This window comes from Zophobas morio, unplaced genomic scaffold (genome assembly GCF_036711695.1).
Source record: "Zophobas morio isolate AGI-343-1 ecotype UQ-CSIRO unplaced genomic scaffold, CSIRO_AGI_Zmor_V1 ptg000414l, whole genome shotgun sequence".
Taxonomy (NCBI): domain Eukaryota; kingdom Metazoa; phylum Arthropoda; class Insecta; order Coleoptera; family Tenebrionidae; genus Zophobas; species Zophobas morio.
Genome location: NW_026972518.1, coordinates 88,479 through 151,801, shown reverse-complemented (window position 1 = coordinate 151,801; position 63,323 = coordinate 88,479). Strand labels below are relative to the sequence as shown.

The following is a 63,323-nucleotide window of genomic DNA, read 5'->3' as shown; positions in this document are numbered from 1 at the left end:
AAATTTTATGTTTAAAAGCAACATACCCACATGTGTTGGGTTCCCTTAAACCCCAATCTTTTTAAAACTTTAGTTAAACTAAAAGAATTTTTTATAATATCTACCCTTTCTATTACTATTTATATTCTAGTGTTGGGCTGATGCGTGAGTGTAGTTGAGTTACTTTAATGTAGTAGATAAATATTAGAAACTAATAGGTCTCTTTTGTCTCTTAACGAAATTTTTAAATTTTGTTAAAACTAAAAGACTCAATATAAATGGCAAAAGAGTATATAAACGATTCCTTTTATATATATTTATTTACACTGAAATAAACAACAAGGGGGAGCGCAATTTCGCGAAAAGCGCTCCGTCCTGTCTAAACTGAGAGTTCCATTTGCAAGGAGGGCGGTTAATACAGCGTTGGATGGGCACGCGGAATTTTTTTCACGTGTTGTCCACTTAAAAAAGTTGGGATATGAAAATGCGCCAACTTCTAGTAGAAAATCAAACTTTTTAAAGTTTTACTCTAGCAGATACCAAAGAAAGTCAAGTATTAATAAGTAAATAAGCAAACAACAGAGCTCGTAACATTTTCCTAATATAATTTCTTCGACTGTTAAAGTCGGTTTATGCAAAGCTAAACGGTTAAAGACTATATTTTTATAACAGCTTTGTCTTTACACCCCCAAGCAGAAACCTTCATCGCTAGTGATCAATAAATTTTATAGTGTTAAAGGAATGAGGAAGAGAACTCAACATTTTAGCTGCAAGTCTAAACAGCTTTGCTGTATTAATAACGAGAATAGAAGCTGATTAACAAATTATCAAAGCATTTTAGATGTAGCATGAGAACAGAAAATGCAATTATTACTTTTAGTTACTAACAATACACTTTCTTAGTTTATTATAAAAATCTATGCGTTTCTTGCACTAAGAAATATTTAAGTCATTCTTCCCTAAAATAAGTGCCTGATTCTATTATATCCTTGATAGTAATTAAGCGTCGTGCTACTTTCCTTAATTCAAAGTTTCTTTTTTCTAAATATTTTTTGTATTAAAAGTCCTGTTTCGTTTTAAGCCTTTATATAAAAATTCTGTTCCCACTTATGCATAGATATGACTCAGTTGTGTCTTATCTGCATTTTTGCACTAAGCTCTTAGAAGCCTTCCCTTTTTGTTTCTTTATATTCTCTATCTTTAATTCTCAAAGATTTAAATATAGGCGCTTACTACCTTCATTAAAGCCTACATTTTAGATGTGCAGATGCATTATTAATTTTTCTTTTACAATGTATTAGTAAAACTATGGAGGTTGTCTTTATGTTTATAATTTCAATTTTTACTATACACAAGATTGTTATCAGTAAACGTTTCCTAGCTTGAAGCGTTTATGTGAATATAAATAAACGTATGCATCAGGCTGCGCATAAATTTATGAGGAGATCAAGAATAGTTAAGTTTAACGTGTTTTTTAAGGTTCTAAAGCTCATAAACTTGAACTCTGGAAGGAATGAAGTAATGATGTTAGAACTAGAGAAGAAATTTAAAAGGTTCTTAAAAGTTTTTTTAATAAAAACTTAAAGAGTAAAAATGGCACATATTTTAGGTAGGAATAGAAATGGCAAAACTTGGAAGCAATAAATATAAATATTAACAATTACAAGCCAGCAAAACAGTAGGTATTAACTTTCAAATTCTGTATAGATATTTTAAAGGCTTCTTCTATGCTTACTAAGAAAAAAAATAATGCTTGCTCATCTAGTTAAGCCATCAGTACGCACTATTAAGTCTGCACCTAACTTTACGGTATCATGAAATTAGTAAAACCGAGTAAGCTACTATTCCTTCTGTAATAGTAATGTTACAAAGCTTCTATTAATGCATGTTGAATGTTTGTTTATTTAAAAGCGCTAATTTTTTTTTAGCAAATGAAAACAGACAAAATGTGTTTATAGTTAGACTATGTCAAGGTATAGTACAATTCATCGATCGCCACCAGTTAAGTAGTCTCTCTTTTACTGCATACTTTTTAGACCTTTAACATTAGTTGTAACTGAAAGTAAGAACGCTTCTCAACCGTACTGGAATTATCAGCATTATAAGTGAGGCTACGATGAAACTTGCATTGCGCGAGAAGTTATGAAGAATCTCTAAAAACCACCAAAAAACAGTGAGTTGAGCACAAAAAAAGATCTAGAGAAACATGAAGTAAATCTTTTTACCTTTTCTTCGTTCTTAAATATTGCATAAAACCTATCTTAGCTTTTGTTTTTTACCACAAACCTTAATAGCTATACAACTAATCTGCTGCAAGGTAAATTTATTATTAAGTTGGTGTTTTATTTCCTTTGTATATTATTTTTACCTGCTGTAATAGAGATAAATAATTTCATATTTTTTGTTTGTCATTCCTAACTGCTGCAGTAGAGAAAAAAATATTAACACACTGAAAAAATTATTTTTTAATGCACTCCTTAAAACTTTGTCTATTGGTGTTATTTAACACTGTATAAAAATTACCGTCAATAAATGGTAATGTATATTTACAAAAACTTTTTTTATTTCTAAATTTAAATTCTGTAATTATTACTGTCTAATAAGAAATTTTCATGTTTGATTAGTTTTTCTTTATTAGGTAAGCTCCTTAACATTGGGGTTTATATAAAATTTAGGGTTTTTACCTATCCACGGTTGCGGCGTTGTTTCTTTGTACAGAATGGTCGAATATTCCAGTTTGACTGTGTTGTGTTGTCTTCTTATTCTCTCATGTTTTTACTTAACCCAATCGTCTATTTTATGTTCTAATGCAGGAGGTTAACATATACTGCTCTATTCAATTTCGCAGTTGTACATTTTTTTTTGTGTATTTTGATGTAGTCTGTACTGGAACTATGGCTTATGCGGTATCGGTTGGAGTTGTCTCGACTTTTGCAACAGCTGTGCTGTTATTAATTCAGTTTTTCATGTCCGACAAACCTAAAATCATTGATATAGTCGCATCCGTGTTTTTATTTGTATGGTGGGCGGGTAAATCTTACTTTTTCAACCCTTTAATAATAAGAAAAATTAAAATCACAATTTCTTCCCTACAGCTGGAACTGGCGTCGGTACTTTTGAAGGACCTTACACTAACTTTGAATATGCGAATGGCTATCTTTCCTCTTGGATCGCTCTTGTTGTTAGTGTGTATTACTTTTTTCTCTGCTGCGGCTCCTCCTTCCGGAAAATTAGCCTTGAACACGATAGCGTCACTGCAGTTATCGGTGTCCTCCTTATTAGTACGTTGTTTTACATAATAGCCTCAGCAGTGCAGTGCAACAACTATTATTGCGGTGGCTACATCGGTAATTTTTTTTTTTAATACTGAATAATCGTATTTATTGTAAACTTATATAAGATTGTTAGCGTAATTTTATTTATATTTCTTTTTAAAAAGTAAACATCATTTTTACAGATTAGCAAACTTAATAGTTAATTAATTTTTATTAGGTTATAAAGAAATAGTTTAGCTTATATAAATTTAGCCTCATTGTTTTTGGTTTTTTTTTTACTTTGTACTTGAAAGTAAATAATATTAACTTAATCTTTACACAGTGGGATTAAATTTATCAAACACTTATAGTTTTTGTAAGCCCTTTTAGCCCAATTTTACACTTAAACTAGTCGCTTTCTTAACGTTAACCAAAAATATTTTAAAATTTAGAAATTTTTAATAGCTTAAAAAACAAGTTATCATGCAAGATAAATATTGTTCAAGATTTATACATGTACTTAAATTTACTATAAAGTTTGCATATATTTTTTTATAAATAAGAATTTTTGTATTTAACAATTTTGATTATTCTTTAATTATTTTTATTAGTACTACTTATAAAAAATGCTTTTGTAGCATTAACGGCTCGCTAACTGTTTTTATTACAATTCTTAGCTTATGCTATAGCAGTGGGAAGTGTTGGCTTTATTCTTACTATATTTCTCCTCATCCTCAAGATCTGCAAAATAGGTCACGCTTATAAATTCTCTGCTATTTTATTTTTTTAATAACATTTAAAATTCAATTATGATAACTAAATTTGTATTTGTAAAGTTTATTACTAAAATTGATGGTTTATAATCCTAAACAGTTGTAAAAAAAAATCACTAACTCCTCTTCTATATGATATACTTGTATACTAAATTGCCTTGCATTGAAACAGTTAATCTTGGATAATAATTTAATCGTTTATTCTAATACACAATGTTATCTGTTTCAAGTTAATTTTTACTAATCACTAATCATCTGAAGCCCAAAATATATTTTCAAGCAATTCATAATAATAAATAATCTACTTTTTTTATAGAATGGTTGTATAAGATTGGCAAGTACATTGCGGGATTTCTCATCTTGTGGTTCGCTATTGGAACAGGCATAGCCACCTTTAAAGCCCCATTTCCTCGTCTTGGCAACGGCTACTTCGGCGCGTGGGTCTCTTTCTTATGCTCGCTGTTCCTTTTCTCGATGGTTTATATATATTAATTTAATTAATTGCTACTCAATTTTTTATTATAAATTATCAACGTTGCTTTTTAAAATAATTAGAAACCATAACGAGTTTTATAATGTGAGTGATTTATATCTAAGTGTAGATCTCATTTTAATAATAGGGGCAGTAGATATGAAATTTCTTTACTGCAAATTTCTTTTTACTATAAAAATTTTTTTAAAGTTGAAAAAAATGGGTCTCGTCGCTTTATAGTACTTGAAATCCTTTATAGTATTTCTAAAAGATAGTTGACTTATTAATTTCTTCAAGATCACTCAATAATCGTGAAACAAATTTTTTAAACGAAAGTAAAATTTGCATTGCAACACCGAAATTCTTAACTAACTATCTAAATTTCGTAATCAGCGTTGTTTTATTATTATTATTATAAAACAACAAAAATTAAAATTGTTTTTTCTCTACATGAAAAGTTTTTAGAACTAAATTCTAGACATCTTGAATTGTAAAAGTAATAGAAGTCAGCGTTTCAAGGCTTAAATATAAATTTAACAAATGCTTGTGTGTAACAATTAATAAATTTTTTTATTTTCTCTAGCTATTCTTTAGAAAATAAATTCTACAATTTTTTTTATCTATTAAATCTTAAACATTTTAAATTCACAAGCTCGTTCCTGAATTATTTGGTGCAAGACAGCAAAGCTCTTCAAGTGCCCAACAAGCAACGGTTGGAGAGTCACAAGCTCATCAAGCTGATTCATATAATTAAATTTAATAAAATCTCTAATTTATTATATATAAATATAAAAGTTTTAAGCTTCTTATAAAGTTTTATATTAATAAATTCATTTACTCTCTAAAATTTTATATTTATATTTAAAAAATTGTGGTCATTTGCACTTACTTACCCTAATTTTTTAAGGGCACTTTTGTTAATTTCAGTCACAAAGCAGAGATCTTTACGTAGATTGCTTAACATTATAGCTAAAGCTAACAAACAGACACTGCTCGCTTCTCCTGTTCTTTAAAAAAAAAATGAATCTTTTTTAAATAGTTAAAAAGAGTTTGAATAAATAATAATTATCCTTAAATATTCAAGGCTTCTATAGTGAATCTTTTGCTTTCTATTCTATTTATTAGACCTTTACCTTGAAAATGTTAAGGCAACTTATGTGTAACTGCTATTAAAAACTAGATTGTTATAAAACAGCGGGAAACTTATCTAGTAATTTTTTTTTCTTATCTGTAAGGGAAGGGTGGCAGGATATAGTCTATAAGAAAAAAATATATATTAAATAATTTTGATTAATTCAACAAAACACTTGATATAATAAGAAATGGGTGGGAGCAGAGAAGGGAAAAAAAAAAGACGGCTATAAAATATAATAAACCTATTTAGCAATGCGATTTTATCCCACTTTTAGGACCATCTTGCGAAATTTAATAAAACAAAGTTAGAATCCCATATATATATATATAGTCTATCTAAAATTTAGTTAAACCAAGTTAAATTAGCTCTCACAAAGTCTTTCCCTTTTTTGCTTAAGTCATAAAGTTATGTTTTTGCTTGATCTTTGATAATTAAAAGTTTCTAAATATTTAATTGCCAGCTAGTTTGATTTATTTGCTATGGTAATATTCTGGTTCTGAAGGGAATTAAGTTTGAGCTTAGGTTAAATGTAAGCTTTTCCTAAAAAAAATTCTTTTATTCTTTAACTTCTCATAATAACTTTATATCCGTAATGTTATTTATTTTAATAGTTAATTTACTTTATCACTATTCTCAAAGCACTGCTCTAGTGTTTAGTTAGTCATTTGTAGATGGAACTAAACATCAAACCAACTTCTTTAGATAAAAACTTCGCTGACGCGCAGAAGCTCATTAAGTTTTTATTATTATTAATGATTTTTACAGATACTCGGTAAGTTGAGCGTCCCTTAGTCTTGATTCGGGCTCAAGTAGGCACCCCTTACAACTCCAGGAGGAGTTTAATGAACGCTCTGGTTTTCTAGGGGGAGTGCGGTATACCAACAGTTTGTTTGTAGGGAAGTCGAATCCGGCACCTCAAGATTTGCGGGACAACTAAGCTAACTATCGAGCTATGGTGACGACTCACATTTTCGGACGATAAATTTCGTATACGACTTTTGTTACAGTACGTTGTTAGTCTCCTCTTCACCCGCCCCAATACTATCCAAGTCCCCGGAGATTTGCCTTCTCAGATCGGACGATTTGAAGCGCTTTTCGCCAGTGCACTTCCCATCATAAAAGTTACCATTTATTTATTTTCTTATTGAACTGGCTTGTGACAAGCGTGACTTATAATCATTTGCTGCTTAACCTACCTTCCCTCTGTTAAATGAGGGTGCGGAAGCCATAAGTTCTGTAACAATTTATTGCGACATCAACAAGTTGAAGGGATGCGCTTTCATCACAGATAAATAGTATACATTAAGAACGACTTAATAGAAAATTAATAACAATATTACACGTAATGAAATAGTTAAGTTTTAATACCGTAATATTATTACATATATATATATCATAAATAAGTCAATAAAATGAACTAATTTTAGACATATCCCCCCTCTAATAGATCTAAGAAATGTTTCGATCGCGAATACTTGGTGTACCAGCGAGTGTTATAGATAAGAGGCTGCCTGCGGCGACTACTGGCTCTAGTTAGCCAAAACCATTTAATTTTTAAGGATATATCCTTGAATAGGCTCGAAATTAAACTCTCTATGTAGTTGGTTTGCACACAAACTAAGGGGCGTCCACCACAATTTTTAGAGCACGCTTTTATAGTATTTGAAGTGGGTGAATATGTTTGCTTGAGTATTGTGCCCAGGGAATAGAGGTATAAACCAACGGCGGTGCATAACTGATTGTATAATAGAAGCATGTTTTTTTAGATACTATTTGCTTTTCCAGCCTAGTAAGAGATATAAAACGGCTAAAGCTTTCTGGTTTCGAAAATGACGTAAGAAAGATCCAAGTCCAGCTTAGTCTGTCTTCAAGCAACTCCGAGGTAATCAACCTTCTTCCTTCGAGGAATGACATTTTGGTTTGGTGAAAGATTAGGGCCAGGGAAAAGAAACCTTGTTTTAATGATAAAGCTACTTTCCAACGCGTTATTATTAATCCCCATGTTGGAAACATGTCTTAAGTGCTGTCAGATAAGACTACGTGTTTAACACCAGCCAGGCAAATTGTGCCTATAATGCAAGACTGTGTCATCAGCATACTGTGCTAAATTTATTTTTAAGAATTGTGGTATTTGGACATGTGGATAAAAATAGTAAAGGGGATAATAACGTGCCTTGTGGGACACTCATTTTTATTTGTCTAATAGCGGACTTCTACGGATTTACTAGCTCATTATATCTAGCTTGAATTCGTTTACATCCTTTATTTATTTTTTATAATTTTTTTATTTAAGAACTGTGGCTACAACGAAAGTAGCCTTTCTAAAGTTATGTAAAGAGTAGTTTTTTTTAACTAGAGTATTATTTTATAAAAAAGGGATAAAAAACCTTAAGCAGTTTTTCTAATAAGTAGGCTTTTAAGTGGTTTAAAAAAAATAACTCATATATGCGTTCATACAACCCAAATAGAGTTCTTGCTTTTTTGTTCTTTGAAGCCATTTTAAAACAAGAAGGTATGTGCTTAAGTATTCAAACATAACTGAACGTTGAGCTCTAATATAAAAATAAAATGGTAATAATAAGGTAATTATATAAGGAAAAAATTGTTTTATTGGTTTTATATGTATAAACATGTTACCTTGCATAAAGTTGCTTATACTTTAGTTTTACTAGCTAATGATAAGAATTATTGTGTAATAAGGGATCTGAGCAGTTTTAGTAAATTGTGACGACATTATTTTATCCGATTTCTATAATTATCATTACATGTGCGCATTTTTAAATAAACTTAACCACCTGTTAGGCCCCTGCTCCATCAGAAAATGGGGAAACAATTATTATGGATTCAGTGCGGTATTAAATTTCTCTTAACTGAATGCAGCTAAACTGACCTCATATCTAAGAAAACGAAGGTCCTGGTATCTCAAGTTCTCCAATTCGAAACACAAATTGAACAGAGTACAGTTTATAAGACTAACCTTAAGATTAATATCTTTTAATTAAGTGACAAGCGCGTTACTGTCATTAAAAAACTGAGAAAAAGTTAAACAATATCGTGTAAGTGAAATACATACAAATAACATATTCAAAACGTTCATTCACTATTGCGATTTTTAGCGGTTTAAGGCATCGAGGAGGTTCCAGACCTGCCCAATGCGCCTCTTTTCAGGTTTTTTGGTGAAATGCGTATTCAACACCACCCCCACAAATTAAAATAAAAAAGATTAAAGTATTAGCCGAGAACCCGCCAAAGAGTAGTTAAAAGCATCGTAACCGAAATATATTCATTAATAGCTGCAAAACGCAAAACTATAATTCAGCCTTGAACTAATTTTAATATAAAATTTTATTAACGGAAACCACGTATAAGTAATTTTTTTTAAAAAAAAACTATTAAGAAAATATTCTAACACTCAAATTAATTGTCATAACAGAGTAATATTTATATAATGGATTAATATCATCCTGTTGTAAAGTTATTACAGACAGAAAACCAGTGGGTAAAGTTAAACTCTTAGCAATACATTAACATCTATATTAATATGATATTTTTATAAATGCATCTATAATTTTTTTCTCCTTTTTTTTTTAATTTGCTACTGACCTAATATATAGTTTTTTCGTGATTTTGTAGTATTTGTATATATAATTATTTCTTATTTCTTTCCTCGATAAAATTATAATAATTATATATATATAAATATTGTATACTCTCGCGCGAGATTAGGTCAAGAAACATTGAATTTTAGAGTTTTTAACAAGGTGATAGCGTACAAATAAGATTTATGCTTAAATTTAAGCAATCTTATACATAAATATACCCCATGTATGCACCTTCTGCCTTAACCGCTATTAATACAAAAAACCTTAAAAAGTCTTAAGTGCGCCACTTCATTGGCTGATAGATTTACGTTAAAAAGCGATAGCCAGTGGCTTAAAGCGGAGTCCTCTGCTGTAAAAGTTTGTTTTCAAGAGCGTAGCAGTCTTTTTGTCTCACATGGAGCGATGATGCTTTTGTCATCATGCAACAGTCATATATTGGGCAAGTGCATTGCTATGATGAATAAATAATTTTCAGTAGGATCGTCTTCTCCTGATATAATGATTGTTCACTAAGCTCTATCTTGATAACAATAAAAATCTGCTTGTTCAAGACTCCGACTGCATTATTTCAGACTAAAGGTCACGCATTATTTGTGGAAAGATAAACCTTATACCGAGTTTTAATAAAATAAGTTAATTATTTAGTTAGAAGCCTCGTATCGTTAAAAGATAGCTCCGTCCTGTCGAGAAGCTTCCAAGCTCGTTGCCTACAGAAGATATTAATAAACAGTACTAGTAAATTTACTCCTATTTATTAAATTAGAGTTTCCTTATTCTATCTATTTATCGCAAAACCTTCGCATTCGCTTTAATAAATAATTATAACGTTCTCAACTACAAAAGAAGTTAATATATACTTATCTAGTAAATACTATTTGTCAAGCAAAATTTTATAAGATTTTTGTGAGTTAAAGTAAAATTTATTTCGCTGGTTTATTTATTAAAGTTAATTTAATTCTTTAGACAATGTTCTTTCTTATATCTTTGTGGTGTAAGATGTTACCTCCGCTGCGCACTCGCTTTACTATAAAGAAAAATTTTAAATATTAAGCGGCCTGCCTTCTAGTAAACTGTAATTATTTAGAAAAAGGAGTTATATGTTTAAAATACGTAATAATTTTAACGACCTAACTCTAAAAAATTATGTTCGCATTAGTAATAAGTTAAAAGTTTATAATACATTCCTGATAAGATAAACACTTTTTATCAAATATATAAAGAATACTTAATTCAGAAAAACTTTTCAAAACTACCAACAAAATATCTTAAAAAAATATTTTCCGGAGAGCCTAGATTAAAATATGTAGTTTAACCTATTTTTACTAGGAAAGATTATTAGTTTTTATTTAATGAAATTTAATTTTCAATAGCTCCTACTTACCAGTGAAATATAGTGTTTATGTTAAGATACAAGTTGTACCAGACATTTAGAAAGTTTTTACCTCTTATTATTTTAAAGATTTTAATTCGTCCTCTGCTACCTAACAACTTATTAATAACTAAAGTTAGCCACTGTTTTTTAAGAAGGTAAGTTAATAATAGTTAACGCACAATTAAAAATCATTATAAAATTGATGTTCTTAAGTAAAAATTGTAAAAAAATTCTTATTAATACATAATAGACAAAAGCCAAGATAAACTTTATTCCTGCTTTATTATTTTCCAACAGAACTCTTTCAAATACTAATTCTAGTAACCTATTTCCAATGAGGAACCTAAATATACGAAAAGACACTGATTAGCACAGCAAATTGCCACTAGGTTTTATATATTTATGGAATAGCTTAGTAGTAAAAATTAAGCTTACAAATACTAAGGACGGATCTTCCTATTCCATCTATAATAATTGTAAATGCATCTGAAATAATTGCCAAAACCACTTTCCTCTGTTGGTTTAAAAATCTGAAAATTCGCAAGCTATACAATAAAAAAGGTTTAGTGCTCGTGTACTCAAACATGTTTATAACAAGAAACTCATTCTAATACTAATAGATGATATAGCTAATATACACTATATTATACTAATACTAAATAAATATGGTAGTTACTTAATTTTTTTTTAAAATGTACTGATAAAAGTAAAAACTTATAAAAGAGTAAAAGTTAAATATAAAAGATAAATTTTTCCTTAAATTTTTAAATTTTATAATATTCCCCTAAAATCACAAAGTTAAAAGATAAATCTGCAAGCTAATATAAAAAGTTAACGAAAGCTTCAAGTGATACGTGATAGTAATTTGCTGGAGAAGAACTTCTATGGAAATTATTATTAATGAAACTTTTATTACCTAAAATATTAACATAATTTTTTGCATACTTTATGTTCTACGATAACAATGGTTATGTATCAGTGAACTATGTCATCAAAATAAATTATTAGTACCGCTTCATAGTAAAAGCAGGGATCTGCGAAGAGTTGCACGTTAAGTTATTATAAAATGGTTAAAAATTACTGAAGACTTTATATATCTAGCTACTCTTTTCTTAATAGTAATAATTTAAGTATATTATAGTTCTTACTTGACCTTAATTCGAAGAAGTTGATTATGAAGGGAAGACTTGTCACCAAGAGAGATACCACAATAACCAAAGTAACATAAACTCCTACGTTTTAAAAATATAAAAAAATTCAATTAATATTAAACTAAAAGTTCATGCACATTGCAGCTGAAGTAGAAAATTATATTAACGGATATCAAACTTTTGTGATAGCTTTTTGAGCTTTTTATTTATCTCTGATGGATACACGTCTGAAAGTAAAGTACTCTCTCAAAAGAGGCTTTAATTCTGCACAAATCGTTACTATCTCTTGTCTAAAAAATCTTAGAGCGTGTTATGGATTTTAATTAAGTAAATGGAATCTTTAAATAAAAGCGAACTCAGGCAGAGCACAAAATCTTCTCCTAATTATCGCCGGTAACCAATAACTTTAGAAATTAAGGTCTCTTTAGAAAATATGTTTACCTCGCATCCTTGTAAAAAAATTGCAAATGCCATGTGTTGATGTTAAAAGTTAACCTCTAGTATATCTTTAAGAAACAATCGACAAGAGGGTCATATTATTATTGGCTGGTAAGAAAGTATACTTCTACGATAATATAATTAATAAACCTTTCAAAAATTAAAAGTTTCAGCTTTGGTATTTAATTTAACTAACTTAACCTAATAGCCTTACAGCGCTGTTACTATAAAATATTAATAAAAAATATTTAAACGTACTTATAGTCTTAGGTAAGATAGTTGTTTTTACAGCTCCTAGCTTGAGAAACCAGAATTATCATCTATTTTGCATTCACTTAAGTTTTAATTGTAACCTGACAAATAAGAAATGTTTAAGAGGGCTAATGCCTTCATTAAAGCTAACTATAAATTTTGCTTATTTTACTTGTATTAGTGATTCTATTGCTAGCTAATATTTTGAGAGTCACTAGATATTAACAAAAAAAGTTGTTGACTTTTGTAAAACCCACCATTTATTAAAATAAAATAGTAAGGAATGTCATCGTAATAGCCACCTATCTTCATTTGTGACTAGCAAACTGAATCACCTTATACTTGACATGTTAAAAGCTGCCCTAGTAATAATTTATAAATAAATTCTTTTCTACTAAAGTTTTTTATTGCTTTAATTGTATCTAATATATTAAAGACATAATAATGAACTTCTTTAGAAATTTTTTCCTACCAGAATTCTTTTTTTAATATTATAAGAGAGGTGGTCTTTACCACCATTATAAAAAAGTAAAAGAACATTAAGGAAATCAGGATTCAGGAAAGCCCAAAAATTTTCCTAAGTTGAACACGTGTACTTATGTAACTATAAGGCTAAGTCAAATGGTTTTCAAATTTTTCGTTTACACAAGCTAAGTTCAATAAAACTTACTCTCGCTTTCTTTTCAGTGTTACGATAGAGGAGCTATAGTTAATCCGTAAGATTTACGCGTATAAGAGCTTTAAATAGCAATTTATAAATTACAAAAGTAACTACCGCCTATCATGGCGTATAGGAGGAGCAGACCAAGTTCAACCCTTTTTAGGCAGATCAGTGTAATTATATAAAATAGGAGTCCAACAACTTTAATAAATAAAGCTTAGTACTTTAAAAAAGAAAATTTTATAGGTGATGTAAATCTTAGCAACCTATTTATTAATTTTTTAATGTTTTACTGCATTTTTTGTAGGGGGTTCCTTTTGATTTGGAGCTCGTAGTTGTGGGGCCTAGCTAAACTTTATAATGACTAATCTTTTAGGCGCCTCTTCCGGTAAATAGGTACTCTTCCACTACTTCACAGCCTTCTGGAGTTTTACTGACTATACTGCCATATAAGCCAAGACAAATGCTGTCTTTGCTCGATTTAATGAGCACTGCAAAAGTAGAAAAAAAAATAAAATGAAGGGATATAAAATAAATTCAAGGGAGATATAGTGAGCTGCTGCGCGTCAGCAAGGTCTTTAGCTAAAGAAGTTGGGCCGTGTTTGACTCCAACTGCCAACGACTAACTAAACACTAGCGAAGTGCTTGAGAACAGATGATAAAGTAAATCAACACTAAAGAAAAACTAACCTTAAAGATATAAAGTTATTATGAGAAGTTAAAGAATAAATAAAATTTTCTTTAGGAGAAGTTTACGTTAACGTAGACCTAAATCTTATATTCATTCTGTTAGTGAGAACCAGAATTTACCATTATAACAAATAAACTAAACTAACTCACTATTAAACAAATATTTTGTAAATTCTTATACAAAGCCCATAAAAAAAGATAACGTTCTGGCTATAACAAAAACAGGGAAACACGTTATGAACTAATTTTACATTGTTTTTACTAAAATTTGGAAAGACAATATAGAAAGATATCTAATTTGTTTTACTTAAATTTAGCAAGATAGTTCATGAAAGTGGGATGAAAATGCAGTTCCAAATAGTTTTACTACATTATATAGCCGTTTTTACTTTTCCCTTCTTTGCTCCAATCTACTCTTCAAAATATGTATTATTGCGTTAAGTTTGCTTTTTTTTCATGCATTAAAATAAAGTTTACTGGCTACTCATTTTAATTATTATTTTGTTATCTCTATCCTTTGAGCTTATATTACTTTTTTATAAAGGACTATACTAATAAAAAAGACCACTCTTTCCACAACTATAGAAAGACTCCCTTCGTGTAGTCTCAGCTCTCAAATAAAAAAAGTAAGCGCACTTAATATATATAATCACTCTATTCTCGTAACACCTCAGTAATATTTTGCCTAACTTTTTTTATTGTTAAAGGTTAATATTATTAAATCCGGCCCAAGGTATGATATTAGCATTATATATTTCTTTAAATTTGAAAGTATAGTAGTTAAAGGGGTTACGCAGTACGACTGGCGAATCTGTACTTTTATAATGAAATAAAATAAAGTAATCAATCGACTTTTTATAATTTTTTATATTTTACTTTTTTCTAACTTTTTAAACAAAAAGAAAATAGAGCAGGGCCTTCTTGCAGAACTTTTAATTGACTACGACGCACCCCCCCAAGTAGGCACGCAAGTCGTTGGACCAACTATTTGTACCACAAGTTCTAAGCACAAGGCCCTTTTTATCAAGAGTTAATACTTCATCTAGAGAGTGTTGGCAGTCTTCAAGTTTTTTAAAAGTCCTAAATCTCGTAGGATTGGTTGAATGAGCTATACACCATGCATTTGATCCATTGACGCGGTTTATTACTACTTGCAACCAATTGTCTACAGTAATGAAATGAATTCAATTGCAACATCACCGGTTTAAGTAAGCAAAAGACTAAACGTACTTCTGTGAATACAGTGGCGGGAAGTAATTTTATAACATAGGGCTACATTTTTTTCTTTGCTAAAAAGTGTAAGAGCGGTGGACAGAACGCTTTCCCCAAGAGCAAGTACTAGAACATACAAGTAATAAAAAAAAATTATTATTTTTATAAAGTTTACTCTACTTAGAAGTAGTGAATTGTAAGGATTAATATTTTTAAATACTTAATACAATACCTGAAAGCAAGGTAAAACCTATTCTATGATTAACTACAGAAACGTGAAGGCACTCTTTTAAACTATGGAAGCTGGCACAAGTTTGAACTCCGAGGGGTGAAAGACAAAGTACGTTAGCGCTGTTATGGTTAAAGTAGTCCAGAAGCATTATTAAAATAAGAGAGTGTAAAGTTAGCAAAAAATATTTTTTTAAGCATATGTACCACCGAGTAATACTCAAAACAAGTGGGTAGTTGGTTATGCTTCTACTAAACTTGTCAAATATTTTGTTGTAGTTATAATTTAACATTTGGTTTAAATACTATTGTTTTATACTTAATTAAGTTTTAACAAAACTTCAAATTCATGCGCTTTTTTATACGTAAAAGCAGTTTTCACACGATAAGCGCTTAGAGGGAGTAATTGCAAAGTGCAATTATTAGTACGCTAATTTATGTAGTAGTTGACTTGGATGCTGGTAAGTAGTATAAAGAAATGGTGGAAGTAACGAGAAGGCTAGTTGGCATTATTTGTTTTAAAATTATAAAGAAACTTTACATTTTAAAGCCTTGCTTCATTCCCATAAACTTCCATATTAGAAACAAAACTAGTACAAACTTTACCATAGACTTTCATCTCACCAAACTAATTTTATAAGTAATTACGTCTCAAGCCTTTAAAGTTCTAGTTTAACCCTTGAGCACAGGAATAAATGTAGTAACTTCTAAATCTCGTTAATTAATATAGTAATTCCCAAAACGATAGTAACGCTATAACAAATAAATACAGAAAATATACTAAGCCGGGCTTACCCAATATGTAATACAGAGTAAAAACAGCCTGAAAGTCCAACACAAAATTTGAGCATGGCCCCACGTTTGTTTCTCCTGCAACTTCTAGCAGTGCGGTCGACTATTCCTGATCTAAAAGTATAGCCGACCTCATTCATATTTATAAGTGTTGGAACACCGCAGGGAGCAGGAACAACAGTAGCATTTAATGCCACCGTAACATTAACTGATGGAAGAACAACAGCGTTTCCTTTGTTAGTAAATAGAAAAAAGGCACTCAAGAAGAGGAGCACGCGTTTTGTTAAAGATAACATAATATATTTTAAAAATTATGGGTACTCGTCAAATGCATATTTTAGCTTCAGTACTTATACCTACTTTAAACTGAATTATTTAACGAAGTTGCTATACCTTTGTTGTACTCGCTATTTAATTAGTAAACTAGTTTTAAATAATCATTAATATGCTGCGATGGAATCAAGTCAACACATTTTATTATTTATTACTATTGGTTAAATTAAATAAGGTTTTTAACCAGCATAGTTTATAGTCGATGACTTCCGAACCTATCTTTTTAAAATGTTGATTTTAAATTTTTTAAGGGTTTCAGTATTAGGAATTTTAACAGCTTTAGTTTAAAATTATTTTATTTTACATTAGTTGGCTCCTTCGCCTGTTTCCATAGTTTTCACTTTAATTTTTCTTCACTCCAACACTTTAGTTTAGTGCTTATAAGTACAAACATGAATAGATACAAAAATTAGCGGATTTTCATTTTTTTTTAAATAATAAAAGACGCTTGCGGTAATATTTTGTTTATCAACAATAAGTTATGATGTGTGCTAATTTATAACGTCATATATCAAATTGCAACTGAAAAATAAAGATGTACAACCAAACAAAATTTTAGGGTATCTTAATAAAAATTAAATTTTTTTTTATAAAACTATTGATTATAAATTATATATAAAATAAAGTAAAATTTTCTCTCAAATATAAAAAATAAAAATATATTAAAAGTAAAACAATTATAATTTTTTACGTAATTTTGATAAGGTTAGTTAAAGCTAGCAAATTAGTTAAAATAAAATTTTGTCTTTAATATTAAGGGATTTAATAAAACACAATTTCCTATAACGTTATGACGTCTTAATTAAAATGTTATAATATACTTTAAGCTTAAAGATTAATCACATTAGTTGTAGATACTATCGTAATCTTCATGTACTTGTAATGAACCAAAGGTCTACGCAACTGTCTGAGCGATAATGATATATATTTTTTACAATATAGTATTTTACTTTGTTTGAAGGGCCCTTGAACGTTCTTCAACGAGGTTAAAAAGAAATGATGTACTAAGTGAACGGTCCATTAATCTTGTGTATTATAATTCATGTGGTTACCATAACTATATTTAAGCCACTACATTAATTTAACTATTTTAACTTTTATTTAATAAATTAATAGAAGATGAAAAGTGGGTTAAATGTAAGGCCAAGGATTTTAAAGTGCACAAGGCTATCTATCTGCAACCCTGTGCAATTCCAGATCTTGTAAGATTTAGTTTTACTTATTTAATACCTAGTAAAAAAAGAATTTTTTTATTTAATTAAACAAATGACTTTAAAAGTGTTTTTACCAAATAAAGCTGCTAAAAACTTAAATCTTATTTCCCTTTCCTATAGTTATCTTATCTTTATGTTATATAAAGCTTAGGAGAAAAGGCTCATTGCCCGTTTCTTAAAAACACAGAAGGTCATGTCAATGCTTGAGTTACTGTAGGGTTTAGGAAATAAAAGTTAGTATAAATAAAGCGCATAAATAAAGTTGTTTCTATGAATAAGTGTATAATTAAAAAAAATTGTTATAAGATTTATTGCTAACTAGCAGGGACAGTTTCATATGGGGGAGGTGGACCGCTGGAACCAAAGGGCTACCTAAGCTGATGGAGTACGGAAAACCTTCTAGTATAAATTAATACTAAGAGCTGAAAAGAATTAGTTAGTTTGAAAAATGCGTTTAGTATTAAACTTATTAACCTAAGAAGTAGCTCCCATAGCCCTGATCAGTTATCACAAGGTTTATAGAAAAGATTGGAGCTTGATAACTGTTCATCGCATCTGATAAAAACTAGAGGGTAATAAACTTGACAGAGATGTCGAAATAATTTAGTAACTATGAGAAATATTGTTTAATAATGCAAGAAAGAGTAGGAAAACTAAACTCATAAAGAAAATAGCAAGATCCTTTTATAATTTACCAGGTCTAAAGCTTATAGGGCTTGTTTTAAAATAATTGAATAGAAAAACGGATGCGTTAAGATGAAGTTTGATATGGACCACAAGGAGTATTATTAAAATAATTAGTAAATAAAAAAGAGTTAGGTATAAAACAACATCTTTCTGGATTAAAGCTCATGTATATTAGTTAATTCAATGATTATTGTTGAGTTTAAAATAAATACCGTTATTACAGAGTTAGTACATTATCATGTAGGTTGTTTAATATCAAACTTGGTAAGTCATTCTTATGAGCTCTAGAAAGTTTTTCTGTGGAAAATTTACAAATTTCCGGTTTTTTGCCATTTATATTAACGTATTAAATATGTGGTAGCGATGCTTTTAGTGATATAAGAAGAACAGTTTATAAAATTGTTAAGTTTAGATTTAAAATAATATTAGTAGTTATTCGAGGGATACAATCTCCAGTACGTGTAGATGCAAACGCCTATAAATTTGTTAAAGATTTTACCTGCTTAATTTAAAGTAATCAGTGCACATCATGGTCATACTAACTACGTAACTTATTAATTTATTATTTAATATCGAATAGAAAGATAATTACTGAGAAACAGTATTTAAATTTTTTTAATGTAAATAAAAGATGAAAGTATGGCAAATGTGTTTCATAAAAAAAAGCTTTAGCTTATCTCAAGGATCCAAATACCTATACTCAATATTTCAACAGTTGTAGTTACTGCGTTATATTAGTAGTAAAAGATATACCAAAGTTTTTAATAAATCTTAATAATTTACTCATTCTCTTTTAAAATTTACTTTTTAGTGAGAAACAGATTTTTTTTTTAAAAATATTGCTCATGTATGATCGAAATATAATTATGCCAAAGGCCAAGAGAACTTTTTAAGTAATTATACTATTTACTTGTAACAGTATTAGTAATTCTATGTCATGATATTTTAAGCTGTCTTTTAAATAAAAACTTTATGAGTAGCAAATTCATCATTTATAATTTGTTGGATTAAATTTTTTGAAAACCATCTTCTCTGTAGGATAACATATATAATGTTTAAAAAAAATAACTATAGTTACATAATATATTTTCAACTAATTATATTTCGGAGTAGACTTTACAGTTTCATGCTAGAAAGCTATTTTACACACTTAAGTTGCTTTGTCATGTCAACGACATTCTTATTGCAAACGTCAGTGAAAATTTTTGTTAAGTTTTCTGAGATACTTAGAGCGCTACGCTGAGAACTAAGATTCAGTAATGTACTTTTAGTTAGTTGAGCAAAACTTGATAATTTTTGAAGGCTCTAGAGAACTAAGCTACGACAGATACTAACCCTGCTTGCCTGCTAGCTTTTTCTGAGTGTTAGTTATTAGACACACCGGCCAAATCCAAAAATAGCAACAGAACGCCGAACAAGGATAAAGTTCCCTTTAGCAGGAAAAGGGCTTTCACAGGTTCACCTCACATTCCATCACTTTGGATTAGTTGTTACTCCTAGGTTGACACTGTCAAGGTTAGTAGCTGTGAAAAGTGTTTATGAATATCTCCTAACCCTTAACCCCTAACCTAACCCTAACCTATCTTATATATAAAAGTTAAGAATAAATGTAAATAAATTTATTAGACAATATTTATATGACATACATCGTTAAGGCTACTCACTCACCACATTGCTCCCCCCCAAAAAACATAGCAAATGTTTTCTTCCTGCGGAAAATTCGCTATCTTTATTTATAATTGCCCGTATCCAACGCACTCTATACGAGAGAAATGTTTCTAACAGGTTACATACGTAAAATCATCATACTGGAACGATAATTGTCGTGGTAGCTAAACGGGTAAAAAGAATGGCGCACATATTCAAGGCGGTTTTTATAATGGTTGCATACTTAACCTTGCCCTTATAAGATTTTAATAATCTCTTCCAGTTCACCTTCACAAGCAAGTCGCTATTAATGCCGATGTTACGATAATTTATTCGTAGTCAAAGTCTCCAATTTTACTAATTAACATCTATAATTTAATCTCGACGTGCTATCGTCAGTGGGCCCTTTTAGTTAACGCAGAAAAGAGCAAGGCGCCTCTTATAAAGAAGAAATGCCTTGCGCTGCTGACATCGTTGGCTTTCATTGACTTGAAAATCCCGTGGTTTTTAGATAAATAGCCCTTGGCATCCTCACGTGAATCACGAGAGAGCAAAAGTCTAGACTGCGACCCAGATGCTATATCCCCTACAGTGCAGGAAAATTAAGCTTTTGTCCACTGACGGGGGTTCTTAGTCGAGAAGGCTTAACTGGCGCATTGCTGGCTACTCTCTAGGTGGCCCTCTGGCTTGTACTTGAGGGTTACGCCGGTTTTTTTTTTTCCATAACTCTTGGTCGAGTGACGGGAGTTTAGGGACGATATACCTCCGCTACCCCCCAACACTTCTGGGGAGTCATAATACTCGCTCAATAGAATGCACCGTCAGAGCCCAATCACTCTTAGAGGAAAGGAAACCAGATTAGGCGGTGTAAAATCTTAGTACTGACCGGGGGTATGCCAGTGTTACAATGAAAAAAAGGAAGTTTTTATAGCGCAGTAGGCGAAGGCGGTAGGTATAGTGCCTTCTGCAGATCGTGTCATGTGCGTCTGCTGCTTAAACCTACGACTTCCCGGCAAAAGTATTCTCGTTTTAAGTTAAATAAAAGAAACCGCAGCGCCGCCTTGGTTTGTACGAAGACGAGTTGAGCCGCTGGACACAATCTTTAAAAATAAAAAGTAACGCCATCGCCCTTACAAACAGTAAGCTGGACACTTTAGGCGTCCTAAACCGTAAGCATTTACTTACTAGTCAGAAAAGTCGTGCGTATCGGTGCAATGCTAAGTTGAACGGGTTTAAGTTAAATATGAAGCACCTCTTAAACTTAAAATAACTTGTACCGGAGGGAAGTAAGCTAGTTTAAGAGCCCGAGTATTATTAGAAAAAAACGCGTTCACAAAAGTTAAATTCTTTATCACACCGCCCACAGGAGGCAAAAATCTTAGAATAATAATAGCAAAAGCAATGGGAAGTTCCTATCATTCTGCCATTAACAACCATCACCATGAATATTTTTTTATAAAGTTTAAAGAGCGTTAAGGTTAGTAACAGCATTAAATAATGAACTCTTATTTTTACCTTTTGATCACTATAAACCTTTTTTATATAATACTGCAAGTGTTTTTCTATAAACTTCTGAAATCAGCACAGAATACAAAAATCTATTTAGTCAGTATGTACGAAACAGGAAGGACAACTGGAAATTTTTTTCTAATTTAAACTGAATTTCAAGTAGTACGCTTACAAACTAAATTTACTATAGTGTTGTAAAGGTTGGATTTCTAGATTGTATACCTTACTATAACAATCTTGTTTGTTCTTTTCTTTTATCTCTTAATTTTGTAATCAATGCCTGTAGTATTATAAAAGTTTTACTTGAAAAAATTATACTTTACTCGTAAGTCTAATTAATTCCAATAGAATGTAAAAAAACCGTAAATATCATAAAGTAAATTAATAAACTTTCACAAAACGTATAACGAAATTAACATGTAAAGATTATCTTTATTACACAATTAAAAATAGTAAACTAGATATATTTTATATACACATATATTTACTTATAATTTTTTTATTTTTACTCAAATTCCAGTAATAACGGAGTCGACATACTCGTAAATTCTCTTTGCATAATAAGCCGGATTTACAGTTGATACTTCAGCTTTTGTCTTTTATATAAAAATTAGTTATAAAAAAGAATTATTAAATTATTATTATTTGTATTAAAAGAATTTATGAGATTTTTATACTCCGTATTTTATAGACTTTGCTGAATGAGCAACTTTTTTTCGGTGGGAATAATCAGTAAGACAGTTTTTCAAGCCGAAAAAGTACAATTCTAATAATAATAATATTAATAAATAATAATAATAATAATATTTCACTCACCGTTATTACTTTGAAGAATGCGAGTATTTTCCGCTTTTATATAAGTTTGAGGGTTTTCTGCTACACCAAATAACAAACTTCGATATAAAATATATTTTAATTTATTAAAGTTTGTATAAACATAAGATAACTTAGAAATATTAAAATTTGGAAATTCCTTAATAAAATTTTAAATAAATTTTTTAAAAAAAATTTTAAATTAAGTAAAAAATAAAGTAAAATGATTTATAAAAAGAAGAAATCATAAGCACAACTTTTTAATATATATTTAAAATTTTGTTAAGCGTAACTAAGCATTTATAAAAATTTATTTTTGTTAATAAAATTCTCTATTAACGAAATTATTGAAAAAAAGCTAATGAAAATTAGTTTAAATAATAATTATTAAAAAAAAATTATAATGGAATTGTAATGAAAACAAAACTTTTTAAATCAAGAGCGAAAATAAGAAAGTCGGGGCTACGCCGCGCACTTTCGCTGTTAGCTAAACAAGATTAGTTTATAGTTAAATTAGATCACAACATGTGTATATATGCAAAACCTTTACAATTATCTTAAAAAAATTAAAAAAATATAACAAAAAATTAGCAAAGAAACTTTATAATACAGTTTATCAAACATATTTATTAAAAAAATTTATTTTCGTTTGTTTGGATCATTAAAATTTATTAAAAAATTATTAAAAGTACTCAAGTTTTTAATTGAAAAAGGATTGCTCCAAGTAAAAAGTTTTTCTTTTACCATTTTTAATAAATAAATAAAGTAAGTATTAAATAATTATACTGTCATATCTGCGAAGTAGTAAAATCTTAATATTAATTTAAAATAGAATGGTAAATTAAAATATAATAAACCTTAAACTTTTTTTTTATGATAAACAGTTAACTAATTACAAGTTGTAAATAATTAAATTTAAATCCTTTTCTTTGATAATATTATACTTTTATTAATAATGGAATGAAAAATGAAAAAATTAAATGAATTGAAATTGTAAACTGGTTTATTTTTCCTTCATACCTATAGTCCATTAATTTATTCTGAGCAAGAAAATCTGTATCACGAAGAAAATCCTAAAAAGTACGAGAGTGCTTAACTATAAAATTTAGAATTTTCTTAAATATATGTAGAACCTCCTTAAATTCTTTAACCTCTGCACTCGGAAGTATAAGTTTCCTTCGAGCCTGTCGAAAATCGTTATCCTTCAAGACTACATAATAAAAGTTTAGAAGATCTGCAGCACTAGTAATGTTTATTTAAAATAAACTCTTAATAAATTCACAAAAGCAATCTTTAAATTCTAGTGAGAATAAACTGAAATTGCAATAGTAAACGGCCTTAATGTAGTAATATTATTTTAAATATATCCAAATTTTAGTAATATTTGGTGTAAAGCATAATAAGGCATTATAACGAATAGAGAATTTTAAAGGACGGTAAGATATGTTCAACTCTTGAGTTTATAAATGACCAGGATGAGCATCTTCATGAGGGGAGCCCTCTTTTTTCCGTTCTTTTGAAGTTCTTTCAACTGTAGATCCCTATATAAAATACGCCAAAAAAAAAAGAAAGAACAACATAACTATAAACTTTATAGAAGTAAATCCGTTATATATCGCAAACATAAAAAGTTTCACTATTTCAGTAGGCAAACCCCATCCCCCAAAATACATAATATACTCTAAAATGGCTCCTTTTAAAAAAAGTATAAGAGGAAAGCGGCTCATTAGGATTGTAACGATAACTTATAAAAGACACTCACATAAAATAATTTTATGCAAAAAATTTAGCAAGTTATAGTGCCAGCTGCGGGTTTAAAATAAAATCCTTCATAAAAATTATCACTATCTTGAATAATTACAAGAACAAGAAAAATATGGGACCAGTAAAATATAAAAGTATTCACATAAATATAAGCATTTTTCTTTTAATTTATACCTTCAAGCCATATCTTTCCACCACTTTAAAAGTAGAAAATATATTATTCATAACTAACAGGTGTTTGGAGGACAGTTGTTTGCTAAAATTTAGTTGCAATATAAGTAATTAAAAAATTTAACTCAAGATCACAATTTTACCTTTTCACTCGATAAACTCCAAAGTAGCGTGGAAGTAAAGTTTTAGACCAATTTTCAACTACGTACTTATAATAAAAACTTAAGGTTTAAAAAAAAAGGAAGTTCTATAATGATCAGTTAAGTTGGTACGGAAAAAAAATCTTAACAATTTATGAAGTTAAAGAAAATAAACTCTATTTTACGTCTCTATAAGAGGAGAGATGCTTGATAAGACAGTGCAACTCTTCTTTAGCTATGCATTTGATTATAAACTTCTTATCTAGGGAAATAAAAAGATTCGGATCGCTCCTTTTGGTAACATATACTTCAATTTGATTTTCCGATAAAGAACGCAAAAAGTTTTTTTCCGTAATTCTTGAAATTATTATGGGTAAAAGTTGCATAAAAATGAGCAAAGCCGGTTAAAAGGTCTTTAGTTAGTATAAAAGCTTCCTAAATGCAATTTAATATACCCAAATCTGTTGCGCAAATCTCGAAAAACTTGAGGACAAAATTCTTTAAAATTAAGACGATAGCTATAAAATTTATATAATTAAACCAAGTACCTTCTTTATAACAAAAAGAAAAATTTACTTTTCACTTGAGGTGAGATGGTTAACTAATATTAATTTGCTGTAAGCTTTATAGTGATCTGGCACCAATAAACTCGGAAATTGCTCTCCAAATTGAAAATTCTAAGTTACAAAACTTAATAATAATATCTTATTTTAAACAGCGAAAATAACTGAGAAACGAAGTCCTAGACTCAGTAGTTCTGGAATATCTTTTGAATAAGTTCCAGAAAAAGATGAGCTAACTACACCAACTTTTGAAAACTCAAACAACAAAGAATCAGAATCCGAAGTAGATTCCGTCCTCATATTGTTAGGGGTCACTTGAGAATCAGGTAAAGTTAAACTCGAATCTAGCATTGCTCTTCCAAGTAGAAAACTTTGAACAGAAGTTGGAAAAGGAAAGGCCTAGTTGTTACAGTCAATAGCCATAATAATTTTACAATACCCCGCTAAGTCCTATATACTTTTGATATACCACTCAATTCGCATAACTAAACAACTACTTAAACTCTGGGGACCATTGAGCTGAAGCATAAGAACTACTTTTGAGGTGACGTCACAGCACTCTTGTAAAAATAAGTCGTGTTTTTTTGCATTGTATCCATAGTAATTGTACCCTTTACCAAATAAAATTTTCTGATTAGTTCAAAAGTGTTATAAAGAGGTAGTTTCATAACTCTGATTTTTAAGCGGCAAATGTTAATTCGATAAACAAAGAGAGGATTTTTTTTGTGACGTAGTCTTTTGAAAAGTTATATTTCTTCAAGCAGTTTTTCAACAGATAATTTAATTAATAAATTTTGTAATAAAGTAAGAAAATTTAAGTGATCAAAGAGTTTATGTAAAGGTAAGTTTACTTAATAATTAACAACAGCTGGTCCGTTTTTCAATCCCTACTACACAGTAAGCTCAAAAGATTTTTTGATTGCAAGGGAAACCTGCTCGCCTTAATTATCGAAAGGTACCAGGTTGCTTATATCATTTTATCTTTTGTTTTAACAGTGTTATCAGTTATTCTTAGTTTTTCAGATAGCATATTTGATACACATAAAGTATACTGCTAAGAGGACAGCATTCATGGAGTTAGTCTTGTTTTATAATATAATATTCTGGCTACTAATATCCCCATGCATAACACCGTCAACGTTGTGGTGCCCAAGGAAATAACGTAAGCTAACAGCTTCTGTTTTACCGAACGCATAGGCGTGAAATATATAATGCATTGCCAGAATTAACAGCAAAATTCTTATGCCAGTTGTAATGCTGTTACGCCGTTTCCTTGAACAGGTCAGTAAGCATGCAGAGTTAACATTTAATATTGAAACCTTATATAGAAATTTGTACTTTTAAATACTAATATATACATAGTTTGTTTTATCAAAAATAATTTAGGTGGTATAGGGTTCTTGTTCCTGGAGTATAACTGCATTCCAAGCTGTGATTTAAGCTAAAGAATTTTGGTTTGTAAATAATTAATTGCACTAGCGAAGCAGCTAAAAATTACGTCACTTCATTATCAGGATGCTTTATTAGAGGTTAAAATATCCAAATTATATTCTTCAAATTGTCTCCTTAATTTTCTTTGTCAAATTTGTTTCTTTTATAAAAAGTGAACATACAATATGTTCGCTAATTTTCGTTTATGGTAGCCTTGATTCTGCATTTTGGTGAATTTACTTCTATCGAATCAAAAAGGTAACATTACTTATAACCTTTATAAAGGAATTGTAAAACCCAAAAAGAAAGATTATAACTTATATATAGCTGAAGCAAGAGGACACCCTCGTGTAGGAAATACGTCACTATATTATGTACTTCCTACTACAATGCTGATTGGGAGAAATGTAACTACATTAATTGTTTTCTTTGTTCTACTTTACTACTAGCCTCCGCCGAAACTATAAACATGGTAAGGTTGGTACTTATATAGGTACAATCATCTTAGGTTGAGATTCGATTTCCAATAGCATTCTAATTTTGAGACAAGTGCACTGGAGCATAATGCCCACTAATCTGAACTTTCCGATTTGTACTTCTTTCCATACCGCCCTTATGCATTACTGCACTAATGGGACGGGTATGAATATAATACCTTATAAGGGGTCTTCATTTGAGTTTTCTTAGAGTCGAAGCCAGTTAGAGTCTTTAAGGCTAACCGAAGCACCAAATGGTTTTCCCTAATCTTCTCCTTTCGGTCACTTATTTTCGGGAGGATATGGGCTAATTAACTTATCCACTCATAAGAAGTCCGCCGAATTAGCAGTGATCAGGCTTTTTTACACTGATGGATTAAAAGTAGTTGACGTATTAGACATAATACACTTTGCCGAAAAAATTACCCTTTCTTTTGAATAGATGAGCATTCATCAAGTAAAACGCATACAACCCCTACTTTAAGGGAGTGTTTACCCACTTAAGGACTTCTTATTATCTGTACTTTTCTTTCTATTGTAAACATTCTTCAGCGACACAAAAAAGCAAGCTAGAATTATTCAAAAATGCTGGAGTTAAGTCTTATAAGTAACATGCTCATACCACGTGTTACATATATCTTGTGCTTATTACCATCACATGTCCTTACTACATGTAACATCTTGTACATATTGTATTACCCCCTGAAGGTATAAATACACTTCCTCTATAGGACAGTAAGCTGATCGCTCCTCCCCTTTTCTTCGTCAAATTAAGGGACCTCTGCTCTGCCCACGGCAAGTTTTCAAGTCGAGGTCCAAGTCTCTCTTTCCTCAAGTCCTGCTCTCTTCAAGTTCTTACGCCTCGGAAGCTCGTATCTCTCTGAACTCCTACGCTCTAGAGCCCTTCTACTTTTCCTGCGGAAGCTCTACCGAATATTTAGCCTATACAAACTTGAATGACCTTGATAGCCCCCAGCCTGACCCATAACGACTGACACTGCCTTGTTTGGAAAACAGCACGACCGTGCTGCCGCCATCCTCCTTACGCTCTTCCTTGGTGATCAGGCTATTAGCAACGTACCCACCCCCGATACCCAACGTAAAGCATGGGAATCGCTCCTTTCACAGTATGAGAGAAAACCCGCCCAGAGTCAATTCTACCTTAAGCACAAACTGTACCGCTTGAGTCTCTCAGACTACCCAAGTGGATTGCGTCACAGTACTCTACATTGTTCAATGGGGACTTTATCACTAACAAGAACATGTTATTTCTTTTTTAAACGGATTACCCGACGAATACTCTAACGTCATATATGTCATATACTCACAACCTGGGCCTTTTATACACACAGCGTTGTTATGGCGATTCTTATTACAGAACTTAAAGTAGTTAATCAGGTCAACACTGTGAATACTGTGCTTGCCGCTGGGAGCGGACGCAAGAAAAGGTTGAGAATGAGAGAGTAGGATCTAAAGGTATGTGCTGAGTTTGTAACAAAAGTTTCTCGAAGTGTTTTATCTGAAGTCCGAAGTGCCCGAGATCAAGTCACTCCCCAGCAGACTGTTGACTGTGCGCTTCTTGCGGGAGATACGAGAACTTTCTCCCTTACGCAAGAAGAGCACAGGAACTATAAGCGGCAAAGGCGTGAATCTCATAGACGATATTCGTTTATGTGGAGTTACTTGATTGGTTACGCACATATCAACGCTTCTATTTGATCTTTGGCACCGGCGCCTTGGACATATTTTAAAGCGTTTGCTGATGAGCATGTTTAAGAACAATACCGCCGAGAATTAAATATTAAGGACACCGATAAAGCTACCGCCAGTGAGTGTTGCCAAATAACTAAGCGTCGACCACTGAACTTTGCGCACGAAAACTCGTTAAAAGCTACACGGGTATATAAAATAGTGTATTTCGATATTTTAGGACCAATTACTCCTGCGGCGTATGGTAGTTTTAAATATACCTTGTCTTTTGACTGTGCTTTTAAAAGAGAGGTTTCTTATAACCTTTTAAGCCAAAAGGGTCTTCGAAGATTATACTTGATCACGTCGATGGTGTAATACACCCCATTTAAAACGATAAGGTAACTCTACATTGCGGTAGTGCGAAGAACTTATTACCCGAGGACTCTTTGATGTATTAACCTTTAGAGATAAAATCGTTATCAATAACCCGCTCCATATTCCACAGCGTAATAAAATTGCTGAAAGGGACAATCAGATAGCATTAACATGGTAAGCTATGTTGTAGTATTCTGGCTTACAAAGTACCTGTGCGGGGAGCTCTATCATATAGTACACAAATTAAGAATTGTATAAGTACCAGTCGTTAACGTCCACTCTAATGCTTATCAATATATACATTTCACGAAAGTCGGACGTGAAGAGTTTTCGTCTTTTTGGATCGAGAGCTTATACCCTGAACTATACTCCACGTGGAAAGCTGGGGCATAGAAGCATTAAGGATTTTTCATCGGTCTGGGGCCGTAGGAATACTGCTTTACTCTCTGGGACCCCAAAGCTTCTAAGATACTAAGCAGTAGAGATGTAACCTTTGATGAGTCCGTTGTATACTAAAATACACTGAATTTACTCCAAGGCTGGATCTTATACCTACTGGATCAGTCACCCTTCACAGGCAAGCGGTTTTCATTTTCGAAACATACTGGAATCGGATACTATACCAAAACTTAGCGTTGAGGATGCACCTACCGATAAATTGATGCCCTTCACTCCTACTAACCTGGTGAGGCCCTACTACGCCCTATCATTCTTGAAACAGATGGAAATGAACCCACTGCGACTGTACCATACAATGCGCTCGGCGCAACTACTATACCTTCTGAAAGCTCAACTCCTCGTACAGTTAAGAGTTTAAAAAGCAGCAGTAGACAAATTGCTTCGAGCCGAGCTAGTACTAATGAGAGTAGTGATAAACGGACTAAACTTGAGGATGCAACCCAATGCACCACTAGTACTTCGCTCTTATCCTATGCCCTTACTAACCGCATACCAGGGAGGTACAAGAACCCAGAACATCTCGTAAAGCCCTGGATGGTGCGGATAAAGACCAATGAATAAATGTCCATTCAGCATGAACTTAGTTATCATAAGAAAAACCAAACTTGGAAGTCTGCTTCTCTACCGCTGGACGTATAAAGATTGACTGAAAGCGGATCTTCAAAGTGAAAAGTAATGCAGGTGGCATCATTAATATCTGCAAGAGTCACAACTTTGTTAAAGGATACAAGAAAATATACGGAGTCGACTACCTAGATACTTTTAGTCCAGTTACATCAAATCTGGACGAATATTTCTATGTCTGACCACAATGTTCAACACGGAAATGTTACACTTTGATATTGATTTGCCTTTACTATACTACCACTTGCCGAGGAAATTTACTTGGAATTTCCTTATGGTGTTAACTGCCAGAAGGATACAACTATGTCCGCCTTTTTATCTTAAAACCGGAACTGAAGCAATCTAGCATAAGATGGAACGTGACCATTTTTGAAGACCTCCTTAACCACTACTTCATCAAGTGTAATAGCGACCTCTCAAGAGAAAAAAGGACTTTCTCATTATACTCCTTTTAAACGTAGGTACTGCTTAGTTGCGTCCACTTGAAAGAACTGAGCGACGCAGTCATTTCCCACGTCTAGTCGAGGTGATTTTAAAGTACTGGGATAACAAAAGTTCCCTACAGATTAAATGGGAATTTAATTTAGTTTTATACTCCTAAAAGTGGCTTAAAAACATTGACCAGAGCTAGAATTTGTATGCATCTTTAAACCTGTAGTCTACGAGACTATCAATTCGTTAAAGTCGACAAAAATGCTCTACTCTTCGGTAAACCTTGCCGGATACTTTAGTAAGTCATATAACTTAGACTAACCGAAGTTAGAATCGGGTTCTCAATCGGGTCTGCTCTTAATTTATTGATCTATTAATACTGCTTATTACGTTCTTGATTATGTGTAAGATATTTAAAGCGAAACCGCTAAGCTCGATAGATACTACAGCTTCTAGTCACTAATTGCATGCGAAGACTTTTGACTGATAGATCGATGACCTATTCAGTTAGCCATAGATGTATATTACTGGCAGCCATGGACCTAGCTACTGAAGTCTAAGCGAAGCAACGGAGCTTCTTAGGTTGCAGATGATTTCATGCACTCAATTAACTAGGTTAATCCAGGAACAAGCTAATTAACTCACTCTCTATATACGGAGTTTTCAGCATGAATATAATGAGCTTTAGTATTATCACAATCTATCTCATAAATAAAAAATATTGTTAAACCTGGAAAATCTCTTATTATATCCAAGAAACTGACACAGTAGCTAGGGACGTTTTTTTACATCAATATTAAGTCCTTCTCAATGATTTTATATAAGCCCTTACTCAGAGCAGTTATGCAGTAGTTAGCAACGTGGCATCATGAAGTGCAACTACTAAGGCCGAGAGGACAGGGTAGTTAATTCACCTATGTATTCGTTACGGGAGTGCTTTTAAATAAGTTCACTACTGGGGTTGTGTGTTTATTTACCAAAAAGCATTCTTTCGATTACTCCTTCATAGTGAAACCGGGATTTGAAGCCCAAAGATTTTGACTTTTTTTTATCTCTTATTAATTCTTATTTCAGGCTAGCTATAATAGAATGTCTTATTATTTACTAACAGAATAGCCAGCTTTAGAGTTAGCTGAAATATCGGGAACTTAAAAAAGCAAAGTGTTCAGTATAAGAATACTTCTATAAAAATAGGCATGACTTCTAAAGTATGGTCATAAGTAATATCTTAATGTAAAAAACCAACATTTTAGAAAAAATGTTTAATGTATTAAATAATAAAAAGAAAAAAGAGATAAAATTTCCGGTGCATAATTCTGTTAACTTCGATCAATTTTAAAGAACTACTAAGGGCCCATGTTAACTATTAGTCATACCGTAGCAAGTAGTCAAAAGACAAATAAGAATTAGTAAACGAAATTTTTTTTTAATATAAAATAAAACTAGGTTTTCCTGAAGCCGACTCTTCTCTTTAATATGAGTTAAACTAAAGACCAGATAATAATTTGGCTAAAAGCAATTTAGTTTTCTTCAGGGTCTCGGTAACCAGTAAAACTGAATATAATAGTGTAAGTGCAAAAGAAGTTAAATAGATAAATAGATACCTCTCTCCTACAAAGCTGGACGTAGAGAAGCCCGGGTTATGTAAGCCTGGAGAAAAAGCAGTGGAGAAGCCACCAACGCTAGTACTCTCTGCGCTTCCAAAGATGCCACCGCATAAACTGCGGAGTAAACGTTATAATTTTACAGCATAAGAAAAACAAACATTGAACCCGCTTGTGCTGCCAAATATACCCCCAGGAGTACCAAAAACCAGGCCCGTCGGCCTTCCTTAATATATAGTATTAAAGATAAGCAAAAATAGCCATACTTTTATAAAATTTTTACGCCAGATCTGCAAAACTCATCGACACAGAAGTTCCTTGGCCTAAGCTGATATTTACTTCTAGAGAAAGCTCATTCTAGAAAGTAGACAAAAAGGTCTTACAAGTCACTGCTATGATTGTTGCTCTCACCGAACCCTTTGAAACTGTTTTGTAAAGAGAAGCCAGATTTAATAAAACCCGAGGTTTTTGTGTCAGGAGGAGCGAAGCTTCCGACAGGTGCTTGACTGGGCACAGAACCGAAAGATAGTGAGGAACTGAATGGTAAAGAAGCGCTTTGTTTAGGGCTAGCAGTAACAGGCGTTTCGGAGACTTTTGCCGCAGACGGTAATTGAGAACCTAAATCTAAACAAGAGCTAACGGAAGGGACGGCGTCTGTTTTGTCGAGGCCTTGAGTACTGCCGAAAAGACTGAATGTTGTAAATGAGGAGAGATCAAAGGCATTGGAAGGGGCCTTGATAGGGGTGGTCGCTTTATTAGGGGAGGTAGTGTCTGTCGTAGACTCAATGGGAAAGCTAGAGAGTCCCTCGCTTGACACCGTTAAAGCTGCGGCACTGGAAGCAGTCGGAAGAGAGAAGGAAAAGGCTGCTGCTTCCATTTTGACTGGAGGGCTGTTACTAAGTGTAGTATCGCTCTTTTCCGGATTGAGAGTAGAGACGATATTTTTGGAAAGCTCAAGCTCTAATGTAGTTGTCTTTAAAGTGTTCTGCAAGCCAATAGCGTTATCTTCCTCTAAAAAAAAGAGGGACACACTTAGCTAAAGCAAGTAGCCAAAGGCGAGTAATAATTACTTTCAAGCGTTGTGATTTCTAAGGGCTTTGGGGGTTCAAAAGATGAACTGGAAGTGAGAGATAAGTGTGGAGAAACGGGCTGGCGGCTACTAAGGGCCGGTGCATCCGTTTCACTATTAAAAAAGTAAGTAAACGCCGTAAGCACGACCGAAAAAAATTAACTTCGTTTTCTTAACAATTTCATTTTCTCTAGAAATTTGTAACAAAGTGTTAAGTTCGCGAAGTTTTCCAGACTTTGGTGTAAGTTTAAACGAAGTTGCTTGATTTTTATAAGGAGAAACCGAGAATGCCTGCTCTGAAGATCTAGTGAGAGTCAGAGACCTTTGCTGTGCCTGATCCAGCTGGCGTCGTAAAACCAAAAGAGATTGGTAGTGGTGCCGAAGAATGCTGTATATTGTCTCGAAGGCAGACGCCCCTCTACTGCCCGTCGCCCGGCTGTCGGGGTCGAGAGCAGTTTCCAGTCCGCTCAGCTTAACCTCGACACACTTTTGAAAATGATCCAATCAGAAAATGCAGGGAAATTACAGTTCTTTAATTAATACGGAGAGCTTGCGCATGAGTTGAGCGCGTTCGTCCCGCTTTTCAGAATCTAGTTTCCTCCTGTTTAACTTTTAAAAAAAAAGAACAGCGCTGATAATAAGGAGGCCGCTTTCCTAGCAAATAGACGAGAGTCATCTTTCTTGTGACTGGCCAGCAACTTTACTTTTAACTGAGTGGTCGACTGAGAAATTCTACAGTGCGGTTTAAAAATGACCAAAAAAAGAATTGTAAACAACTTTTCTAGCAACGACGAGAGTTGGCTCATCTCTTTAGTAATTGAGTTATAATTTTTAACGGAGGTCTCCATTCTCTTTTCCAGAGCAGTCAAAGCAGACTTTTGCAGGTCCGCAGAGCCCAACTCTATCTTATAAATCATAGTAAATTTCACAGAAAAATATTTAGAAATTTGTTAAGTACTTTTTCAAAAGTGCCTTCCAAGGCTTTGAGTTCCTACGATGCACTAGTTAAGAGGCACAATCAAATAAAAAAAAACTTCTAGAAAACGCGCCTTTTCGAATCTTCCACGAATGGCGGACCAGACACGCTCGCTGGTGATCTTTACGGGGAGCTCGTCCTCCTCCGAATTCAATGCGGCCGACTTCTTTGGTTTCAAAGGCTTATTTGCTTTAGAAAATCCGGATTGCTTCTGAGAACTGCCTCGCGGCTGTTGGCAAGCAGATTCCAGGCGGGGAAGAGGATTCGGCTGGGCAAACCTAGCAAGCGCCAGATAGTATAAAGTAATATATATATAAATAAAGAAAGAAAGGGCCTTACGAACACGGCTGCCAGGATGCATCCACCACGTGCTTAGAAGTGAGTTTAAAATTCGAGTCCAACATCAACACACGGGGGCACGCCGGGCCCTCCACCCAATTCCCGTCGGCATCTTTAACTCCCACACCGGCAGAGGCGGTGAGATCCACCGCAAGGCCGAGCACAAAGCCGAAGTTGCCTACCAAAATTCTGTAAATTCCTAAATCTGGTAGATCCTTGGACGGACACGAGACGGACCTTCTGAAAATGAAGGCACCAGTTTAAAATTAGAGGCTAGAAGCTCGTACAGCACCCAGCGGTTGGTGCCTTCAAGGCGCCCATACAAGTAAGTTTCTGTGGATCTGCTGCTGGTGAAGATGCCAAGCTCCCTGCGAAGTGCCATATAAAGCAAAGAGAATTAAAAAATAAGGAAGGAAGCACTAACAAAGGCTTAATAAACACGTGTTTAAAGGCGAAAGCCACGTGATCATCAGTAATTTCTTCGGGAATGTAATTTTCTTCATAAAGCAAAACATCCCCGCGCTTGAATTTTTTTTAAACTATTAAATTTTATCAATTTAATTTAATTTTTAACTATACGCTGTTAACAATGGCCACATCGCAGGTGGAAGTAAATAGAATAAAGAGATCGTCTTTTATAGAAAAACAAGACAAGACTTCAGCTAAAGAAAAATAAAATTAATTTATTAAAGTTTTTATATTTTACACAAGGGACCTTCTTCTAAAAGTTGTAGGGATTCGTGAAGAAGGACAGAAAATTTCTTGTCACCAAAAAAAAATTGTAGTTTGCAACGCAAATTAATTATTAAGAGTATTTTTCCATCACAAGACCAAGTAGCTTAATAAGTAAATTAGTGTTCTAAATTTGATTTTGAAATACAAAGCACCTGACACCACTTCGTCTTCTTTTAATATTTCTTTGGAGCGCGATCTCAAATTCAAATCATAAATAGACGCTTGGCCCGATTTATAAAGAATTAGTATCCTATTGACTAAAGAAGCAGGGCTAAAAGATATGGAACGGATGCAAATTTCAGTAGAGAGGGTAAAAACAATCTACAGAAATATAATATAGGAAGTACGCTGAGTAACACGTTGTAAAATTATAGTACCTGAGCTACTCCTCGCGATAACTGAGTAATGTCGTAGACGTGAACTACGTTTGGAAAAGCCACAGCTAAATGAAGTTCATTGGGAGAAAGGGAAATCCCTAACAACGGCAGGAGGGCTTTTTTTTTTTTAATATATATATATATATTAAACATAGAAATAGTGCCACTTATACAAAATAAAGTACCTTCGGATAAGGGTAACTGAATTAAGCTAGAAAGTTTTAATAAAGATTGTACATCCTTCGAAAGCAAGTCGGATGTAAGTATAAAGTACAAAACTGAAAAAAAAATGGTGCATAAAGTAAACATAGAAGCTTACGGTATACCAAAGCAGAAAGTAAAGCAACCTTTTGAGTCAGAAAAAATAAGGTATCCATAAAGGTTAGAGCAAACTATGTATTCCCCAAAAGTGTTAATTATTTTATCAGCCGGGCCAGCAGATTTTGGCAGATTTAAGTAATTTAAAAGATCTGCAAAGTGAAGCCCCTAAGCAATGAAACTCATAATAAAACAGAAAGGAAAGTGAAAGTAAGATAAATTCAAGCTTTAAACCTTCTTTAAAACGACATTCTTATCCTCTGAATCACTCATACGTTAACGCTATAGGAAATATATTAACGCTAAATACGAAATGTAAAGAAACAAGAAGGACATGCACAGGGTATGGGCAGGTACGTCTCCCACTATAAGTCCGCTGTCAGCACTGCAAGCGGGACAATAAATGAGAGTAGAACTAACTTTTATTTATTATTTGTTATCACAATTAGACAATTATTATTCCCTCGATGCACTTTTACTTTTTAATAAAATAAAAGTTTCATTTTTAAAAGATCAGCATCTTTCCGTTAGCCGCTTGGAAACCAAAGTTGAGTCTGAACTTCTCTAAAAAAAAGCTCAGTTTACTTACCAACCATTACTGTAAATTATGTAACTCACACATTTAAAACCATGAAGTAAGTTATAATAACTATTTATAATTAAGCATGAAATCAAAATTGAGTGTTTGCAAGAAAATATTTATTAAGTGAATATAATATAAAACGTTGCTTGAATTAACAGGTTGTACTTGGGTTATTATAACTGTTCCTTACGCCAGGTGTTATTAATCTCGCTACTTTCCCGTTTATCTTCTTAAATCTTTTATTTTAAAAGTTTTTTCATAGTTTATATCTTTTTAAATGATACATATATTAAAGAAAGGCTAAGTACTTTGTTTAAGTATTCCTTGAAACAAAACATCAGCAAAAATCTTAAGTTTGCTTTGTGACATCTGTTTTTTTCTTACATGAGAGAGCAAGTAATAAGCCAAAGCTGTGGAAGCACGGTTTAATCTAACATTAGTTTAATAAATTCTTTATTTTAAATATTATAAACTTTTTATCTGCATAAAGTTGGCTATACATATGAAGTCTCTCTTTATTTACTATTGATGCTACATTATCCCTCTTCAGGTATTTTCTCCTGGATCTTACCCCTTTCCCACGGCCTTAATACCTTTTTAGTAATGTATAGAAGATTATATGATCTGATTTTATGTATATAATCCTTCCCCTTCTATTTTAACGTCATTCAAATAAATATTTTCGATATAATTACCTTTCTTGAATTTTAGACGTATATCGTTAATGGGTTGTGATCAAAATGCGAAGTTTCCATAATAACGCATCTTATTACCTTTTATAATGTAGTAATCCCTAAAGCCAATATCTACAAATATACATTTTTAAAATTTTATGTTTAGTTTTGTTACCAAGAACCATTAAGACAGGAAGAATGGAGGAGGGCTATCGGGTGCCAACGTTATGGACATGATAACTTTTGCACCTCACTTTTCCTCAAATTTTGTAATAAAGAAAGGTACGACTCACTATCTGAGCTCATTACGGTGGAGACACACCGCTACTTATTGTACATTGTACTCCTTGAAAGGCCCACTTTTTAAAAGCAAAGTAAGAATCGTTAGTCAACTAAAATCGAGGACTAGCAGTCACTGAATGCTCGTAAGCGCGGATTCTATTGGATAAAGCCAATGCGATAATTACTTCTAGCAATAACTTAAAGAGTAAAACAGACCATATCCACCATACCTGAGGCAATTAGCACGATTTTTTTTATAAACTTAACTGTGTAAAACGACTAATTGAAATTTATTAGAACACTAAAATCACAATCCTAAAACGCTGAAGAAATTTAGGAAAAGAAAAATTAATATAATATGAACATTGGAAAACTCTTCTCAAGGACGGCGATAGTTTTCCTTACTCTATTATTTGATGTTCAAATAAGAGCGTAAGGATATCAGTTTGATAAGAGTTATAGTTCCAACTTAACCCCAACGTAGTACTAAGGCCTTTTAAGGTCTAGGTATTAATTAAATAGGTAATAAAAATTGTCTTAAATTATGAACCCTTTAAAAATATCACTTTAGTCAGGTCGGAAATTATATTTAACTAAGAACCGAACATAATTAGTGACCATACTTAATGCAGACATCATAGAATGGTAAAATAATCGTAATAATATAAATGGTTTAGTCCTACACGAGTGGATTTCACAAAATGAGACTATCTTTTTAGGGCTGAAAGAACCTGAAAAATAATCAACTTTAGGGACAAGTGATGTATATAAAATGGCGATGTCAAAGAAACATATCGTATGGTACAAAACTTTTTGTTTTACAAGGACCTTCTTTAAATCGCAACCCGATCTTGTTCGAAACAGTATGTTTACCTAAACTTAAAATAAATTTAATAATTGGGAACACATGCTATACTCATAAGTAAATAAATGAAGTTGAAACAATTTGTGGGTGTCATATTAGCTTCCTCCCTAATACCTGAAACAAAGTTAAAGCGTATAAAAAAAAAAATTTGCGGTCTTTGCTTATCCATCTAAAGAAGCTTTTAACAGACATAGCGATATACTGAAAGAACTTTGTTGCTATTTTAACGATATATAAAACATTAAATTAGGTCATTAACTATTACCGACAACTCAATGAATCAGGCACGAAACATGGAGACATCTTTAAAATACAAAACCGCCATGCCCACCATTTAAACAAGGGGTCCTTTTCTCTATTATATACTTTGCCTGATCACTTATTTTGTACACCCAGAAAAACTGTAAGCATGACCTAGAGTACGTTGTTTGTAAAATAATTGATATCGCCCTTACCGGTTGTACTACTACGCTGGTTTCGTAATCCTTTGGTGATACCTTAAAAGAGAAGTATTGGTAATTTTTAAGAGGCTGCAGGATAATGCTAATATAAAGAAGTTTATTGGGAGGACCAGTACGACTTTAGGTAACAGCATTACTCTTGCCAAGTAAAGAACAGCATATAAATTTCGGTGCTCCCTTTTAAAATCAGGCAAACGGCAGCTACAATATTTTTGGTCATATACAGAGCGTGATAGTTCTTCTATCCAAAAATTAGCTTCTAAAGTTCTCCCCTTCTATATATTATTTAGTTATCATATAACAAACCCGAATTCCAGGTATATCCAGAGTTAAACGCGAGGACTATTTACACCGTATCTCAAAATTCCGGCCTCCGCTAACAAATATGTACAATGTTACAGGAATAAGTTTTTTCGTGCCATAATCCTGTAAAGAGTGGTGTATTTTACCAAGAACAGTATAGTAATTAACTTGAAAATGCTTTGCGTAACACTACCAGAGAATCTATACGCTAAATATATGAAATCATAAAAGACTACTAATCTAATTGGCTTAGCCATATTACATGGCATAAAAATTGTAAGAGGTTTTATTCGGCTGGCGCTTTTTGTTTATAATTAAATGTTACGCCTTAATTAGGGGAAGCTACACCATTAACATGTAAGACCATTATAAAAAATTAAGCTTTTTTTTAATAAACAACTTTTCAGTAATATATATATTGTAAGAGAAACACCAGCTGCTGGCTGTATACAACTTGTAAGAATATACCGGGTACCTTAATATTATAACTGTCCTTTTTATAAGCAAGTTAACAGAGCTTCTATATAACGTTGGACTTTTAAAATCTAAAAGTTTCGTCAGTACTCCAATTTTTTTGGTATAAGAACAGTATTAAAGTATAATTAATTTAACTATAAATTATTTTATTTCATACGCACCTCTATAAAGAGTTACTAATTCAAATGTAATAAGATTAATCTGACATTAAGTTTACATAAAAAAGTCATAGTTGCTACTCCGCACTACGAAGGAAGATTGTTAGATAATTTTTTCGTTTTAAACAACACTTATAACCAATATAACTTAGCTTTTCCATATTTCTAGTTGTGTCTTGCTGGTCTTAAAGCCCTTACTTGCTTAGATGAGGAATTTAAAATTACGGAAACCTTTAAGAAGATTCCAAAAAAGTATTAATTAACTTTTATTGTTTTAATAATTTTACACTTCTTCTTTGCTTTCAACCGTATTCAGTGTGCTTGTCATACCATGTGAAGATGTACTTTCATTTCTTTGCATTCGTACTTTTGAAGGTTGGTCCACTCGTGATAACCAACCACTTAGAATGTATTTACCCTCTAATGTTTTTTTTTGAGTTGCTCTTAATGTAAGTTCTATTAAAAAAAGTTCACTAAGCGAACATAGGGCGTACATTAAAGAACTAGCTTGGACAGCAAATTGCCAACCTGTTTAAAATAGACAATATATAAGGCTACAAAAGTTTACCAGCTTAGATATTACCAATGTCTGCCAATATAGGTTTTTCCGTGTTACTCAGTATAATCGCAGCGCTAATTGCGATAAGAGTATATATAGTGGTCCAAACATTGGTATTAAAATCAGAAAACTCTTGAGCTAGGAAAAATATTAAACCGAGGAATTATATAACTTTCATGGGTACTTTAAGGCACTTACATGCATTTCTGCATTTCCAAGTATAAAAAGCAAGCAGTCCGCTATAAACTACGACGTAGAGAAAGAAAAAGTATGTAGCTGATATATTTTCCATTTTTTTTGTAGCCACTATTGAAAATTTTTTAAATGTGTATTAGAACATTTATCACTCATTATATTGAATAATTATGAATTGTGTGCGGAAAGTTCAACTTTTTTTTGGCATTGAACTAGTTATTACATTGTTTATATACTAAACATAATACATTAAATAATAACTGTATAACTTTTTACCTTTGACTATTAACGGTAGTAACCCTAAGAAAAATATTAGGAGGTGTACTGGGTAATACTTAAAATGATTAATGAATGGGTTGACTTTTTGGTGTCTTTCAATCTGGGTATATGCCTCATAAATTATTCTCATCCGAATTGCGATAGCAGAGAAAAAGTTAACGGTGAAAAAAGTCAGGAAAAGACCTATCTTAAAATATTAAAAAAATTTAAAGTAGTGTCCGACGCACTTATTAATTTACTTACTATTTGAGCTATATAAAGCCCTTTCTCCTTGTCATCAGTGAGTCTCCCAAGCCTAGCAGCCGAGTAGAAGATCGAAAGAACTAAGGTGTGTATAATTACGGTAACCCTTCGTCGGTACTCGCTATATTCCCTTAATAACTCACCCATAATGCCAGCTGCAGAAATGCCTATGTGTGCCAGAAATAATTTCCCTCTGCTTTTAGCTACTTTGGTGTTTTTAAAGAAAAGTGCTACCAACAAAGATAATGTAAAGAGAATAATATGCGTCAGCCCTTATAAAGAAATTTAGTATATTAATTACCATGTACCGACTAATTTATTATTAATAGAATTTTTTACCCGCTCCAATGCAAAGAAGAAAAATTTCTTTATAGCCCTTTCCTACCTTAAAAAAAAGCATCGTTAAATTTAAAGAAGTGGTCTTAATAACGGCTTATAAATTAATTAAAAAAACGTCCTTATATTTTAATGTTTTTAAAAAATGAAACTAAATTAATTATTTTAGTAAAATTATTAAGCTTATAAAATCCCTTATTGGTTTTTCTATATTTTGTGAAAATTATAGCAAAATAGTATATCTGTAAAAGAGTGCATTACCTTATCATCTGTAGTAGCGTATTGCAAAGATGTCTGAGCACTCTGTCCAAGATTTTGAGCTATAACTATTAGAGAATTTTATCTCAAAATAGGTAAATATATGTATTACTTTTCAATTTAATATTACTTGCTGGTGTATTATCTTTATGATAAATGCTATCCTTATATAATAATTATTAATAAGATGATTTTAGAAACAAATTAAGCATCTAACTCAAAGGAAATAGTAAATCTAAGCATTATCGAATATACATGAAAAAAATATAAATTAAACTAATTTATTTAAATACTGGGCCATTTTTTCCAGATTACTACGATAAAAACTGCATTGAGGATAAAAATAAAGCAAAACACCCCTATAATGGCGGCGGTACCTGTTAAAGACGATTATTTTTTATAATTGCTTAATATACGTTTTCCATTAAAATTTATTATTTTAAAATAACCGAATTTTTTGTGGTAGTCTTTTGGATGACTCCCTGTCCGTTCCTTAATATTCATAGCTGCTCATAATACAACTAAGAAGGAAGCTTGCTTGATAATTAAATGCAAGACTTTTCGTTCGGTAGTAATAATGATTAAACGCCGGGGCAAAATTGTACAAAAATAAAATATGTAACTGTACGTTCTAAAGAAATTACTATATATGACCTGCCTTCTGTTACAGTTGCTTTATTGGTACTTTAATTTGTTAAAATATGCTTTATGGTTTATTTTCTTTTAAAAAGGGTAGTGATAGGTTTATTTAATTTACGTCGCTTAAGGTAATTTTACAGGTGCTAAAAAAAATGTAGTTTTTATATTCTTTAGCAAATTATAAGGAAATTATCTTATTTAATTCCTGTAATAATGGTTATTTTTTACTTATATTTTAACACTTATAAGCTAACTCCTTCTAGTATATATAAAGGAAAGAAAACTTAACTAGATGCTATTATAATCAAAGGGGGGTATTATGTTGAAAAGCTAGTTTTTAAGTCAAAAATATCGTACTAGGCATATTCCTCTTTTTGTGTAGGTGATTCCTTCTGCTTAATTTTTACACGCTCCATAATATTAAATGGTAGGAAGACCCAATTATTTTACACTACATTATAAATCAGTATGCCCCTAATACAAATTAAATATTTTTAAAGAAAGCTGTACATGCAGGAATGCCTGTATTAACTTTGCTGGTATAGATTTATCAACATTGAAGTACCATTTTTAAAACCAATTCCATAGCTGTAACTAAAATTGTTATACGACTACATGAAAGTGTGTAATAACACCCCACGGATGTAAGTATCAACTTTCATCTTTAAAACTTTTATAAACTTTAAAAGTAGTTAGATATCAAACTGGATACAAAAGACAGATAGGCAATACGTAAATCATGCGAAGGCACGAGTATTTAACAAAAGATGTACACTTATTCCTTAGTTATTTTCTTTTGTCAACCTGTAAATCTCTGACATCTCTGACCTCTAAGGTTTTTTACCAGTTATTTGTATTTTCCATTCTCAATGGTTGGTTACCAAAAATAAATTTATATATGCTAGCAGACATGCCTTCAGGGCTAACTATTAAGGCTGCTGTCAGGCCCGTACATCCGATTCTTTTTGGTTAGATATGACGAAAACCGCCAAAAAAAAAATGCTGACGGGGATGGCCAAAAAATAATAGGACCGGCCCTCTATCACCCCTCGAAAACTTACCTGCTTAGCTGTTAGTTAAGTCTCCCCAACTATGAGCTCCAATTTTAAGGGAGAAATCTTTTCGTTTGTTTATTATTATAAGACTTTTACGGATGTCAATATTTAGCTTAATCTAACGACATTTTGATATTATGTACAACCCAGACAAAGCTTTAAAAGCATAAAGCAATTTTTAGTTTACTTATATAAATCTTTTTTTAAAGCGCTTTAGAGACAGAAAGCGTGTCTATTAAGCTGCTCCTAGATGCTTATTACCCTTCCGTAGACCAAGTACTTAGTTTACCTAGACCCCATTTAATGAGCTCATATGCGCCTAGCCGGCGCACAAGTCAACTATCACGAAAAGTTTGTTTGGCTGTATTGTAATATTTCAGTTAATTGCCGGTTTTTCCATTTTTCAAGCAGACGAGACGTTATCTTTTAATTTTTAGCTGCCACTATATATATATATAATAATTAGTTTTTTATATACAATAATAATTTTAGATCATTCGTGTAGAAGAAACAAATATTATTAGCTTCATCTAATCGTTAAAACTCAGTTTAAAATATATTAAAGTGTTGGCTTAACTATGTTAAAAAAAGTATTTTTATTGCAATTCTTTTAATAAAAACTTTTTCTATCAAATGGATAGTATGCTTAAGGCTAGCCTTTGCCTTGTTTAATAAAGATTTGAGATTTTTAAATTAGATCTTAAAAAAACACCTTTTCATTTCTCTTCTTGTATACTCGCTCATCTTTCTTATCGAAAGGTCAGAGTTTTAGAGTAAAATTTTAAGCTCTCTAAGTTAGAGTCACTGATTTAAATTTTAACTAATCTGTATTTGAAACTATTGAAGTTGAATCAGCTAAGGTTTTTCTACACATTCTACACTTGGTTATATTTGATTTAGCCATCTGCTAAGATAAGATATCCTCGATTAATTGGGTCTGCCTTAGCTTTATAACTTGTATTTAGCTAATTACTGGCTATTTAGAGCAAAAAGTATAAGTAGGAGGCATAGAATTAGCTTTTAGTACTAACAATCAACTTATGAGAATACTTTTTTTATGGGTGGTAGCTTAGATACTTATACTCCTTAACCAGTCAATGCCTATATCCTCAAGTTATTGTTCTAAAAGAGGTTTATATTACGGTGATTCACCCCCTCTAGGCAAGCATTAGAATTTTCAAGTTTTATTATTTGTGTGTTTCTGGTCACTGCTTTCCTTTGCTTCAGTCTGCCATTTAGGTTGATATACTTCAAATGTGCAGTAGATATAAAAGTGATTGGAACCGAATCAAGGAGTTATCAATGAAAAGGATATAGTATTAGCAGTCCAACTCTTAGTAGGTTTTACGTCTTAATTTCTTGTTAGCATTGGTTTATTGACCCCTCTTGGATTACGGAGGAAAGAGGAGAAGCGATCACATTATTGTCCCGTAGAGGAAGGATGATACACCTTTGGGGAAGAAATATAAACTGGAGGACTGGCATAAGAGGTGCATAACACGTGGGACACGTGATTAATCAGAGTTTACTCCAACCTTGGCCTGGGAACTTATGAAACCGCATAGTTAATAATTGATAAAGTAGAAACACTTCTAGGGCTTAAACAAAATTAAATAATTAACTCGAAGTATCCTAAAGTAAGTTGGTTCGATCGAGCACCAGGTAGGACCATTTATTTATGAATATATAAATAGTCAATTGAGTTGATACAGTATAAAGAGTACATCTGTTACAGTCGAATTTACTGTCCTCATGAACGGTGAGGCTGGATTTGAGTTTTTATAACGATAGCCCAAAAAGAAATGTGAAAATTTGTTTATAGACTGTTTTAAAAAGAAATGGATAATCTACAGAGCAACCGGGATAAATGATTTAAATAACAAAATAGCTACGTAATAAGTAATCTTCTTACATCATTAAAAAAGGTGCTACTGCGCTTTTTTACACAACAGCCTAAGAGCACACCTAAAGGTAACTTATTTCGTTAAGGTGTTCACATGAAACAGCGGTTAAGTAAATATTGATGTGTTTCTAATAACAGGAACAATCACAGACTCGTGCGCACTAATTTGCAGCGAATGTTTATTATAACCACAAAAAAGTATATTTAAGAGTAATTAATTATGATCCAATATTTGTTTATATATACATATATATATATATATATATATATATATCAACTTATTAATAAAACAGTAATCAAGGTTTTACTGTTTTTCGCTGTACGTGCAACTTGACTTATTTACAGTCTTTGTATTCAATATTGGGCCTAGTTTGCGTGACATTATGTATAGGTACTTAACCAGCCGACCTAACGAACGAGGAAAAATTACTGGCTTGCTAGCAGGGAATTAAACCTAAAAAATCCAACCTTTTAAAAAATTTTGTTTTTTTCCCCCTAACTAGCATCATTTAACAGTAAGATTATATTACTTTTGAAAGAACCTATGAAGTTAAAAGTTTGAATTAGAACCAGTTTTCGTGATATAAGTTCTATCATAAAAAGTTAGGGTTGCCCTTTTTTTATCTTTACTTGAACTTGAATTTTAGTTTTTATGAAAAAATTTTTATTATCAACCAGCACACCAAAATGAAAGAAAACTTTCTCCAATTCACCTTAAAATTTTAATAATTTTCCCTAAACTTGTAATATTTTTAGCGACGATAAACTAACGATGCAACCATAAGTTCTGTTCAACTTGAAGAGAACATACTATACCACTTGACTTAAATTATTTGTAGAGTTAATGAAAGGCTACAAAAAAGACAGAGAAATCACCTTTTACTGGCACTTACTTTTTACATAATTCAATTTTTTTGTCATAATAGCCTTAATAAAAGTAAGCGGGCATAACAATATTTAGTTAACATATTCATCATAATGAAGCACCAGTGGTTCAATTAAAATTTTAATCCAAACTGACTAAAGAAAAGGTAGGAGTAAGCGTTAAAGTTATTATTAAACGCATCATTAATAACCTAAATGAAGGGGTGTAATAGTTTGGTAATCTGTACGTCAGGTCTACCCTAGTTTTCCCGGAAGTAGTAAAATATTAGAAAAAACCGGTTACCTCATAAATTAATTGTTACTGGTGTTATAGCCAATCATACGAGGTATTAGTAGAGGGGAGAAACAAATAACAGAAAGACTACAATAAGTTTCACTCCAATTATCTAAATAATGGTTTAACTGTAGTTAACATAGAATGTAGAGTATAAAATTAAAACTAAATTAAAAAATGTCTCTCAAGTACGTACTCTATTATTTTTTTTTGCATGTTTGTAGTTATATACTTGGAAATCCCAGTTTTTTATACCCTTTATGCTGAATGTTGTCCCTGATCCTTAGTCCTGTTCTGTTCTACTTGTTTTATTCTTCTTATTCTGTATATCCTGTTTCCTGTTCCTTTATTATTTTATATAAAGTTATATTTTATTAGTTGTAATAATTACCTTTTGGGTTATCAACAACATACCATGGTCTAAAATCGTCCATTATTTGGCTATACTTATTAACAACGAAATTCAAAACTGCATCACGGTTAAAATTTACTGAAAGTATATGCTTTAATGAATAAATTAAATATTTAATAGCTACAGAACCAAAAAATCTTGTTAAGTATACTTTTATGAGGTTAGAATATTACTTTATAGTAGTTTTAGATGAAAATCAACTTATCTAATCAAACTAAACTAGCGCAGTAAAGATGGTATAAAGGTTGAAGTTTATTAGAATATTAAATTGATATATACAAACTAAAATAAATTATTAAGACCTATAGTTAGTTGAAATCTAAGAAATGTTTGAAATTATACAGTTCATTAGTTAAAGAAATAATTACAAAATCTATGCGGAGGAACCTTTTTTGCAACATATTACATTTTTAACACCATTTAGGTGAAATAAAAATTAATTTTATTAATTGATTAATATTAAGTTAAATAGATTAAAGAAGGGTACATGTCTAAAAATATGTGTTAAAACACGCTTATTATGGTTTATTAAAGATCAGATTTTGGTTTAACTCTCCTGGAGATGTGACTTTAAAGACTGCGTGGTATAAAAACTCCTCGAATTTAAAACAAAAAGCTAGTAACTTCAACGAGTGGTATAGGAGATAGTCAATGTACACATTCTAATCTATATCACTAGTTTATTGTATGTTCTATATTAACATATTAGTAACGTTAACGAGGGAGATTATAGGGAAAATAGTTAATGCACACATTAATCTATATTACTATATTTAAATCCTGTATTAGCTTATAAAAGAAAGACCGAGTTATTGGTTTGCAGTCTAAACCCTTTTTTTCGACTACTAGGCAATTAAAATTGAAACCTGTGAGGAAGAGATAATAATTTTAATGGATCCCAAGGTTTCTCAACAGTCAGCATGGTGATGGTATAAGTACATTTACGCCATATCATTACGCCCCAGAAGAATAATTCACAGGAATTTTTGGTTGACAACAAGTAAGGCAAAGTATACCCAACTATGCTAATAATTAGAAATAAAAAAAGTTCTCTATAGCTTAAAGTAAGTTTAGCAAAAAATCGATCACTAAGTCAGGTAATAATATTACGTTTTATTTACAAACTTTTTTAAAAAATTTTAAAACCCATAAGTAAGAAGGGGGCTAGTTATTGTAAAATTATCAAAGTTGTAGACTCCTACGGAATTTAATCTTTTCTTTAGAAATATAAAGAGAAGCTCAATGCGTACATTTTTTTAAGTAGAAGAGATCTTTTAATTAACCATATACAGTTAATTGCGCGCGATTACATAAACAATATTACTAAAAGATATAAGTAGTATAGAAAATCATTCAACTATTACATTGTGCATGCTAATCTGATGGCTTTAACAATCCATTACAGTGGTGGTATAAACTTGAAAAATTTATCTAATAGAGGATCATTACATTTGGCCCTACACATATAATTAAATGCACAAAATGTATTAAATATATCTATATTTGCAAAAAGTTCCATAATAATATATAACGGTAACTAATTGTCAGCATCCTCCTATTTTTAAATGTAAAACAAGTTATTTATTGTTTTAAACCTTCAATTATTTTATCAATGTAGAAGTCGGGTGAAAAAGCTTTTTATTTTTTTTTGTTTTACCAAAGAAGAATTGTTCAAAGCACAAGTTTTTCTGTCTTCCTTTTTTTATTACAAAGCATTATTCATTTTAGGCCCCAATTTGAGCTCCGGAAAATTAGTTAGTTATATAAATTTGTAGCTTACCCAGTCTAATAACTAACTAGCAAAGCACCTCTCGCGCGCTCTCTTAGTTTTTTACAGAATTTAGTTGGGGACCCACTCTATCTAGAAATTTTCAATATTTTTAAAGAGATTTTGAAGGGACTTTAGTATTCACTTAATACAAATAAAAAGTATTAAAATATTCCTAAAGAAATTTTTACTTCACTTTTTTCTCCCTATTCTTCTAGGCACTTTCCTTCATGTCTAAAATATTATCATTTCCGTTAACCTTTTTTTCTATTCAATTAAGTTAATATTCTCTTTTGTTTACAAGTCTAAACTATCTTCTTAGTTCGTAGATCTTATTTTTTTACTGGAAAACACGCTTATGCGATAAAGAAATGCGAGTTAAACCAAATAGTGTACTAAGTTTAATAAAATACCTCGAAAATATATGAAACCGGCCTTTACTTTGCCGAACCTCCATGTTAATTAATTTTAACTTAAGACAAGAGTTCATAAAGACTTCTAAAATTTGAAATAATAAATTTCCAAAAAAGGTCTGAAACAAAAGCTTAAATTAATGAAAACCACTAAAAAAATTATTTTCTACAGTGTTAGTTAAAGCGCCCCACTCACGTGGTCTCTCGAGTTGACTGTAGCGCTTATAAAAATTACATTGACATGAAGAGAGTTTGCAACTTTCTTAAACTATTCTGAAACTGCACCCAAGGAACAAAGATAAGAGAGACTGAGTGTGCAGTTTTTTCGAATAATACATACTAAATATGGTATTGCGTGTGGTAGGTTTTCCATGTAATCCTTGTAGGACAATTGTAAGCATTGCGATTAATATCAAAGAGGGTTTTTGTTTACACTGTTAACCATAAATAATTAATACAACAAAATTGTACAATCAGCTAATAGAAGGGTCATTTAATGCGAGAGGGAGGTTATCCTGACCGTTGTTTTTTATGAAAATTTTTAAATAAATACAGAACATTGGAACATTCCTACAATAAGGTTTGACTTTTTTAAGTTCATGGTCATCATGATTTATTTTGTAGACGTGTTGTTTTGTAGGCACAGTAAACCTTTTTTTACAGATGGGTGATAATTTATGTGACCGGAACCTGTCTATCTCACACGTGTAAGTATATCCACTGTGAACTATATACAGAAGGCTTAGAATATATGGCGACAAAGCAGCTTAATTTTTTTTATATTCTATTCGCTTTTAACTCTTTATAAAAACAAAGTTTATATAATAATCATTTTGGCTATCCCGTTAAAACTAGTAGCAAAAAATTACATAAAGATTGATTATTAAAGTTTTATTATCGAAAATTGACTTTTTATTTTATCATTGGAGCTATGTAATATTGAAATTTTCCCTCCTATAAACAAAGTATATCTTCAAATGTACGCTTCATGTAATTAGTTTATAAAATATTATAAATTATTAAAAATATTTATTCTTAATACGAGATCTTCACCTTAACCTTATTTCTTAAATAAACCGAAGCATGTTTACTCCATTGACAAATTTAACTGAATTGTAAGTTTTTTCATCTATTTTTCCTCTGGTTATATTGGAAATATAGCACATGTTTTAAGAAGTGTACATAGTTTAGGTGACTTATTATTTAGGAGTAATTTAGTTAATTTAGCTGTCTTATTTATATAATAATGTGGTTACTTCCGTTTTCAATACTAATTTTTTTAGTTTGTTGTTAATTTTTATATATAAGGTTGTTTTTACGGTATAAACATTGAGTTATAAAAAATTTTGTTAAGGTATATCCAAGACTAATAAAATACAGAGTTATTAAAAGTCTTTAGACACAGCAATGATATAGTTGATAGGCATGAGCTGGGTTTTCCAACACCAAACCCTTAAATTCCCATAATTTTTTATGAACAACGCCGTGCGAGAGCCGTTCCGTATTTATAGAACGTTTTTGCCCTCGTGGATACAAAGAAATCGTTATTTCTTGTTTTTCAAGCATAACGTCCGTATAGAGTAATCTCATCAAATTGTGTCGAAAAAATTGAAGACAGTTCTTTTTCAACTCTGAGTGAGTTAAATTCATTTAATAACTATTTATTGACTATAATTGAGAACCATTCTTATTTTTAAGGAAGAATAATTTTTTATTATATATCGCCCTGGGGGCTTAATATACGATTGTATAGTAATTAATTCTTGCGAACATATTTATTCGTTATCATGTTTTAAAGGTATTTCTAGTAAGTCGCTTAAAACAGTTTCCATAAAATTCATAACAGTATTTATTGTTATTTTATCTACTCCTTTCCAAAAATTTTAATATGAAACTATACCTAAACTTTTATTAAGCCAACCTACACTATAAAGCATCAGTTCTGATTATTTAATTTTGCTTTTAAACTGCATTAGAGTAAAAACTTATGTAAAAAATAGAGGCCTCAAAGATAATAAGATAAGTCTTTTGATGACCAAACGTTTTTTGGACCAACCTCCTTGCAGACATTGTAAGTTTTCGAGTTGAAAGTAAATTAGTTCCTAATTATCAATAGCAATCAAGTTGAAAAGATACTTTTTAATATTTACTTTCTCTTTAAAACTAGCGAAAAATACAAATAAACTATTTTGGCTTGGCAAAACTAAAACTTAATTTTTAGGGACCTAAGTTCTAATAATGTTACGGTTATACACGAAAAGGCGTATAACGACCTATCCAGTTAGACTTAATTCTCTCATAAACCCAATTTATCATAGAGCGAAAAGTATCAAAATGTATCGTGCATAAAATTCTTTTGTTGAAAAAATTAAGCATATAAAAATAATCTTTACAGTTAATAGGTAAGGTACTTATTAAACAAACAGTCAAACAGACTTATAATAATATAGAATAATTACTCAAATTATTTTTAGTGATTCACTACTTCTTCAGAAATTAAATACTTAACCAGGCGGACGGCACGCCGAATATAATTAATAGTGCCTAACTTTTATTATTTTTATAATGATTGAATAATAGCTTACAATTTTATTTGGTTTATATTATACCAAAATAGTGCCACTGAAAGATGTAATTTAATTAAAAGTTTGTTCTTTAATCTAATTAATTTTATGCTGGGAATTTTTTACTAATTAATCTTAACAAAACTTAACTTGAGTTTTTAATTTTTAAATGGCTATAAGATATAAAACTTTATTGTGTTCGGGTTAAGGTTAGGGAGATAAAGCGAGCATTGTCTCCTCCAGTTAATTGACTGCATATAATAGCTCTACTAGACTATAAGTAGTTAACCAATTCTAACAGTAGCACACAAGTTAAATTAAAATTTTATTTCTTACAAAATCATCACAAAATATTCTTACCCCTCCGACTTTCTTCCTGGCAGAAAATGCTGTTGATAGTATTAAGAGCGCACTGACAGCTATTAACTCTGGCACGAAGTTGTATATAGCCCTGATCGTCTACCAAATATATAGTAGACCTGTAATCGCAACCGGTTGATAGTCGCTGTCCCTACAACTGATGTTAAACCTTCTTCACAGACACATCAGAAAAAAGCTGACCGCTTTTCACAATAGTCGCCAGGAAGCAAAACTGCAAAACGTGTCTGTAGCGGCCGAGGAAGGAACTACTATCTTTTTTGCGCTTTGTCAAACGAAATAATAACAATAGCCAGACGGAACCTCTGTCACTTAATAATGGCGTAATTGTAACTGAAAGCGCGAAGATAAATTAGCGCTTTGTGCTAGTCCTCCTCCTGCTCATTGCAGTCTTTCACTTAAATACCTTCAGGGTTGAAGGCGAAATAATGCATGAACCCTCAACCGTTGGCGACGGACTTATAAAACAGAGCAGAACTGATGTAATGGCTCTTCTAATCTTTGCAATTTCGCACTGGAAGCATTCAACCCCAAAGACATTATTACGAGATGCTATCAAATTTATGCTGGTGGCAATTAACCAGCTTTCCTGTTTTGCAAATTTAACTGCGTCTCTTGGTACCTCCCTTCCACGATTAAAAAGAGCCACTGTTGCAACGCTATTTAAGACTTTACCAGGCCCCAGTAAATATCACCTCATTAGCCTTTCGTCAGGAAATACAGCGCCACTGGCAGAGTTTATAGAAACACAGGTAGCGTTTTCAGAATTCCAATAGGGATTTCGAAATGGCCACTCAACGACAACACCACACCTCTTGCGCTTTTTTGAGTGGACACTACGAAACTTTAAAGCCTTTAACCCGCGTTTGACCCAAGAATTTTCTTTGCAAACTACGCACACTTTGTTTACCTTCTACTATGTATACTGGCATTGTTTCTATGTGGTCTCACGTGAGATTTGGCACTGCACTGGTCTTATATCGTCCAAGGACAGCTGGAATTTGTTTAACTCTCTGCTATTGTCTCCGCCCTTTGCGCTGTACACGCGAGGTGTTCGAATCCCTTCAATTTCTCACACCCCCGTCACCATTTACGCCGATGCCATTGCAGTGTACGCGAGTCCCTCATTATTATGAAAACTCCTAAACTCCATATAAAAGCACACTTGCTAACTGATTTAGGCAGTGGAAGGCCACTATTAATGTAGAGAAAAGTAGAGCTATTTTCATCATAAGAAGAACTACACACCCGTCACCTCTAGCTTTCCAAGGTTTTTAGGTCCCATGTAGTTCTAAGGTAAACACTTAAGCGTCATCCTCGATAAGCAACTAACTTGACGGTATCAAGTAATATGCGTTAGGGTTAGGGCCCAAACGGCAACCCACATAATTACGTCTGTATAAAATGTGCGTGCAGTAATTATATAACTGTGGGACGCAACAACACAAGCTTTTGCGGCTAAGAACCTGTTAATAAGCAAATAAATTACCGGTGGGCTTAAGAACCCAAATACAAATCCTGGATAGGCGAACTACTGCGGATTGTCTAAGATTTAAGCACACATTTGTTGTTTGTATAGCTCTACGGGTACTTACATATATATATATAAATTTTGAGAAGACTCCGGAAACTGAATATGAACTACGCTAAATTTTATACGTTATCATTCGAAACCGAGCACTCTGAGCTAGAAATTACAGAGCATTCACGCAAATCAATAAAAAAAATTTTTTCATAGATCTCTTCAGAATAAATTGTAGCGCAAGAATGACAAATCCAAAATAAAAAGAGTAAAACTAGAACTCTTTTACTATGTTACTTTGCATTGCATTCAACGATTAATCTCTTAAACGAGTACGTGGTTTTCAAGGTGTCATACATACTTCTTGCTCGAGCGCATCTTAACATGTGTATAATTTATCAAACAATATATTATATCAAACTTTTTTCAGTCTACGCGTGTATGCTTAACCTATTATTAAAATCTGTAAAATTAATGTATGTAGCTACCAACTTCAAAAAGTTACTAAAAAAAAATATTAGTAAAGCTTATATTAAATATAACAAGCAATTAAGGTTCCATGGGTATAAAAATTTTTATGAATACTTATGTCTTTGCAAATTGAGGCTTTTTGATTTTTGTTAATGCTGCAATTAGAAGAAAGCAAGAGAGAATACATTCCAAAACATTATATCTAGCAAATTAAATCCATTGGGCAACCACTACTAAGTTTTATAAAATATTATATTATGTTACCTATGAACCGAAAATGTATGCTTTGTAAATCTTACTGAAAAAACATTAAATTTAAGAAACAACTGTTTTTACAATAACCTTTATAATAGCGCGCTCCAAAGGCGAGCTACAACATTTAGGTGCAACAGAGTAGCAAGTTAATAAAGCTATGCTTCATTTGTTGATACTACAGCTACACAATGCTAACTGTGAATAGTGAGATCTAAGTGAAGGTAGATAGTTTTTAATATGAAAATATGTAAAGATTGTTCTTCCAGTCTCAACTAAAGCGGTTACAACCTGCCTTGACAAAAACTAAGAACCCTTAATGCAAGCGAAAAAGGAATTGTCCAACAATACTTTAAGCTTAAAATATTGAAACAAGCGATTCTAAACTATTTATTATTGATGCATTGACAAACAGAAAAGTTAATACTACTGTCTTCCCTGTATTATTTCCCTTTTCGGTGGAACTTTGCGGAGTCAAAGGTGTCGACATGGTCATGATTGTAGATACAGAAGGTACAGCTTCAACAAATGATTTGGCTGGTGTTTTAGGTGTTTATTGGGAGTCACATTTATTCAAAACAAAAGCAGTAATTAATTCTCTTTGGCCCTCATGAGAACAACTGACATCAGGAGTAATATTATAGATAGAGGTGTAGAATGAATTTTTTCCTTTAGTGTTATATTTCTAAAGATAATAAGTAGCGTTGTGACAAAAAAAATTTAACAATAATAACATAAAGAGTGATAAAATGATTATCGAGCAATAGGAAAAAGCATATTTTTAAATTCTAACTAATAACTTTTATAATAACTAGGAGTAATAAATTTCAGAGGTCTAATAGTTATTTTTTAAAACGGGTGTTGGCTTCCGGTAAATAAGGAATTAGAAGTAAGAAAAATATATTGTGATAGTGTATAAATATTTTTTAAAGCAAATATACAATCGTAAAAAAGACTATTATAAAGCGTGTTACATACAAATCCATCAAGCCGTTTAAGTTAGAAAATGCAGTGTTCCACAGTTTCAAAATCGTTATCGTTGTGGTTCCTTAATAACTAAAAAAAAGCGTTATTTAAAGCGCAAACAATATTTATTCGAAAGGTAAGTAGGTAATGTTTACGTTAGCCTTCTATATTACATAGTTTATAAAATACAAGCTCTTTCTAAAGACTAAACAAATAGCCTACTGCAACTTAAGATATATTTCCTATTTTATAAGGGTTATAATATATATAGTACAGGCTGGTAAGACTGCTTAAGTTGAAAAATAATCGGCAGCTGTAGATTTCAGGTTATTATTATTATCTCTAAATTTATTTAATATAATATATATATATATATTTATTAGATATATAAAATACCGGTTATATAACTTACAAAACGAGTAAACTTAGAAGATTTTTGTATGTGCCTCTTTCGATTGCATTAATGCTGTTCAGGGCAAGACTCCTTTAAAGATAGGTTTAACTTATTTATCTATAGGATTTTTAATTTTATAAAACAGCGCTGTATAACTCGTTTTAACAAATTAAAGTTAAATAAGTATACTAACAATATTTCCGGAGCTGTTAGCTTGTTAAAAGTCTTTTCAGGAAGGGACATAATTTTGCTAACTGCAAGATTTCTATTTATAACAACGATATAAAGTATAAAATTTTTACTAACCTACAAACTTTATGTAGTAAGGATTTGCTAAGCTGCCTAATCTCAATAATTTGAGCTGGAAGGGCAACTCAAATATTGAGTTTGCAGCTGTAATACCCATCAACTTACAAGTTTGTCTAAAATAATACGCTAAAGCAGAGCTGTACCTCGAGCGAAAACCAGAACCTTGAAAACTGATATACTTTGAAATATTTCTTTAATTAAAAAGATATTAGGTAAGGACAATATATAAGAAGTCTACTTAAAAAGCAACATTCCCCTAACGACTGCACATAGAAATCTAATTTTAATAGAAACTTTTGAAATTATAATTATCCAATCATTTTAGTTTATACTCAGGATCAGAGAATGAAAATTTGATGTTAATAGGCAATTCAAGAAAAAAACCTATTTTTAATCAACCATTACTCCTGTGGATGTGGTAAAGTTTGAAAAACCAGTAATATTATTAACAAAAAATATGTATATAAACTTTATTTAAAACAACGAAGGAAACCATTGAAAAGTTTAGATCCAAGATTAGGAAAGAGAACAACCAAGTTATTCCCCAAGTTCGCACGTATTAATATTTGCAAAAGCCGTGAAAATTTTAATAAATGCACGTGCACATTGAAGTATGAGAAAGTATTACAGAATGCTTTCCTTTACCCATCTTCGTTTTAAAGCTAAATTCTTCTACTTCTTAAACAGATTAAATTTCTAGATGAGATGACGGTATGGCTGCTATCATCATAAATAATATAATTAAAACGCTTTAATGAAAAGCTTGAGAAACTAGTGATTGTACAGGCGAACCAAGTTCCGCAATCAGGAGAATGCTCTAAGCGGGCTGTACCTTTGAAAGCTAGCACAATTGTTTAACAGAGCGATCTTGATAAAACTTGAACATAAGGTCCTTCAGGCTATTTAGCTTTCCTCTTTGCATCATGTTTTATTAAGGCACCATTAGGATAGTACCATTCGATTAAAGTTGACGAGAATTTATATGTAATCGAGAGCCCAGTATACGACTGTTTGTTCTGGGTAATTCTGAGGTAATTACGACTTTAATGCCAGGTTCCCCCATTTAAGGGTATGTTGTGCCCCTTTTAGTAAAGTAACATGAGTACGTTATGCATTCTCTTCGTTTGTGGTAGCGCCAGCCTGAAGACGGTTGGGTCAATTTTTTTAATATTAATTAATGACCAGAAGGTTTTAATATTTCTTTGGTTTGACAATACTAAGCCCCCTTTTACCAATGCCTAATCGCTTCCGTTTGCACGACGTTCTTGCTCAAACTGAATAGATTTTAAGCAAGCTCTTAGCACAGCCGGTAGATACATTAAAATATTAGTTTTAACATATGTTCCTAAATCTCAGGAATGCGAAAGTACAGTAGTATCAGGTTGGAAAGGGACTGTACTAGGCCAAAAAGGCGTAACTCTAGTAGAGTAATCAAGAAAAAGTTATTCGACTCATTCATCATGAGGCTAGTTAAAGAAACGTCTAAGATCTTGTTACAACTTTAAAAGAGTCTTATGTTCAAGGGTGGAAATGCAAAGAATAGACTGACCTCGCTACCCAAAACTTCAAAGAAACTGAGGATTTCCAACGGAAACGATATTCTACTTAAACCCGTAAAGCTGAAACAAGATCTTTGCAGAACAATCAGTGACGTCTTCAAACGTTATGGCCTTAAAAACTGGAATAAATTGACATATTCATTAAATAAGGAAGTTAAATCCCGATTCAAAGAAATACCTATTACAACATCTATCGATATAACCTCCCAGAAATTTTTTGGAATGAGTTTCAAAAGTCTGTACGGTTTGGATGAGGTTTCGTTCTCTGGCAGATGCCACAATTCTAGATATAATTGAGATCTTTATCTCCGTTCTGGTCAATGAAACTCGGTATACCTGTTCACATATCATGAAGATTCCATAATGCCCACCCAAGATTTGGAAATTCTGGGAAGAAATGGTTAGCTCACTTTTATAATATAAGACCGAGTTCGTAGATGTAAATTAATTGTGGAATTTCCTTTTCTTTTTAAATCGGACAACTTAAAAATTGTGTCAGCAGAAGTTATGCAAAAATATATTTCCATTTGGACTTGCCATCTGAAAACAATCAAAGGGGCCCGAACAATTAACGTGTTGAATATTCTATGATAAGTAGACGCGGCTGGTAGAATTAAATTTGATCTCGAAGTTATTTAACCATGTAAAAAACATACTTTTGTTAAAAAAGTAAATGCTTGTAAAGGTACTACAGAAAAGTAATAAGGTAGTAACTATCTACCCAAAATTCCGAGTTTATTATTGTTAAATCCTTTTAGTTTCTGAAAAATATACTTTTGCTACTGTTTGCTAGCAATCTCAGCTTATAAATTTTTTTTTATCATATAATATAAATATATTTTTTTAACGTATTATTTTTTTCTTTTAATAAGTGATGAATACCTTTTTGAAGAGAGCGTTCTTATTATTAGAATTTTGACTTAAATTTTCGTACTATAGCTTAGTTAAGTTTTCTCCATCAGAAAAATTACTATCTCAATTTTAACACAATATAAAGAATTCTAGCCGTATCAGTACACAATACAGTGCAGAAAAGGTTTATATAAAGAAAGACGTAGTTTAAATTTTCTTAAATAATGCCCACGTAAATTTTAAAATCGCCGTAGGCGATTTTCTCTTACCTGCTTAAGAGTTGTGTGAGAGTAATTATAAATTAATTGCTTTGTAATGAGAATGGGATTAGCGTGTTACTTCCATTATTACTCATTGTAACCCCCTCTTCCGTAAATTTTTTTTTAAAAATTAATAAGTATTATAAAAAAATTACTCAATTTTTTTTAAAAAAAAATAACATAATAAACATTAACGCTCTTCTTGTTTCAGGACACTCTCAAGTTGAGTGATACGTTTGAATTCACCTTGCAACGCGCTGTACAAAACATGTTCAGTATAAGCGTTCTAATAAAGAAATTAGCTTTAGAGTGGGTGCGAGCAATAAAAATAGAGGAAATACTTCAGCCTTTCTCAAAAGTCCTCTTAGAAGTAAAACTGCTTTGTGGCAGTAGGGACGACCGGCGGCTGCACTGTACACTTTGCTGAGCCTCAAAACAGACTCTGCCAGCTTCTCAAAGAGACTACTCAATAAAGTTGAGGCCAAGAAAAACGCAAAGTTTCACAACAAGATTAACTTTTCTTCGTGTTCCCAGCTTGATGCTGAAAGTGCTCGATAGGCTCTTAATAAAAAGTCGACTTCCTGAGAAAAGCACATAGCAGTATTTCAAGAGCTCAGAAAACAAAGGACTACCTTGTCCCAAACACCAAGGAACGAGCGCCAGTGCGCAGAGCAGCCAGAAGCACGGGTCGGTGATGCCTACATTGCCGATGCATTCCAGCATTTGAGAAGTTTTTTCAGTAAGTGTGTGCCCTGAAAAAAGTTTTTTAAAATCTTAATGAAATATTAATAAAGAAAAATATAATAATAAAAACAGTCGACGCTATTTATTTCATATTGCCGCGCCCTTTGCATAATCAAGTCCAGCAAAAGAGTCAATTGCTACAAGTGCAGGAAAAGATGGATGCGCAGAACACCAAGTGAGGAAATTACCGGCAGGTTGTCCCATTTAGTTCGAAGGTTGACAATTTCGGAAACAGCCTCAAGGCACGTGCACACGTCTTCGAGCTGAAGGCTGACGGTAAGTAGGTTTTCCCAAATTCTCCAATGAGAACGGTTGCATTTCAGACCTTCCTTATAAGCAGTTTGCGCACCATTACTACAGTTAAGTCGCTATTAACAAAATAACATATAGAAAGCGTTGACCCTCACATTTCCTCCAGCTTAGTCAATACAGCGCCGAGATTGGACCAGGCCTCTGCATTCTGTGCAGAGGAGGAATCACGAGACGCACTACTGGCAAAAGTGTTGCAGAAAAAAATCTCTGTCCAAAGAAAGGACGTGCCGGAACGCACTGGCTGCCAGCGGCCACCTCTTGCAGAACATTGCCGCGCAACCCAAACTAAACCACGTTTCTAGCATCAGAACATTACTTAGTAATAAAAGCAAAGTGCCAAGAAACCCACGAGGGAATATGGGATTGATATTAAGAGCGGTCTGAAAGCACTCAATGCACCTTTCATGCTGGCCAGCCTTCAGATAATGACGCCCCAGAGATCGCATGGCTCTGGTGTACCGATGGCCTGCAATTCCGAAGTTAGCGAGGCGCAGGCAGTGGTTAACAGATGGCTAGTACCGGACGTTTCCCAAGCAGTTTCATATTCGGAATGGTCCCCGGTGATATCGCCTATTGAAGCAAGATGAGGGGCATGCGGAGTAAAGCGTGTCATCCGCAACATGCCCAAGTAACAACGCATGAGCGGCGAGTCCTCCAATGCTAAACGGCACCGGATAACGGCTAAAGCCTTCTCTGTTTCTCCAGAAATGATGTGACTTTTTACGACATCCCCCCATAATTCAAGGCCCTCGAAAAGCTCACGTGCGCTCCTGGAGCAGCCCATCGAGAGCAAGAGATATCCCAGCTCTCGCTAAAAAGACCTGTCAGATGAGCACCAACCAACCGCGGTTGTCGGTTACCCTTAAAGAATGGTTTGGCGGGAAGGCGAGGGCATAGATAAACTTTATGCGCTCTGAAACAGGCCCATCACTGTACTTGGTGTCTTCAAACTGATCTACTAATACCTGACGAGGATGGACTGCTCAGGTCTAGGTCAAGACAAGCAATGCCGATTAAAAAAAACCTGCAACTGCAACGCAGCTCGCTCTGCTTTTTTCATATGCTTAGCCTCCAGTCGCGACGCAGTAGTAGTGCAAATGCACAAATCATCCAGTTATTGTTATTTTTTTCTTCTAAAACTCGCTGGGGAGCAGTATTAAAACCATAAAACTTTTACATAGTGAAACAGATGTTTACATTAACGTAAGGAAACATCTCATCAGCCGTAAGTCCATGCACTGGGTTGGTGTTCTTTACGTTTACACTGCAAAAAGGAGCAACTTTATAGGAGAAACTAAGAACCTTGGTTCTTCTGTACCAGGCAGCTAAGACAATAAGCTGGTCATAGAGGCCGAGAGAATGGTGCGGGATTTCCTCCTCGTAACAAATACTGGAATACAGCGTGTCACTCTCTAAAGCCACATCCTGCGGACGGTGTCCAGGTTCCTCAGGGACGCAGCTCTCTTGTAAAAAAAAATTAAGAAGGTAAAAGAGGAATATATTTTTTCTAGAAACTGTTGTTTTCCACAAGTAACGTGAGCTGTGGGAGTGGCGCGCACTGATATTTGGTACGTTTGCCGAGAAACCCGGTCAACCTCAAATTTAGGCCATTTAACGCTTTTGCTTTTTCGAGAAAAGTCTTATCCATTGGCGCAAATTAATAAGGCAGCAATAGTATCATATAAAACCACAGCAACCTGCGCCTCAGTCACGTCATTGTACTGGTAACAGGCACACACGCACTTCAGCGATAATAAGGTTGTAAGCTCTTTTCTATTATAATGTAGAAAAACAGAAACTTTAACTAAAGATTTATGAGAAAAAGGAAACCTGCACGGGATCTTTTGGATCCAGCTAGAAGAGAGCGCTAGAAAAAATGAGGAGTAATAAGCCATAAAGCGTAAAAATCTACTCACCGCTTTCCATGTGACCAAAATAAATATCACGGAAACTCTGAACGTTATGCTCAAGCATCCTTTGATGAAATAGAAAAGCACGGGCGCGCCACAACCCTGCAGTCTTGGACAGAGTAGAATTGTATGTTAAAATAATAATAAAGGCAGAAAATTAATATAGTTACTGAAAAAATAGGCAATAACGACTCCAAAAGTGCCTCTGCTAATAGAAGCAAAAAAGGTGAAGTAACTAAGCGATAACAACTCTCTCCACATTTCTCTAAAAGCGCCAGACAATCCTTATGTAAGACCTAAAAGAAACACACTTAGCTTGCGATAGTGTAGACTAGCCACTGTTATACTTCTGTAGGATAATTAGAATCAAGCTTAATAATATCTGTGAAGTTAAGTTTAAGACCAGGTCCAGTCCAATTTTCCTATAAATGTGTGGCAGGCAAAAAGAAACGTATTTAGTAAACGAATTAAGTGCTTGGACGAAAGCTTGAAGGCAGGCTGCTCCCAATATTAAAACGTCAAAGGGATTGTTATATACAAGAAATAAATTTAACCTTTTAGGTAGGTGTATAAGGATTTCTACAACATACTTTAGTAGAAACTACAAAAAAAACTAAAAATAAAAAGTACCTTTTATATTTTTACTATCTTTAGATAAATATTCAAAAAAAATCTAGGGCCACTGAAGATTTTAAAAGCTCTCTGTAATTTGACTTTTTAAAAGATTCGAAAAGTGTTTGAGAGAGCACTAGGATAAGTAGTTAAAACTTTTTGGGAGTTGAAGATTCGAAATATTGATCAAATAAACCTGGTAGCTTCAAAGTTGGAGGAAGATCATAATCAGGGAAGAGTAAGGACAGTTGGAGATCATCGCCTATATCACAACCCTCCACAATATTAACCGCCATTTACATAAATACTTTTTTTTTTATACCAGAACAAACTCTGTCGTATACAAACACTAATCAAGAACAATTTCAACAGCTTTCCTAATATAAGGACACCAATGTTGCGGTGTCAATCCTTGCTTTCTACTTACGAGGAACAGGAACACCCTCGTGGTAGCAATTTTTGTATTCAGATGGTTACTTGAGTTGACATTTTAAAATGAAATTATATTTTAAGCAACCTTTAATCGCATTTCAACATTTAATAATTATAATTTTTATAGACAAAAAAACTATCTTTAAAAATTACTAATTAACTGAAACATTATGCCCGAGTTATTTAAACTTTGCAACTAAATAGAGATACACTACGTATTAATATAATGGTGAGAACTTTTAAAATATATAGCTTTCATTATAAGAGCTGATTTACGTGTAGAGTTTTTTGCTGAGTCAATATTCGCTCTTTGCAAATTCTTTTTAATACATTTGGGATTAACTGGAAGAAAATTAAATTATTATATTAAGGGGGCATGTGAAAAGTGGTATAGTTCATGTAGTTTTTATTAATTAATAATATATGCATACCACTATCTCACCATAACTCAGATACGAATATTACACATCATTGCTAATTCTACTTCCTATAACGATGCCTTGAAAAGTTAAGTTATTAAAACTGCATATATCTAATTCTTAATTTTAAATACAAATTTCTTTAAAATATTAAAGATTACAATAAATGTGTTTTAATAGTTTACCAGCGATGCTCATAGTTTATGAAGTGCACCTGTAACTCATAAAAAACGTTCTACACCCGTCACGCCATGTTTTAACTGTTGAAACGAAGAATTTTTAACTCTATTTCGCCCTCATTGTAATTTACAACAAATATTTAACCAAAGCGCAATAGTAAATATATAGAGTGTCTATTTGTAAAACCTGTAGCCTTTTACTAGAGCGCAACTAAGCTAAAAATAAGGGGGTCAAAACAAGTTGGTATTATGGTTTTTAAGGATATGTTTTAGTGAAGTTAGTCATGTTTTTTGTCAAAGCAGTTTTAAACCCAATGTAACACCGTGGTATCAGCATACGAAGATAAGGGGTATTAAAAAAAATACAAGCCCTTGTACGGTAAACCGCGAAGGACAACAGCTGAAAA

General features: G+C 32.3%; 5 protein-coding genes and 2 long non-coding RNA genes across 7 annotated transcripts; 1 reads left to right on the top strand and 6 right to left on the bottom strand.

Annotated features, from left to right (window-relative positions):
* The first annotated feature begins 2,689 nt into the window (after nucleotides 1-2,689).
* On the top strand, nucleotides 2,690-5,232 carry LOC135120732 (uncharacterized). Its single transcript, XM_064045067.1, has 6 exons — nucleotides 2,690-2,795; nucleotides 2,860-3,009; nucleotides 3,075-3,326; nucleotides 3,911-3,985; nucleotides 4,323-4,483; nucleotides 5,131-5,232. The coding sequence occupies exons 1-6, from the start codon at nucleotides 2,699-2,701 to the stop codon at nucleotides 5,230-5,232; spliced, it is 837 nt and encodes a 278-aa protein (XP_063901137.1). The 5' UTR covers nucleotides 2,690-2,698.
* Nucleotides 5,233-11,554: 6,322 nt separating this feature from the next.
* On the bottom strand, nucleotides 11,555-12,013 carry LOC135120724 (uncharacterized). Its single transcript, XR_010278706.1, has 3 exons — nucleotides 11,917-12,013; nucleotides 11,741-11,819; nucleotides 11,555-11,621 (listed from the first exon to the last, which is right to left on the bottom strand). It is a non-coding gene; the product is annotated as an uncharacterized LOC135120724 (long non-coding RNA).
* Nucleotides 12,014-21,910: 9,897 nt separating this feature from the next.
* Nucleotides 21,911-25,304, bottom strand: LOC135120731 (phosphatidylinositol 5-phosphate 4-kinase type-2 gamma-like). The gene is made up of 12 exons (XM_064045066.1): nucleotides 25,018-25,304; nucleotides 24,866-24,966; nucleotides 24,745-24,807; nucleotides 24,475-24,646; nucleotides 24,293-24,357; nucleotides 24,153-24,234; nucleotides 23,686-23,755; nucleotides 23,348-23,424; nucleotides 23,235-23,287; nucleotides 22,218-22,294; nucleotides 22,079-22,167; nucleotides 21,911-21,997 (listed from the first exon to the last, which is right to left on the bottom strand). The coding sequence occupies exons 1-12, from the start codon at nucleotides 25,201-25,203 to the stop codon at nucleotides 21,911-21,913; spliced, it is 1,122 nt and encodes a 373-aa protein (XP_063901136.1). The 5' UTR covers nucleotides 25,204-25,304.
* Nucleotides 25,305-31,663: 6,359 nt separating this feature from the next.
* Nucleotides 31,664-52,157, bottom strand: LOC135120730 (uncharacterized). The gene is made up of 26 exons (XM_064045065.1): nucleotides 52,130-52,157; nucleotides 51,875-52,056; nucleotides 51,706-51,804; nucleotides 41,178-41,223; nucleotides 40,839-41,110; nucleotides 40,652-40,782; nucleotides 35,442-35,506; nucleotides 35,217-35,321; nucleotides 35,045-35,167; nucleotides 34,909-34,991; nucleotides 34,754-34,851; nucleotides 34,567-34,697; nucleotides 34,330-34,507; nucleotides 34,064-34,268; nucleotides 33,973-34,005; nucleotides 33,792-33,919; nucleotides 33,674-33,746; nucleotides 33,558-33,623; nucleotides 33,178-33,500; nucleotides 33,016-33,128; nucleotides 32,329-32,956; nucleotides 32,229-32,273; nucleotides 32,114-32,171; nucleotides 31,946-32,062; nucleotides 31,785-31,895; nucleotides 31,664-31,704 (listed from the first exon to the last, which is right to left on the bottom strand). Exons 1-24 carry the CDS (start codon nucleotides 52,155-52,157, stop codon nucleotides 32,024-32,026), a joined length of 3,252 nt encoding a protein of 1,083 aa, XP_063901135.1. The 3' UTR covers nucleotides 31,664-31,704; nucleotides 31,785-31,895; nucleotides 31,946-32,023.
* A 2,218-nt stretch (nucleotides 52,158-54,375) lies between these two features.
* Nucleotides 54,376-55,708, bottom strand: LOC135120723 (uncharacterized). Its single transcript, XR_010278705.1, has 5 exons — nucleotides 55,522-55,708; nucleotides 55,347-55,418; nucleotides 55,209-55,276; nucleotides 54,947-55,024; nucleotides 54,376-54,653 (listed from the first exon to the last, which is right to left on the bottom strand). It is a non-coding gene; the product is annotated as an uncharacterized LOC135120723 (long non-coding RNA).
* A 2,751-nt stretch (nucleotides 55,709-58,459) lies between these two features.
* Nucleotides 58,460-59,932, bottom strand: LOC135120725 (tetratricopeptide repeat protein 27 homolog). The gene is made up of 9 exons (XM_064045061.1): nucleotides 59,884-59,932; nucleotides 59,714-59,830; nucleotides 59,460-59,662; nucleotides 59,241-59,406; nucleotides 59,123-59,189; nucleotides 58,941-59,060; nucleotides 58,825-58,889; nucleotides 58,650-58,770; nucleotides 58,460-58,594 (listed from the first exon to the last, which is right to left on the bottom strand). The coding sequence occupies exons 2-8, from the start codon at nucleotides 59,768-59,770 to the stop codon at nucleotides 58,762-58,764; spliced, it is 687 nt and encodes a 228-aa protein (XP_063901131.1). The 5' UTR covers nucleotides 59,771-59,830; nucleotides 59,884-59,932; the 3' UTR covers nucleotides 58,460-58,594; nucleotides 58,650-58,761.
* Nucleotides 59,933-60,241: 309 nt separating this feature from the next.
* Nucleotides 60,242-61,690, bottom strand: LOC135120727 (tetratricopeptide repeat protein 27 homolog). Its single transcript, XM_064045062.1, has 10 exons — nucleotides 61,622-61,690; nucleotides 61,445-61,570; nucleotides 61,281-61,383; nucleotides 61,195-61,218; nucleotides 61,062-61,132; nucleotides 60,880-61,003; nucleotides 60,683-60,827; nucleotides 60,562-60,628; nucleotides 60,389-60,507; nucleotides 60,242-60,329 (listed from the first exon to the last, which is right to left on the bottom strand). Exons 3-9 carry the CDS (start codon nucleotides 61,336-61,338, stop codon nucleotides 60,421-60,423), a joined length of 576 nt encoding a protein of 191 aa, XP_063901132.1. The 5' UTR covers nucleotides 61,339-61,383; nucleotides 61,445-61,570; nucleotides 61,622-61,690; the 3' UTR covers nucleotides 60,242-60,329; nucleotides 60,389-60,420.
* Nucleotides 61,691-63,323: the final 1,633 nt, after the last annotated feature.

Bases quoted from the DNA above. Each gene is read 5' to 3' on its own strand.
- LOC135120732 (XM_064045067.1), top strand. From the start codon at position 2,699: ATGGTCGAATATTCCAGTTTGACTGTGTTGTGTTGTCTTCTTATTCTC. The intron at 2,796-2,859 runs GTTAACATATAC...ATTTTGATGTAG, and splicing joins TTTATGTTCTAATGCAGGAG to TCTGTACTGGAACTATGGCT. The intron at 3,327-3,910 runs GTAATTTTTTTT...TACAATTCTTAG, and splicing joins TTATTGCGGTGGCTACATCG to CTTATGCTATAGCAGTGGGA.
- LOC135120731 (XM_064045066.1), bottom strand. From the start codon at position 25,203: ATGCTAGATTCGAGTTTAACTTTACCTGATTCTCAAGTGACCCCTAAC. The intron at 24,808-24,865 runs GTAAATTTTTCT...TAAATTTTATAG, and splicing joins CATCTCACCTCAAGTGAAAA to CTATCGTCTTAATTTTAAAG. The intron at 23,288-23,347 runs GTTCTACATATA...CGTACTTTTTAG, and splicing joins AGGTTAAAGAATTTAAGGAG to GATTTTCTTCGTGATACAGA.
- LOC135120730 (XM_064045065.1), bottom strand. From the start codon at position 52,157: ATGCATTATTTCGCCTTCAACCCTGAAG. The intron at 34,992-35,044 runs GTCCCTTGTGTA...ATTTTTCTTTAG, and splicing joins CCTACAACTTTTAGAAGAAG to CTGAAGTCTTGTCTTGTTTT. The intron at 34,852-34,908 runs GTATAGTTAAAA...AAAAAATTCAAG, and splicing joins ATGTGGCCATTGTTAACAGC to CGCGGGGATGTTTTGCTTTA.
- LOC135120725 (XM_064045061.1), bottom strand. From the start codon at position 59,770: ATGAAAGGTGCATTGAGTGCTTTCAGACCGCTCTTAATATCAATCCCA. The intron at 59,407-59,459 runs GTGAGGGTCAAC...ACTTAACTGTAG, and splicing joins TTGACTAAGCTGGAGGAAAT to TAATGGTGCGCAAACTGCTT. The intron at 59,061-59,122 runs GTTTTTATTATT...AACTTTTTTCAG, and splicing joins TGAAATAAATAGCGTCGACT to GGCACACACTTACTGAAAAA.
- LOC135120727 (XM_064045062.1), bottom strand. From the start codon at position 61,338: ATGCTTGAGCATAACGTTCAGAGTTTCCGTGATATTTATTTTGGTCAC. The intron at 61,219-61,280 runs GTGAGTAGATTT...GCTCTCTTCTAG, and splicing joins TTTTGGTCACATGGAAAGCG to CTGGATCCAAAAGATCCCGT. The intron at 60,828-60,879 runs GTTTCTAGAAAA...TTTTTTTACAAG, and splicing joins GTTACTTGTGGAAAACAACA to AGAGCTGCGTCCCTGAGGAA.